Genomic DNA, 69449 nt, shown 5'->3' on the forward strand with positions numbered 1-69449 from the left:
CCCCAAAACATCACTGCTCTCGAGAAGATCTGCATGGAGGAATGGGCCAAAATACCAGCTACTGTGTGTGCAAACCTGGTAAAGACCTATAGTAAACGTTTGACCTCTGTTATTGCCAACAAAGGTTATGTTACAAAGTATTGAGTTGTATTTTTGTTATTGACCAAATACTTATTTTCCACCCTGATTTACGAATAAATTCTTTACAAATCCTACCATGTGGATTCATGGATTTTTTTTTTCACATTCTGTCTCTCACAGTTGAAGTGTACCTCTGGTGCAAATTACTGACCTCTGTCATCATTTTAAGTGGGGGAACTTGCACAATCGGTGGCTGACTAAATACTTTTTTGCCCCACTGTAGAAAGACTGCTTCTATGCACCATCTTTGTTTACTCTTTCCCTCCCAGGCTTCAAGGCTTCTGATTGGCCAATATTTCTTCACAGTTAGGATTATATCGCCACCTGTTGCTTTGGCATGTTCTTGACAGCGTTTTTTGTGTTTACATGTGGATGGGATGTTTTTTTTAAATGAAAACGGAAAATCTCTGTTTACAAAAATACCCATGTACGTGTGGACGAAGCCTTAGAGTTAGAGCCCTTAAACAATAATGACTTGAACCTGAGATTGTTTAGCTTTGTTCCCAACTGCTGACAGGCTGGTGATTACGTTTTGTTAGCTTTATTGTATTTTAACTGTTTGTGTGGGTTTTGTTGAAGTGTTCCAAGTGTTCAGTACCACTGCAGAAAACAAAATATTCATACCGCTTACAGCTGCAAACACACATTTCATGTGCGTGACAGGAAGAAGCCAGCCTATCGGGGCATGTATATTTCCAGGAAATGTTACAGTTTGAATGACGTTGATAAAAATGTATGCTCTTCCGCACATATTTTATGCTTTCACATGAGCTAAAACATTAGCTCTTTCAACAACCACCTTGTGCCCATGTCTCCATTTGTACTTGTGAGGCAGAAATGCCAGCCTCATGTCAGTGCAGCAGAAATAGGTCAAGCATCCACACACGCACAGTCACACACTCACGTACACACAGATAGAGGAATTACTCATTCCCTTTCATGGCCTTTGTAGATGGAGGAAGTGGATGCCAATGCAAAAAGATCAAAAATCCCTCCGTGCGAGAAACAAGTGTCCTCCTCCCAGCAGCCGAGCAGGAGGGAGGAAGAGTCGCTCAACAGGTTTGTGTCACTCCTCTAACACTGCAGCTTTTCACCGCGTGTCCTTGGTTGCTCCATCCTGCCAGGTATCTGTTTTTGGATCCTTTCTTCATGGAAATGTCTGTGCTATCCACGCATCAGTTTGAAGCTGCCTTTCCTCTTCCTGCGTCTGTGGAAAACACAATCAAAGAGAAAAATCAATGTATCCTCAAGCAATAAAAAAGCCAATAGCTTTCATAGAATCTAAATTTAGTGTGGAGTGATGTAGTGAGTCTCTGTTCCGCCCGCCTGAAATTTGCGATCCATTTTTCTACACGCATTTATTTATCAATCATTATTTTATGTTGTTGACCTGTATGAATCATACTTTTATGAACTTTATTTCATTTTGGCAAATAGAAGAAGAATGCATAGGTCTGGGTTTATGTCCGGGAGCTAGAATTGGAGGTGATGCCGTTGATGGTAATGTGACAATATCAATTTCCAGAGGAGACTTAATGCCTGCACCAATTATGGGCTTATGAATTTACCCAGGTTCATTATACAAGCTATATTACATCCTGGACTTATCTAATATTAATATCGCCCAATCTTGATTAATAATCTTAGCTCATTTTCTCTATGATTGAAATATATCATGCAGATGACTCTGTAATGATTCGGTGTAATGTAGAAAGTAGCTCTATTGTTTGGGAAAATTGCTTCTTTTGATGGAAAAACCCCTTATTAAAATCCAGTTCTAACTATTACCTCAGTGCCCCCCTCCCCCCCACCCCTGCCCCCCACCCCGGGATAAAATTCATCAACCGATGAACAGTCATATTTTTGATACCCATTGGCCAAATAATGCCATTTCCTACCATTTGCCTGCAGATGCTTTTCTAACCATCAAATGTCTGATAAAATAACATTTATCGGTTCTATCACACCACAGACTTGGGGAGAAAAGGAGGAAAAACATTCAGAAACTTTAAAATGGAAAAGTCTTTTTGATGGGAAGAGCTCCAGCGAGGGCAGTATCTTTCCAAATGATACTTCAGATCTGAAGCCAGTTTATAATTTCTTAGCAATAAGTGTGTCAAATTCTTGAATTTCAGCCAAGTTAAGTTCAGGGCTGTGTAAATCTGCGCAGCTTTTTGGGTCATGTCCATACTCACAGGCACACGTCGTCATATATCCTTGCTTTTATCCTTTTAATAATTTTAAATGGATTACCAGAATGGAATGTAGTAAATACATTCAGATTTTAAGTGAATAATGTATCTTATCCCATCCCTCACGCTCACTGCAGCACTCATCATGCTTCAGTTCAGTATGCGGCAAACATGAACTTCACATAGTGAAGAAATACAATTATGTTTAACCCCTTTCTCACCCTAGGGTTTCAAATATTGTCATTCTGTCACATGTTGCTAGCCTTCTACTTTAAAATTGTTGAAATGTTTATCTATGTTTATTTTTTTGACTGCGCGACAGAGAGATGTAGGGTAATATAATGACTGTAGTTTCTGAACCAAATGCATTCTATTCTGTCAAGGGTGTGATTTGCCATCACTCCTTCGATGCACAAACTGCACCAATATTGGAAAATATAACAATTTAAAGCTGGAAGCGTGGCACGCGCCAAAGGTTTGTTTGCCTCGTAGTTTGTGTCCCGTCCCAATTTGTGTGTCATACCAGGAGCTTTGACAAAACAAGTTTTAAAAGCAGACATGAAATACCTGCACTGCTGTATACCACTAGATGTAAGCCATTTTTTTCTTTTTCTTTTTTTTTTTTGGTGAACTGACCCTTTAACCCATGTTTTTAGTACAAACACAGCTCCTCTGATCTTCCTTAACTCCGTGGTCAAAATGTCAAGAATAGCAATTTTACAGCCTAAATGTGCAGGCTGTCCTAAACTTTGCTGCTTTGTCTTAATAAAGTTCCAAGTTGCAGTCATTTGTGGTCCCTCGCTGCTAATAGCATCCCCTTAAATGAGCTCCCATTTCCTCATCTCATCTGAGCCCAGCATGACCCACAGATAGGCTCTTGTAAATTCTACCCCCATCTGGCTCCTTTTAAGTCTATGTCAGACTATCCATAATCGCTGTCAAAATGGCATTCTGTCACCGCTGCTTGTTATGAGGTAGCACAGAGCAGGAGGCTGAGACATACCAGAGTCAGAACAGTCTAGCGAGTCTGCCAGCCCCCTTCATGTAACATGAGGAAATGAGTTTGTGTCAGGACTATTTTGGAGTTGCTTTGAAGTCTTATTTTACCCCCTTTGCCTCCAGGGGGACAGCACAGAAAGCAAAGGGGGGCTGGGTGGTACAATGTGGGGAAATTTACTGAAATGCCCTGATAACCCAAAAGGCAGTGCAGTCTTGATCTCGTGCCTGGGTGGTCAAATCACATATGCATCACCCCATCAAACCTGTCATCTTTGTTGCTGTGTCGCATGTTTGTGCTGCAAGATTTCATCTTTTTATGCCTGCTGTTGTACTCGTGTTCCTTTCTGCATGCATAAACATATCCTTAGGAGAAACTTTCATTATCCCGAGGCCTTCTTTTCCCTGTCTTTTATTTATGCTTTTTTTTTTCTTTTTACATTTTTTGCTAATCAAGTCTATTGTAATTCATGTATGCCTTCAAGCCTAGAACTGAGCAAACATATATGTTGTAGCGCAACAAAAACTCACATTGTTTGTAGAGTTTTTTGGCCCAGTTTGCTGTTCAGATGCATTCTATGTTGTATCCAACTCCTTTGGTACAATACTTGATAAAGACAAATGCAACAGACAAGGAAAAAAATTAAGACACATCACAATACCGCCACGAAAAAAGACGTATTGTTATTATCATATTGTACAAATTCATAGATCAATAAGCAGCAGTGTGTCTGTCGATATGAGCCGGGAGGGACGGACTCCTCGGTGAAGAGAGGGGGAGGGAAATGATCCTTAGGCGGCCTGAACAATGATTTTTATTCACTCTCTGGCAAACACAAATATGTACACACGCTGGGGAATATCTTAAAATTGGTTTGTGTGCTGAGGCATATATATATAAAAGAAAAAAGCCCAGAAGTGGGCAGTCGGCAGCACCTTGACCTTGAACAGCAGTTTTTAGCTCAGTGATGGGAGCCCATCTCAGAAGTCCTGTTTGCTACTAAACGGCAGCAGTAACAAGAGTGAAAACCTGCAGAACAATAATATCAACACAACGTTCATTCACACATGCGCACATGCACGCACACATCCACATGTACACATGCTTCCCACCCCCTGTTGCGTCCAGAGCGATGGTCCTGGAGTGGGACAGCGAGGAGGGCATCCCGCAGTGCTGTTTGAGCGTCCCTGCCAGCGCCAGACAACTTCACTATCGCTGCCCTAGCAGGGGGCGATAATCACATCAAGCTCCCCTGACAAGAGGCATTGAATTCAGCTTCGGTCCCCTTAAGAGTCTGGCATCCAGCAGTCTCTCGTGAACATGCTGCTGACGTTACAATGAGAAGGTTTGTGTTTTCATTTTTTCACTTTGTGCCATTGCTCTATTTTTTACTCTTTTTTTTGTGTTGCTGCCGCCGAAATGCATTTAGCAGTATTTGGGATTCCATGTGACTGGGGCAACAACATTTAGCATTTAGCAGTATCGAGTGTTACCGCATTGGAGAAGTGTTATTGTATTGGTGCCTTCTGTTCGTCACGGTGAATGCCATACAATGCATAGCTTATGTACCGAGGAATATTTATGAAAAGTTTCCATGGGAAAATTATTGCGTTATTATGCATGTCATTCAAATTTTCTATAGATTGTATCCTGGAATGGTTCCCGAAATGCTCAGATTGCTCTGTTAGCGACTTGATAAAAAGACTGAGAGCCATTAAAATGCTGATATAGATTTGCATTCAGGCTCAAACCCATGCTGGGTGGTGGTAGGGAAAAAAAAGGATACTATCTCTTTAAGAGGTTTCCGTAATCTCCCAAACCACACTTGATCAACGTATGCTAGCTCCTCTGGTTAGCAGAGGAGCTATTGTTTTTTCCAGTTGTTGGCTTTTAGGGTTTTGTTGTTTGTTTGTTTGTTTGTTTGTTTGTTTGTTTTTTCATTAATGAGTTTGTGGCAGCAAATGTGTTGCATGCACGGACTGGTATCTCCACCCTTACAAGGGTTGTGAATAGTTGTGTTTACATTTCATCAGCACCCTGATACTTTATCATATGGCTAAGTTGGCAAAATGTTATCCACTCAACGAGACTTAAACACCAAGGACTGATCCGGGGCATCCTTTTATCTTCAGAAATCTACAAAAACAGATGAGAGCCACACACATTTGTGGGCCTACAGAGTTTCCCTGCTACCCAGGGAGCCTGGCTTCCAGCAGCTCTGCCCCATTCATCACCTGCTTTCAATGGCCACCACCAAGCAGCCTCTGGCTAGAAGGCCAGGTAGGGTGCCGGGTGGTGTACAATGTTTGGGGGATTAGCAATCAAAAGCGAACGGAGGCTAGGGCTCTCTGTCCTGGCTCGCCATTCATTCCTAGCAGGGGAGGAGAACTCCAGCAGCGGCCAAGGTCATCGTCTCCAGCTCGGCAGGAGGTAACTGGGAGAGAACCCTGGGAACCATTCGTCTGCTTGGTGCTAATCGCAGGCTAGCAGGCTAGCAGCACAGCGGGTGTCTCACCCGCCAAACATTCATCTGTTTGTGCTCTTGGTAGCATGGCTGACAACAAGATAATGCCTTGCTTTTACTTTCCTCTCACTTTCCCCCTCTTTTCTCTCTTCTTTCTGTCTTTTGTTGATGTCTTTTGCTCTGTTCCAGCCTGATTCTCTGAGATTTGTTTCACTTTCTTTGAACTTAACTGTATGCTGAGTTAGCAGAACGATGAAGTGGTACAATAGTCTTTTTAGTCTGGCATAAGTTGGCCTCAAATTTTCATGGGAATGATGTCGGTGACAAGTATTGGGATACAAGGATAAAGGCCATTTGAGAATAGAAAGTAAAATGTCTTTCTCAAAAGTTTGTGTCAAGTTTCCATGGTTTCCAAAAAACTGTCTAAACTTCAGTTCCCTTTGTAATTTTGCCTTTGTGTGTGGATGGGAAATCATAATATGGGGAGCAGGCTTAAGACTGAAAAGAAAAGCAAACTTTTTCATTGGTTAGAGTTAGAAGCTTCACTTTGGGTTTGCCATCCATTTTCTCAATGTCATGTGACAGAATAGTGATTATACTCATCGTTTTAAGCTGATTTGGCATCCTGTGGTGCGAGACATTGGTCTGAGAAACCCTGATGGGACAGCTGGTTGTAGACTCACAGACTGTGGCAAGCACAGTGGCCCATGCATTCTCCAACATCGCATGCTACACAGATTAGCTTAACCCGCTAGGTCTGGGAAGGGGGAAGCGAGCAGCGGTGAGGTAACGATGATGTAAAATGAATCGCTGTCGCGTACCAGGCGTTCGGAGGCAAGAGAGCAGCCGTGCCCCGCCACCCCACCCTTCCACAAACACACCCCTGTTGGGATATTGGCAAGTTGTCATGACGACAGGGATGTTCAGCTGATGAAGTCTCGCTGAGCGCTGTCCAATCAGATCGTGGAGCTACAACCGCAGCGTGAACAGGGGAGGACGCAACGATTCCAGTTGCACAATGCTGAGAAAGGACAGGCGAAACCTTGGACCACCAGCGGGAAATTGGCAATCCGGGGGAGGCAGTCAATGGGCCGCCATGGTTCGAAAATACACAAACAGTGGGGGTCGTGGATACAGGGGCTGCCAGGTAGGGGGTCTCCATCATGTCTGATGCTTTTAGAGTCGTGATTCTTTTCTGCCATTAATACAAAGTATTAATGCATTATTTATTTTTACTGCCGGTATGCCATGTTCAACATTGCCATTAGCACGGTTAACATGATGTTTCAGGTTGTTGGATGGAGCTATCGGATTGCTTTAGGTGCACTTTAGCAAATTGGTAAATCACTCCTGCAGGTGGTTTTTACAAAATTTCCACAGCCACAAGAACCGTTTCAAAAAGCAAGGCAAATTTTGTGAAGGGGGGAAATGTCATGTAGCATTAACTTTAATGCAATTTTGTATTCATTTCACTGCGGGATGTGGACCAAGAGTAGAAGAGGCTAATATGCAGAAACTGCAGGTTGCAAAGTGGACGAAAAACTCTCCTGGTGTTAGTTTGATCCAGGCCTTTTATTTCAAACTGCGGGGAGGATTTTTCTTTCATTTTTTTCATTTCTTTTTCTTTTTTTGCTGGCAGACCAAAGGAGAAACTGAAGCTGTTTGTAGCTCTGTGAAAGATGGAGGGCTTGGTGGGGGCGCACTCTGGTTTTTTCCAAGCACTGCAGGTAGCCATTACGGACATCATCTCTTTAGCTTGTTATTCAAAAACCTGCAGAAACTAGAGCCGTTCACAAATAATATTGCTTTTCTTTGGAATATTGTCCTGTCCGTAAGATGGCAATAATTAGGATTTATTTTTTAGCAGTTCATTTGAGAACCAAACCTTATCTGCCCTCTCATTACCCCTCCCTCGCCCAGCTCCAGTCCCTCTATCGCAGAGTCTCTGTGGGACGCCATTTGACAGACTGACCCCCAGTAGTGCCTGTGTTTGACTCTTCAAACTTGAGAATTAAATGAAAGTTGTCAGCATGGCAAAAAGCACATTTATCAGCATAGTTGACTCTTTAAAATGTTCACTTTAGTTTAGCAGTTTTACAAATGACGGCTCAACAGCGTGATGCAGCGGGACAGTTTTGGGTTTTTTGTGTGGAAATGTCTGGGAAAGTGCTGGCATCTCATTTCTAAAGAACACTTGATGATGTAAAACTGGGAGAACTACAAAGTATTTCCTATTCATTGTTTTAAACTGCACAAGTTGCTTGTTTGAAAATTATGAAGTGGGTCCAATTAACTGTGGGTACAACTGTTGGTTAATTTTCCATGTGTGGCTTTTTCAGTCAGCAATGGTGGGACAAAGCAGTGGATACAACGGTTTCTTTTTTTTTCTTTGTTTTTGATAAATAGTAGGTTTTATTACATACTAATTTTGACTCAGCTCTTTTCTTGAGGAGAAAGTATAAAATCTTGTGTAACCAGAACCACATTTAGGGGAATTCAAAGTCAGAGGCTAAGAATGTTGGCTCTACTCAGATTAATGCCAGGCTTTAAGTAAAACAGAGGTTACATCACTTTTTCCTCCAGGCCACTATTTCTAATCCAGCCCAACCGAGTGGCCAAACCTTCACCTTCTACTATTCTTTATGGGGCCTGGTCTGTCCATTTAGAATGAGCTTTTGAAGCATTTTGGACGAAGCAGACCCAGCCTCATAATGGGAAACTGGATCCAGGCAAAGATCTAAACTACAAACTGATTGCTGTACTATTATGCCATTTAAGATGATAATCAGCACTGCTAAAGGCATGGGGAAAACACTATTTACTTGTTTAACCTTCATGCAACCCCAAGCCAACTGCAATCCAAACAACTTGTTACTAAAATGGAGATAATGGGATCAACTGCAGATTGTGAACTCGAGCATTAACACAGCGACGGCTTCAGAAAAACTTCACAATGTCATCGATATTTTTATCAAAAGTTGCCCAGTATCATTGTTAATGCTTTCATTTAGAATAGAATAATCCTGTAGATAAATATGCAATATCATTTAGGCTTTATAATATCCAAGCTTAACATTTCCTATTAGCCTCCCTCTGTGCTCTAAAGCATCTTAGTGTGTGTCTCTGCTGAAAAAATAGTCAGTTACACATGAAACCAGCTGACCCAGTGAAATGTTGCTTATTCACGCTCACTTCCGAGTTGGAGGGAAGGGATTTTCCCATTGCTCTGGAATTACACACCACAAAAGTTCTGGAGAGTCTGCAGACAATGATGTCAGATTGTTGCGGGCCGAGAGGGCTTTTGGTCGGAAAGCCACTGAAGTGAGATGATTGCTGTTCTTGTGATGCAGATTAGCAACGTTTTAGTGACTGGGGTTAGATGTGGTGAACTCTGTGAGTCCTGTTTTCTTTCTGACCTTGAGGCCTGGGGAGATGTTAACAACTCTGTATTGTCTGAAAAGATTTATCGATTTATTTCAAATGTTATTAGTGTTTATTCGATTTTTGTTTTGGCTATTACAACTCTGTTTTTCAGAAGATCTCAAGTACCATAAAAGTTGGCTTGATTAAGTTGTCAAAGAAGCCACAAAGGCCCTTGGGAAACCCAAAGCAACCTGCTTGCAATTCATTTATGGCATCATGTAATTAACTGCTAATGTCTTCCACTAAATCACATTTTGAAACATCTCAAAAAAGACGAATAAAAAGCGAATGTTTCACAGGGTTGAAGTCAATTGCTAGAGACATATGTGTCAGTAAATGTCCTCTTGATGCTGATTGGACCACCCAGAGGTTGCCCATCTAAAGCCATGTGGTTTCCATTGAAGAAGTTCCACGACTGCGCCCCAAAGGCCGTTCCCCTGCACACCAACCCCACAGATCCAGATCCTGTGATCTGTGGCTGGGGTCCCCTTCTGCAAATTACTGTGTTTGAAAAGAACCCGAGCATGGACAAAAGAGAAACAAGGCCTTCAGACTGCTCGAGAGGAAACGTCATTCCCTACCAGTCAGCCTGCATTCTTCCCAAGAGTGAACCAGAAGTAGAACCAACCATCTGACGACAGCCATCCGGCAGACACTTCACGGCTCACTCAGACCCCAGGCTGGAAATTTCTCTGATGACCAAGTGAAGATGGGGGGAAGTGGTTGTGGAAATTAATTGCCTATCACTTGTCAGTGCAGTGCAGAAAAACAAGCTCTGTGCAACCGTCCTTCTGAAAATCTGTCAGCCAAGGACAATGAATGCATCCCTTTTCTTCCCCACCTTCCTACATCTGATTTAATAGAGAGAGACGTGAAGCACAGACAGAGCTGTGAGGGAGTGTACTGTAGCAATGTGGTCAGGTTGTAAACACACAGACATGAAGAGGAAGAGCAGGATTACAAACAGGTTTGATCTCCTCGGGGCTGTCCAGAACGGCTGACAGAGGAGGAGGGGAAAGTGGGGGGGGGAGCGCTGGAGCGGCGATTCGGGCTCCTTTTATTCACTTCTCGTCCATCAACTACTTCTTTCTTGCCGGCAGCGTTGTCATTTGGGCTGTCCAGATATAACTGAAAGTCCGGCATTGAAAGAAACACTACAATGAAGCGAGAGACAAGCAAACAGGCAGACAAATGTACCTGCAGGCTGAAGTCTTGGAAAACAGCTGAGGCCCACCAATTTGTTAACAGCACAATTTTCAATAGAGTCATAACATTGCTCCCCCCACCCATCCCAATCTCCCTCTGTTTCTCTTTCTCCATTGTTCATTATTTTAAAGCACAGAGAGAGAGGCTGCGTTAACTTCTTCATTCAGAATGGTCAGTGGCGAGACCAAACTGCCAAACAAATCAAATTAAATTCCTCTTTAACGCTTCCTTTCCAAATGAATCAAACACTTGTTTTAATTCCAGTGAAATTGACTTCCATTTATCTTTATCCATTTGTAGTATTATCCTCTTTGTTCATATCCTCATTGGTGTAGGAATGAGCAGAAATAGGCAGATCACGAGATAATGATGGTGGGCCTTTCTTCCGCTGATGAGGTCCAATGTGAGGATGACACGGTCTAAAGATGAACAATCATCCTCCGGAGCCAATTTAGACAGGAGAATTAAAGGTCTTACGTAGCTAAAGAGTGAATCACGTCCTCCGAGGTAATGTGTGACATCTAATATCATTTGTGGCTAAAAGGCAGAAATCGTCTAAAAAGAATAATTTTACATCTGCGGGAGAAATGTGACCCATCAGTTAAATCTTGTCTCCTTTAAAGAAGTTGTAAAGGGAAAAAAAGGATAATTCGGTGGTTTTATATAGTTTAACTCTATTTTCTTTATTGGCTGTGAATCACGTTTGCATTTTCAGCTCTCTGCAATACAAGTCTAAATGCTGTTCAGATATATTGACTAAAACATTTAATGATTTCAACTCACAGGTTCCTCAAAAAACATGCAAACTTTGATTTAATGTTCAATAATATTATATTAATTAGATCCCTAGACACAGCTCTTTAGATGTAACACAAGTCCAAATGGCTTCTGGTAATGTAACAGAAGGTATTTTATTTTACTAGTTCTGAGTCATGTGACTGTATGTGTTGCACATGCAGAGGGGAAATCTGGTTCTTATAAAAAAAAAAAAAAGGAAAAAGAAAAATTGAGCTCGTGATAGGTTTATGTATGTAAGCGCAGCCGTGATGGATCTGCAAAGACAGAGGAGAAGGAAATGACAAACGATAATGTCCCGCCAGTCAGTGCAGACACACAAACTCGTGGAAATGTACACACAAACACATGGGCATACACACGCACACATCAAATGGAGCTGGAACATCTGCCATACACCGGACCAGTGGTTTAGTTAAAAGATGAGGAGGGGTCTGGTGAATGCTCTGCTATTCATTTATCTCGCATTGCTGCCCATTGGTTTTAATTATGGTTGGCTCTTTCAAGTTAGAAATAGGCATGCTTCAAAAACAGAGATGTCCTTTTTGGTTTTTTGCCATTGTTTCTGTTGGGACTTTGTGCACTGGGGCATGGGAGCAGGGGGGTATATATGTGTGTGTGTGTGTCTGCATGCGTGAAATCTTTCTTTCTGTGTGCCTCCCTGTTCCTCCATCTGTCTATTTGCATGTGTACACACACTTTTGTAATTGATGAGCATTTCTTTGTGTGCGTGTTAGCATGTGCTCTGCCATGTATGTGTAGAATCGCTCTGTCTTATTTTCCCAGCACAGCTGCAACAGGACTGGATTGATGTGTAACCCAAGCCGGCACTTTAAAGGGCAAGAGGCCTGGACAGACGTGGTCTTGCTAGTATACCAGATGGGGCTTTATGATGAAAAGAGCATAATCCCCATCCAGGCGTCACTTCCATCACTTGTGCTCCACAAAGCCATTCAATTTATTGCAAGAAATAATATTTTTTTTCCAACAGTCCCAAACAGAGCAGAGTTTTTTTTTTAAATGTTTCTCTTGCATTCACACTATTTCTGTCTTTATCTTCCCTTTCTCACATCCCTCTGTTTCTCTATCTTTTCATATCTCTCCCATCTCCCTCTTATTCCCCCTCTACCCACTCACCCTTTGCTCTTGAAGACTTGCAAATGTGGCATTAGCTAATATTCAGAGAGCCAGGCAAGCGATCCCTTTTTATCCGCCAGGGCTCTACTGATTGAGCTACAGTGTGCGCATTGGAAATGAGTGCAGCGCCGATGCTGGCAAGCCCCATGCCTCTGATTGGTATTCAATATACATGTGACTGCAGGACATACTAGTTTGGTTTTATGGGTTTACTTTAGCTTTTACTCTCCCTTGCTCATCTTGCTCTAACTCCAGCTATTAAAAATGTCTTTCTTTACCACTGCCACGTACATAGGCGACAGCAAATCGGACAAAGGGGCAATTAATAGTCCAAGCCAGTCTTGTACCGTAAATGTGGCCAGTATTTTGTAGCAGGACTGTCAGACAGTCCACTAAATTTGGATTTATCTTCTCCCCTCACTGCTGAGTAAAAGGCTACATTTTTGCTCTTCATCTAGTGAAACTTTATTACAAAGCATAACACAGAATGTGGGTCTCTATTCCCCAGTGTATTTAATTCATGTTGCCCTCTCATTATTTCAGAAATAAATGTAATCATCACCCATAGTAATTGTTATTCACATGGCGCACTTTTGTAGACTTTCTGTTAATAGCATAGCTTAATATAGTAAACACAGTAACATAGTATTTAAAGAGCATATATTACATAATAATCAACTCCTTTTTTTTATTAGACTCTGCTAGAGGAGCTTTGCATGAGTCACTGCATAAAAATAATCCTTTTTTCACAAATAATGGGACTTGCTGTCATCCTTGGTCTGAAATAGGACAATGTAGGTCTTCTTCCTTCTTTTAATCCAACTGTCTTCTGATTGGCTGCCCCTCCTACACAAAAGATTTTAACAGCAGGTGGGTGGGGCTCCAGTGCTCCTGTAGAAAACCTGAGCAGTTTGAAGCCTGAGCTTTAAGCTGATGTTATTTGAAGCTTAAAGTTCACTTCACATTAAACCCATGTTTAATATGAATATCCACCTTTGTAACAGTGCATATATATTATATATGAACTTGGTGTTGACTCTCTCTGCAGTATAGTATCGCTTCCTGTTCCTTTTACAAACGGTACAGTGTAGCCCACTTAAATAAAAACTTAGATAATGGCTTATTTCATAGTTTTCATATGTTTTTTCTCCAAAGCACACTCTTTGGTGAATAACCTGCTAATTATATTCACAGTATTCATTTACTGTTTCTAGGGATTCGCTAACTTAGCTTAATTAGTAGTTGACTCGTTAGCAGCATGGCCTCTTTACCCGTCCCTCATGCACTTTCCTGCTTAGTGTGTCAAGTGTTTAGTTACTCCTTGGTCTCACATAGTTAATTATTATTAATCTCTGTCTCTCTTACATAGTATGTCTTTTGTGCTGCCCCCACCCCCAACGCCCAACCAGTCACAATTTGATCTTCCTGTTAAAAGGGAGTTTTTCCTTCCTATTGTTGCCAAGTGCTTGCTCAAAGGGGGTTGTTTCATTGTTGGGGGAATACGATGGAAAATTAGGAAAACCATAATGGGTCCACGAAGTGTGTGTCAGCAGTACCTCACTTTGTTAAATCACAAATTTCTTGTGGGTTTTTTTTTCTTACGTCATAATACATACTCAACAGATTTTCACTTATCCTTTCAATTGAATGTTTTCCTAATCCTAATTTTCCCCCACAAACACAGGGGAACTGAAGATTTCTTTCTGTCTCAGTCTTACATCACACTTACAAAATGTATCAGGGATTGGGCTTCCATTTACACGAGCTGTAGTGCGCACAAAAAATGACATGGCAGAAGTAGCACGACTCAAAGACAAGTTATCTATGATATCCTCTCTTATGCAGTGATGTACAGCAGAGCACCGGTGCATCAGTCGTGTGATTTCAAGGGACTTTTAATCACTTCAAAAAGGGAGGCATATGAGGGGTGGTGCATAAATACATAAATATAATCTATCTGCACGGAGCGTTGAGAAGCACGCTATCAGTAAAACTCAAGGAAACACTGGAGTCTGTCCCATGTGATGTTGCTGTATGATCGGAAAAGTTATCAGAAATCTTAATAAGATATTTATGTGATGAGAGCACAGCATGTCTTAGTTTTGTGGGCCAGCAGACTGTTGAACAAATGGATCTGTTTCCAGATCAAACTTCCTCTTGTACTCTAGGAGAGAGAAAAAGAGAACAGGGCGGTGTTGGTGGTGAGTCAATATTCCACTCCAGCCCAAGACACAATCTTTCCTCTCCTGCTCAAGTCTAAGGGCCTATCTGTTGGTTCTTTCTTGTGGGCCTTGTTCCAGATTTGCCTTGGCCCCGGTCCAGGTGTGGGAAGTGAAGTGTAAACAGTTTACAGATTGGCTGTGGCTGGGGAGGGCCGAGGGCTTTAGCTGGGAGGAATGTAACCTGAACACCACTTCACAGGGAAGCAACGCTGCAAGATGGAGCATTCGTGCATATTGTGTCGGGACCTAACAGGAAACTGACCGAGCAGTTCAAGGGAGAGTCGGCCGGTGAGAGTGGCTGCTGACGTCAGTGAACATGTGGGGGGGTTTCTGGCAGCAGTAAGGGGGCTGCCTGGCTTTTACCCCAAAAGCTATCTTGCTACAGCCAACATTTAGATTGATTGTAGCAAGTTGGGTTTTTTTTGCCATGCTTGATATTTTAGTGGAGAGTAGGAAGTAGAACAGGGTTACATAATTTCAAGATTTCAAAGCCTCATGCAGAAAAATCCCTTGATGTTGAATTTTTGTGATGAAACTTCCACCATAATAACTTTGGCCTCTTAGAAATGCAGGTTTGGGATCAATGTTGAGTTTAGTTAAACTTAATGCAAAACCTTGTGAAACATTTAGGCTGATTGTGGATCAAAGGAGTCCTCCTACATAGTACTGCGATTAGTGCTGGACTTCTGTAAAGTTGAGGGATTCAAAAGAGACAAAAAGCAACCTGTACAAACCTGAAACCGCTGTCACTACTGTGGGACAAGCAAATTTAATCCTACAGGTATCTCAGTCATGTCTTTTATTAACCTGTTCGTACACTGGAAACTACTCAAGAGTTATGGGTTACACTGAACAAAATTTCATATGTTGGTGAATGCACCTTGTGTGTTTCAGCACATCCGGCTTTAGGTGTGGATGCAGCAGTTCTGTCTGATTATCAGGCTAATAATAATGGATTTCATTTATATAGCGCTTTTCAGGACCCCTCAAAGCGCTTTACAATACCACTATTCATTCTCTCTCACATTCACACACTGGTGAAGGCAAGCTACAGTTGTAGCTACAGCTGCCCTGGGGCAGACTGACAGAGGCGAGGCTGCCATATCACGCCATCGGCCCCTCTGGCCATCACCAGTAGGGGGTAGGTGAAGTGTCTTGTGTCAAGGACACAACGACCAAGACTGTCTGAGCCGGGGCTCGAACCGGCGACCTTCCAATTACAAGACGAACACCCAACTCTTGAGCCACGATCGCCCCACCACTAACCCTATTTTGTTTCACTTCATTCATTCAGTCTGACATGTGTTCATGTTGGGAGGGGAGTTCCTTTGATTTAACTCACCAGTGAGTCAAAATTTTAGACTTGTTTTTCTACATGTTATCCTTGCAACAATTAGCGCAGACGTAACAGAGATCACGTCTCCATGTTCGCTGCCATTCTTCTATTGAGAGTTTTTGAGAATGTGCCTTGGCAGTGAAATAGAAAGATGACATCAATATCCAACAGATCTCTATCTCTGACAGTTAAAGTGCACCACACACTTGTAGCATCCACTTTAGGATGCTTTGTTTGTGCCATCCCTCTCTCTTTTTTTCCCCTTTTTGCTTCTTGGTGAAACTCTTTCTTTATAGACTGTCAGCTGTCAAACACTATAGACTCTATTAACACACATATGCATATGGATATGAATCTGCAGGATAGCAGAAACATGTTTTTTGATTGCATGCAGGGAAACAGTCAAGTTAATTTTAGTAGAATATTATTATTATGATTATTATTATTAGTAGTAGTAAACTGAAAAAGGAAGTCTTGATATCAGTTTACTCCACAGCGAGCTTCAAAAGACTGGCTGTAGACTGGAGATGATAAACTGAGTGTCAAATGAGAAAAAATGTCCACGTACATCACTATTAAGAGATTCCACTGAATTATATGTATAGAAAGCTAAAGGGATGACTTTGGCTATCAAATATTATCAAAAATAATTCGATCTTGTTTTGATATGGTTTAATTAATGACAAGGTGGTTGTAAATTTCAAAACTCATAGAAATAGTTTCTGTACAAACTGTCCTCAGATGATCGTACTTCATCGACTACATTTATTCTGTATGTTTATGCAAACACGCACACACACCAGTGTGTCAAGCATCATGCATGCTTAAAATCACCTGGTGTGTCATGATGTGGATGTGCCGTTTCTGTTGTCTGAGAATGAATGCGGCAGAGCCTGCTGTTGCTGTTGCACTAAACCTCAGCACAGGAAAATGAGGTGCTGGCAACAAAGAGCTTTGAGGAAGTAGACGCATATCTCCAAGGACACATACCACCCAGCAGATCAAAGGACCTAGAGGACGCGTTTGATGGGGAAACCACACTGGTTTTCAAAGCATTGTAGTCCTGAATCTCACTAGCTCGCCAAGGCCCATGATAGAAATTCTAATACGTCCGCCTGTCAGTTAATTGAAGCCCCATTCTGTCCCTCGGGGGAAAGCAGTCTGGTCTTTGGAGAGTATCTTTGTCCTGCTGCATGGCCATCATTAATTATTATTCCTCGATCACCTCCTCAATGACACAGTTTATTGTTTGAGTGTGTTTTTTTTCTGTCTTGTCACCATTCTCTTGTCTTGGGAGAAAACACTGATGTTTGACAGAGAAAAAGATCACAGCTATCCACATATTCACTCATATCATATCAGCCTACCTTTGGGGAAGTTGTGTGTTTGCTGAGGAGATGCTTGGTTGTCAGTGTTGTAACATTTGATCATGGGAAAGCGGGGGGGATTCGGAGTCTGTATCATTGTTAGTCTGCATGAAAGCAGAATATATGGTAGAGGACATGAGAAGGACATGAGAAGAAAATCAGCTAGAAGTTTGAAAGTCACTGTATTTAGCAAAGCGATTTTTCTTTTTTGTGTGTGCATATTTTACTCTCGATAGAAGAATAGATACTTGCTTCCAAAGAGCAGCCCTGTCAGTCTAAAGACATGTCCCTTCTTCTGCACAGACAAGCAATGTTCCAGACAGTCAGGAAGTCAGCCCTGCCAGTGTGCACAGTTCTTAGCGAGGAGGAAGTGATGAGCGATGGCAGCCAATCTGAGCTCATCCCCGTCTCGACATCTGGCAGATGTGCTGTGTGGTGTAAAGTATACATTTGATCTTATCAGAATATACTCGTCTAAGGATATCATGCTATCAAGATTAGGGTTATCTTGTCCAGAACTGTGTTTGACAACCACAAACCATGTATGTTTTTCAGCTTGACGTGGATGCGTTCCTAGTGAGCGGGGATGACGATGCGTTCTGCTGACAGTACTGACAAATTATCTCTCATAACATTGACGAATGGTATTAAGTTGCAATGATATCATAGCATTTCTGCAGCTGTGTCAGCCTGGAGCTCTCGCAGGATGCTCTGTATACATATATATATATATATATATATACATATATATATATATATATATATATATATATATATATATGTATGACACTCCAGCTATAGACGCTGGCTCTCGCTTTGGGGGTCTAAAGAGCACTTGGAACTCTTGATCAGATCACCGTGGTTTATTGCTATGGCACACAGTGTTTCTATAGTTTCCCTCTTTGTCTTTGTGACCTCCTATCTCCAGACCAAATGACCAGTTAGGGCCTTGAAAGGGAAATTGCATGCATTCCTCCATAATCGTAAGAGGTATTTACATATGCTCTCTAAATAATTATGTGGTCCAGCTGGGAGCATCCAATGAATTTTTCACAAAAGCACTTTCTGTTATTTACATTCCTAAAATGTAATGTGGTTTACTTATGCAGCTGGACGGGCCAAATCAAAGCATTCGTTCCCTGGGACCAAGTGCAGGCAGAAGGAGAGGGAGAAAGAAAAAGAGAGAGAGAGACAGGAGGGGGGCTGAGGAGAAAAAGTTCAAAGCGTGCAAGGTCAAGCTTGAGGGTCATTCTCTCAGTGCCTTTTCACAGCCTGCGTGAATACATAACCAGCAATTGACTTTCTAATCGGGAGGGACCTCATAAAATATGCGGTTTAACAATAACGATTATCATGGGCCCTTTTTTGTTTCCACCTTGTGTGTTAGTCTAGAAGCATCTAAAGTGAGCTGGATATGAAATAATGATGGAGCAACTGCTGGTGCTGGATTCCTTTTGGCTGCATGTTACGCTCCCGAAATACAAAATGACAGCCGACCATTTCCCTCTTGCCCGCATTCATAAAAGCCTCTCCCTTCTGGATTTTTCCTCTGATTGGATCAAAGCTTTGACCTGTGTTTCTAGGTGGCCTTTCCTGATCCCACTGGTGCCTCCAGAGTGGAGACCTTTGCGGGGGCACCTGGGAATTACCTGATCGGCGGCGTAGTCGGCGGCTGTCACCAAGCTCTTGTCTGTTTGATGTCACCTCTGACACCAGCCTCTGTAGCGATCACCGGGGAGATCTGACGCCCTTGCTGGGCTGTGAATAATAGAATACATCTACCTGTCTCAGACCACCATTGTCACCTGTGCTCTCCTATGATGAAATGTTCCCATGCTTACCTCCGTGGGTGATGTGTTCTTCCTGTCCGTTTCAGGGTACAAAGCGAGGTGATGGTGGCGAGCCATGGGAAGGATGTCAACAAGGTGGCTTAGCTAGCAGTGCCCAGTGTTCCCATAACGGCCAAGGAGTGCCTGAAGAGGAGAGTGGAGAGTCAAACATGGCAAAGGATGACAACGGAGAACCGGGGGAATGGAGGACTTCGCTCTCTGAGCAGACTCAGTGGACTTCAGTCAACAGTGAGAGACACCAAGTGATGTTCAGTGTGCTCTCCTTTCCCATTTGTTCAATCTCCAAACTCCCCCACCAACATGAAACTCATCACAAATTTGTGTTTGCATTTTTTAGTGTAAGCATTTGGCTCTTTTTTTGTCTTAAATGTTTTTTTCCCTCTTTTCTGAACAAGTGTCTGTGTTTTTATTTCATAGTATTCCACAACAGTCTCCTTTCCATGAACCGTTTGCTTCCAATCACCTGTAATCAATGACAGCTCCCCCGTTTCATCCTCTGGCCTGTCAGGCTTACCCCAACAAGACTGTGTAAGAGGTCAACACTTTAACATGTGAATCTGTGAGGTTGTTGAGGGTCGACAAGTGCCGATGCAAGTATGGATAAACGAACAGATAGACGGATGGATGAGGATGTGGTGTTTATAGTGGGTGATCGAGCAGCCGTGAGAAAGCTAGAGCTGCGGTTTGGCCTGACCTGTTGCTGTTTCGGAAGAGTCTGTCACTCTTCACATTAACTGACCAAAGGCAGCGCTCCTGCCAGTTGGCTGACGAGGGGATGTTTGATTTTTCTGAGATTGCGTCAAAATAAGGCGAATTTAGGAAGGGTTTTCCCCCAGCTCGTGATATCGGTCAGTACAAATATGCCACAGATGCACGTACAGTAAATCAGCACACAGGAAGTAATATTCATGGTAGTGTGGCTGCGGTGGTTTTCATCAAAGCCACTGTCCTCATGGAGCACACGTGTGTGTCAGGCATCATCTGCTGTGGATTAGCGAGGTCTGGGAATGTCTGTGGGTTGATCTGGCCCCCATCATTTTGTCACCATATGTCACTTGTTATACCCTTTCTAATAAATTTGACATATTTTGTACCGTATGTATAACCCGCCACATATGGATTTCAGCTTGTTTGCAAATTCTTTCTGCATAACATTCTGAACTTTATATGCACATCGCTGTCAACATTAAGCTCAATGTCAGCATTTAAAAACGGGATTCAGCAGTCTACTGTCAGGGCAGAGGAGCATTCACAGTGAAGGTGCCGTACAATGCATCAGGGCTTCCTCACTTCTGTGCTTTTTCTTTCTTTACAAAATTGTCTTTCTCTCCACCACCCGTTTTTTCCATTTAATTTTCTGTCCTAACCTTCCTTCTGCTCATTCTAGCTATCTCTCCTTCTCCCTCCTTCTACCCCCTCTTCCTAGCCTCTCTCTAAGCTGTTTGGAGATACATTCCTCATTCCTTGAATGCACACAGAAATGCTGGGTGCCCTGGCGTCAGCACTTCTTAAAATGGGCTGCTGCCACTGCTGCTCCAGCTCAAGAGAGAGAGAGAGTGAGATGAGAGCAAAAGGAAAATCCAGTAAATCGGCCAAACTCAGGAAAGTACTTTCATTAAAACAAGTTTCTTTGAGAAGGTGGAGGTTGATATGGAACAGCCTTATCAGAAGTGATCAGGCTGCAAAGGGCTACAAGCTTTAGAAAATAAGGATGCATTTCATGTGTACACATATGCAAGGTGGAGACTTTATTTGGCTGCAGGAATCTGCATCACTGAGCTGAGTAGTAAGCGCCTGTCTCAACTCTGTATTTCTCTGCTTGTTACCAGTTTCACTGAGAAACAGTTTCAGTCTGTGTGTGTGTGTGTGTGTGTGTGTGTGTGTGTGTGTCTACCACCTGCTAAGCCATTATCCCTATAGATCTCCTATTATCCAGTCCACACACGATGAGATTTATTTCTCACCCTGGTCAGTCTCCATGAGAGGTAATTACTAAGCAAGGAAACACGGGACTTCCTGGAAGAAGCTTATCAGAATCCAGACACCATCCACTTTCTTAAATGTGACTGCCAAGCTAGGACTGATAACACAGAGCTACACTATCCCTCTCTTTTTACATATTAACCACAGTGTCCTTCTTTTTCTTTTCTGGCTTTTTTTTATGCCATGATTAATAATTTTGGATTAACTGGGTAATGTGAAAGATGAAGCTGGGGTAATTCTGTTCTTTTCATTTCTCTTGAATACTAGTAATTATCTTAGCATCACATCATCTAACAGTGCTGTAGAGTTTTAGCAGTTTTAAACAACAGAACCAGGCTCAGGGAGGGGCCAGGTTTCTTCCTGAGTCTTTCCTTCTCAGTGTTGCCAGGTGGTCCTAGGAGGTCGTCTGACTGTTTGATTGTTGGGATTTTCTCTGTATTATTGGTATAAGATTGAACTAAATTGAATTGAACCTGATGAATGGTATCCAGTCAACAAGACACACCAGTCAGTCAGATTTAAAGAATATTTGTGGTTTATTGCAGCATACGTCTTTTCACAGTGTTGACCATCCTGATCGCTGGGGGGAAATGTGTATTCCGCAATCAGTTGGCAAGAGGTGGCAAGATTTTGCTGGCAATCACTAGCATGGAACTGGGCAAAAAGAGGTACACACACACCTCCCTATGATTGAAATAGGTAGTCATCTTATTACAATTTAAACCTGTAAAAATTTAGCTCTGTATAGTCTAAGGAGCTTGGAAAGAAAAGCAGCTGGACTTCGGTAAGTTGAAGACATTTCACCTTTCATCCGAGAAGCTTCTTCAGTTTTAAGGTCAAAGGTGGAGCTCCTTAGACTGCGATGACCTGGATGACTGAGAACCTTGACAGACTTAGCTCTGCATAGTTATAAAAATGAAGAAACTGGTCATACAAACTAAAACGTGCTTATAGTCATTTTCTGGCTTTTGTGTCAGATTGTAAATATGTGTATTCATGCCAGTGAGGCAGACATTTTAACATGAGAGTCTCTGGGGGTTGACTCGCTTATGGAGCCAACCACAGGTGGCTAATCAATGAGCTGCTTTTTTCGCTTCGGTCTTGGCTCCAGGGTCTTTACCTTACAGTATAAAGCACATTGTTGTGATTTGTAGCTATACGAATAAAACTGAATTGAACTGAGTTGAATCTTTCACTCTTGCCACGTAGTTATAATTCACACAGTACATCACTAAAACGACAAAAACACAGCCTTTAATAAACTAAAAGTATTTGTTAATACGCAAGCCAGAAGTCTCTCTACTTATTTCACCATAGGGCAGAAGCATCAGGCCTTCTGTTTTGCCTCTCTTCTTGAATCTGTTTCAGCACTTTGTTATCTGATAACTCCCTTGGGATGTACATTATCACCTAACAGACTGAAACTAGGAAGAAATTTATCAATCAATATCATGCTGTGGTTTTGGTAATCCCTGGCTATGTGTAATAGGTTGCTGAAATCCACTTTTTAACACGCTGACTCAGTCAGTCGAACAGACCCACCAGGCTCTTTCTGCTGCTCCTCCCTCTGCTCTGCCCTTGATCAACCCAGGGTGGAGAATGCACATGGGGACCACCCTTAGATTAAAGGAACCTATTGCTCCCTTGATCAGTGGGAATGAACTCTAAACATACTCAAACACACAGAGAGAACAACATATGTGCGTGATTACATGTACACAAAACACGATGGAATGTCATATGGCAGTATAATATCAACTGAATTTGATGACACACTCTTCACCGAGTATGTATATACATGTGCATAAAGTCACAGTTAGATGCTCATATTTCAAGGAGAGACGCCATGAAAACGTAAAATAGGAGACAGAGACGAGCACAGAGTGGGTTCCCTCATTAAAGTCAGTTGCAAACTATGGTGTGGTGTGCGCTGGTTTCACAGGCCGCTGGTTTTAGCTGGGTGTAAGCTGAAACCTTGATGTTGTGATGCTGCTGTCGTCAGAGGGCTGCAATGTGTCAGCCAGATGAGGTTTGCCATTAAGTCCCTATCACCATGTACAGTACAACTCCCAAAAGACCTTCTGAGCAGTCTCCTGTCAATCTGTCTCTGCTTTCTCCTCTTCGCTCCCTCTCTTGGTTGTTGCCATGGGGTGCGGTAGTGCAATGGCGGGCATCTGAAGGCTGGTGCAGAGAGACGTGGGGTTAAAGATGGAACGGCAAGAGAAAGGGGAACGGGCCAGGCGAGAAAGATAAGGATGAAGGGCAGGGAGAAGGGACAGAAAATAAGATGGAGACTGAGAGAGATGAGAAGAAGGAAAAGGGGGTAAGGAAAACCAAAGAGAGGGGATGGTGGGTGTTTCTCCTTTTATTTTTGCTTCCTTAGAAAATAGCTTTGGACTCTGTGCTTGGCTGATAGCACTGCTACTGGCACACGAACACACATAACACATGCATACACAAACACAAACTCCTTTTGCTTGTTCTGCATGGCAATCACCATGGTAACCCAATGTACAGAACACAATCGGGCTGGGATATTTTTAAGTTTCAAAGGAATGGAAACAACAATAGGGATGACAAAGGGAGGAAAAGATGAGAACTACAGAGAATGAGAGAGCGAGGGAGAGAGAGAATGAGGGTTAAGCCAATCTAAGTGCAAGCAGATGGATACACGAGTGTGTGTTAGGGTGTGTGCGTGTCCAAGGTCACAGCCCAGAACCATCTGTATAGCAAAAGGCGAGAATAAGAGATGGTGAATAACAGGCAGTGCGTAAACACGTTACAATGTCAATGCAGGCAAATTACAATCTAATTTACCAAACAAAGAAAAGTAAACAAAGAATTTCTGCATAGCATCAAAAAAAACCCTTTATTAATGGTACCTGCAGCAGAGTGAACTGCAGGTAGTGCTAGCTTTGTTATATTGTACTGTTGTATGTATTGTCTGGCGTCTCAGTTGTTCAACACTGTGCTGTACTGTGAGACCAGACTGACCCTGTAGCACCAACTGTGTCATACTTGTCAATAGGATTTCCTTAACATTAATCTTAACCCTCTTGTATGTCTTTGTGTGTTTAAGATAAACAAATTGTGTTTTTTTTAATTGTCAGAAGTTTCATAAACACTCCAGTAGAATTTTCTGACTGTTATTTCATAGTTTAGGCTTTACAGGGTTAATACATGAGGTAGCATCAGGGATCACGTTAGCTGATTGAGGGATTTCTAAAGTAACCAACCTGCATTTTGCCATACACAGTATAAAATCTGTACATAGCCACCATGACTTTAGCCAATGCGCATTATCCTTCTTTTGACACTGAAAAGGCTGAACAATTTATTTACTATGAACCAAAATGAGTGACTGAGACTATAAATGCATCAGGAAATTGTTTACAAAGGTCAGAAGTAGAAGTCTTAAAGCACTTTTACACAAGCCTTACTCTTCAGATACAAACTACTTCCGCCTTTTACTGTGTGTGGCTTTTACTGGCAACAATGGATATTCTATCTGTCTGTCTCTTTTTGCCTAGTGGGAGGCGACCCGTCTTCGTCGTGGTCTGACTCGGAGCGATGGCGGTCATTCTCAGACAGGCTGGAGAAGGTCGACAAATTGTTGCTATCTAATAAAGTTAACGCAGACAGATTGTTAACACGCTACAATCAATCTGAATCAGTCCGCACTGATGAGCGCAACTAAACTGCAACGATTTAAAAGACTTTTTTTCTCTTTTCTTTGTATACAGGGAAGAATAAGGGTGGTAGGACACATGCTCGTACTCTTGTGCGTGTGTGTGTTTTATGGGTGTATTTATGTATGTGTGTTCTCCCCAACAAGAATTCATCCCTCCTGTCCAGCTGTAGATTTAGCAAGGACAGCTGAGTTCGTTTCAGAAGTTGAAGCAGGTCACAGGTCAGACACTGGAGTAGGTGGCCTCTTGTAGTCAGACCACCATCCAACAGTTGCCAAATAAATCAGTCTTGCTGAGTAGTTTGGCGAGCTTGACATACCTCCCTCCCTCGCACTCTCTCTTTCTGTCTGTCTTCTTCATGCCCTCTTTCTTTTACACACACACATGCATGCACACTTATATCCAAACTAACAGCAGTAAATAAAGCCACATCTGTCCTAGCCGTCCCCACTGGACATAAACGACACAGCCACCTTGAAAATCCTTTCCCTTCACCGATGCTCACATTGACTTCTCAGCATCGGTCCGGCGTCGTTTTCTTCTTGTTTTTGCCTTTTAAATTTCTTATGGCAAGATGAATCAAGATAGTGTATTTATTTGTACGTCAATGTACATATCAGAATGTAATCGAGCTGCTCTGACTTGTACGGGGGGGCTTTGTGCACCACTCGTATTGGCTGATATACTTGTACAAGTATGTAAGTATGCATGCATGCAAATATGTGCACACGTGCTTTACACAGTTCAACTGCCGCCACCAGCACTTAGATCAGACTGCACTGCGTTCAAACTTGCACTGACGTAATGCTTTCCTCATCTATGTGCAGCTGTTCATCACACGTATCGAGGTGCAATGTTGATTTAGAGAATAGAGGAACAATGGGTAGGACCACAGAGGCATGGCTAATGGGAGTTTGACGATCTAGATAGTCTGCAATAGCCTTAAACAGCATCTTCTGTCTAATCCACAGCTAGAGTTTGCATCAAGTCAGACTTTTTAGTTATTCTATGTTTATCCCTAAAGATGTTTTTGACACATATTCTGAAATAAGATTTCTTCAGTGGGAGTATAATTTACAGTGTGACTAGCACAGTTTGTGATGAGCCAGTCTCAGACCATCTGTCAGGTAGGTTTAGGTGTGCTTCTCTGGTCTGGATTCAGATTCAGTAAGGATTTTTTTAGGTGAAGCCCTTCCAGATTTAATGGGCTGTCAAACCAAATATGGAGCAGTAAATGTATTTACTCATCCTCATGAAATAGATGAAGCTGGAACCTTGGTGGCCCAGAAAAACCCTTTTCTCTTGAGACCTCTTGATCTTCTTCTTAATTTGGAACAGTTTTGGTTATTAAGTGATTTCTGTATTTGTGACTTTTCTCGTGTTGAACTTGGCTTAGCTCATTTGCAAAGGATGATGTGATATCATTCAGTGCATCAGTCAGGACAGAGTGAAATTTGAGTAAACATCTGATGACAGTTGTGGCCTGTTTGCTAATGTTGCCAGCACTATCAATCACATGTAACCAAATCACACAGCCCTCACGAGTCAAATCAGAGAAGTTTGGGAATGTAAAAGTCTCAAACAGGAACAGACAACCAGTTACTCTTATTTCAACATCTACAGTCAAATTAAAATCACTAATAAAGCACAGGGAGAACATTCAGACCGCACACAGAAATGTCCCCGGTAACTAAGAGGTTCAAAAAGAGAACCTTTGGCTGTGAGACGACACTAACCAATCCAGCAGACCACTTCTTAGGTTTAAAGTTGGCCACTTGCAACCAGAGATTGGGAAACTATCAGTAATTTAGGATAATAATAAAAATAATAACATGACTCCTCCAACCTAAATCTTCGACTCAACAATAAGTAGAGCATGAAACAATGAGACGATAAAAAAAAAGAGGAAAACTAAAATTACTTGATGGACGGAAAACATGCAAAAAACTGTCTGCAATTCCAGCAAAGAAGAAAGTCTATAGAGAAACATCCTTGTTATCATATGTCATATGAAGTATATATTGGAGTATCTGCTGAGGTGCATCGCAGCCTAGCGTTGTCATCTTACAGGCTCGCATTAAAGTTGATGTCTCAAACATGTTTATTAGATCCATCTTGCAACTTTTGTTTGCAGATTTTGGATTGCTGAAATCTCAGAATGTGTAGGTGCGTTATATACTAATCTAGGTTTTAAAAGTTGTGAATTTTTGGCAGTCAGTATGCTTTGAACAACGTGTTTGTTGAATGGTATCTTCCTGTCCAGCAACAAATATTCCCAGATTGGGTGAGAACTTGTGTGAGTATAACATGTGATGAGTTTTGTAACTTTGCAAAACAGTCAAACAAGTCAAACACTCTTACTTTACTCAGTGATAGAACTGAGCATATAAACTAATCTAACATTAGAAATGTCCTCAAAAACTACATTTTACACAAGATAATAAAAAGTGCCAGAGTGAAAATAGCAATGCATACATGCAAACTGCAGTTCACGAGAACCTGTAAGCAGCTTAGTGTCCACTCATGTGCCCTCTTAAGTTGATGACTCCTTCTGGAGATCGGGGTCGTAATGACAGAAACAAGACACAGAAGTCCTCATAGGTCTTCAGGTCTTCACAGGATCAAGCCAATGACTTCTATCAGGGTCGTGTTTTGTGGTAATGATACAAACTGGAGACGACAGACCGGCGTTGTGTGCCGCTGCAGATAGGGCAGGTTGAGCTCCGTGTGTGTATGAGTTTCACCATGACAATATGCCTCAAAAGATAATTTGATGATCTGTGTGTTTTGCTGCCAGGTTATCCCACCACCTCCACCATCTCCTCCCAACCCCTCCTACTCTGATTCCTTTACAGCCGCAGTAACTTATTAATTTCTGTCAGCTGGTTTTCCCTGCCATTTAGAGATACTACCAAATCACATTATGTCTGTCATGGATTATGTGTACAGGCAATACATCTCCTTGAAGAAGAAAGGAGGAAAAAAAAAGATCAAAGATGTTCTTACAATCACCTCTAAGTGGATACAGGAGGTGGAAGTGTTTTCATGCATGTGCGTGTTGCAGCCCACGTGTTTTATGGGGAATGCAGATAGTCGACAGAAAGGCTTTACATTTTGCTGACTACATACATCAATTTTCTTCATTTATTATAAACTTTGAGGAATATTAATCATCGGCCAGGGATTGTGTTGAGTGCAGTTTGGAATACTTAAGGGTCACTCATGCAAGAGCTGCTGAAGGAATGAAATAAGAGATGCTCATCTCGTGTTATACCCAAGTGAGTCAAATAATAACAACAGAATCTGAGAGGCCACAGAGCCATATTCCCATATTTACCCATATTTGTGTGTGTGTGTGTGTGTGTGTGTGTGTGTGTGTGTGTGTGTGTGTGTGTGTGTGTGTGTGTGTGTGTGTGTGTGTGTGTGTGTGTGTGTGGTAGAGGATTTGAAGCTGTCACTTTGTAATTACCTCAGCAAATACAGGCTTGGAGAGAGTTGACTGAAGTCTTCCAGTTGGACAGCCCTGGGAGAAAATGAGAAGTGACAGGCCACATAACACAGCGTGGGACGTAAATAACTTTTACCCCCCTTTCTCTCTCTTCCTCGCTCTCTCTTCGTCATAGAAACATGGATGATACTTCAAGGATTTTGAAAGAGAGAGAGGGAGAGAGAGGGAGAGATGAGCCGAAATGAGAGAATATCCCTCTCTTTCATCTTTTGAAAAAATCTCTGACATCCTCTCTCACTTGCTTTGATGAAAGTCTTTGGGGTTTTTTTTTTTGGTGTTTTATCCTCTTACATGAGGTGTATGTATTATAGCCTGCGTGCTCCAGTGTGTGACGCATTCACACACACACATGCACGCAAACACACAGGCATTCACACTGGCACGCACCGATATCATCCTCTCACCAGAATGTGTGTAGGTGTCATGAGGAATTGTGTTTTGTGTACGCATGTGTGCGCGTGTGTTTGAAGGACTGTTCTCAGAGCCTGTCGGCATTGGAGGGCCTGAATTTTTCATTCGGCGTCCTCGTCAAGTACAAAAAGTCCAGGGTTTTGTGTTCTACCCAGCAGCCGCTTGCCTTTATTTCTGTTGTCCAGGACTTCCTTTACTGTCCTGTGTTCTTTAAGCTCCAGGCAGGTTGTTACTGAGACAGAAACACTGTTGTTACAGCGCATGCATGTGTATCAATCAGTGTGTGTGTATGTGTCAGTGTGTGTCCTGCATTGATCACTGAAGAAGCACTTCCACATTGGCAAAGACTGATGATATGTCTGCGAGCAACTTCAACCCCCGTATATGTACATTGACAGTATACACACACACACACACATATTCACACAAATGCATAGTATACATCCTTTTATGCTTTACCATCCTGCTTCTGGCTCTTTATCATCAGTGTCTTTCTGCTGTTTCTTTCTTCTCTCCCGCCCTCTTTGCACCTCCACCACTCTGCCTGGCTCTAGTCCAGCTATAGATTGTTAATTGCGGTTTGTACGTGATGCAGGGTCTCGCCTCCAAATACTACAGCGGTGTTCTTTGGCAGACATCAAAGTGTCGGTGTTTCATTCCATGGGGATTAGTGATGGTAGTGTGTGATAATGCCCCTGCCTGCTCGCTGAATTAAATGCCCATGGCTGGGTGCAGGTACCAGGAATCTAATGAACACGCAGTCTTACAGGCAGTCATACACACTACGTACGCTAAAACAATGGGAGAAACACGCAGTTTAGGCAGACACACATGGTAAAACCACTGTGAGAATCAGAGCCTCATTACGGAAAAATACATACATTAAACTGTGAACTAAACATCACGTCTTCCATCTGACGGGGAAAAAAGCTTTTTATTAGCCAATCTGTCCACAAAGATCCACAGTACATGTCCTTCACTCATCTCTCATCTTTCACCCTGTGGCAAACTGGATTTTTAAACGTCTCATTTTTGATCATTCCCCCATACTCATGTTCGACTGGTTTTCTCTCACTGTCTGTTTTTCTCATCCTCTTTCTCTCTTTCTCACCAGCAAAGTTAATAAAAAAAAAAAGAATTAGTAATAACACAACAAGATAGATAAAAAGCGCAGTCTCTATAGCAACTCTCGCCATGATTTGTACAAAGGACAAATGACAAGTGTTTAAAGGGCTGCGGGGCGTTTTAATGTTCAGTTTATGTTTTCTCTCGTCGACTAAGAAGGTCTCGGGAGACCGCAGGAAAAACAGCCATGAAAGAGAAATTACAGAGACAGACCGAGGGAGAGGCCGAGGGAGGGAGAGTGATAGAAATACGTCCTTGGTGATCAATGCATGTGCTATTGTCTGTTCTGTTTCTTTGCCTGCAAGGACGAAAGCAGAGGAGAGGAGGCAAGTGATGCATACGAACAGGGTTTTAAGGGGCTTATAATAAATTCCTGACCAGACCACAAAAAGAAGTAACTGCACTGCTGCTAGTGTTTAGGTGTGTCTCTGTGTCAGGACATGTTTCATACTGTATGTATGAAAATGTTGCTAGACTTTGTCGCTGCTATTCAGGTCTTTTAATTGAATTGACAACCACACTCACAGGAGATTTAACAGGCGACTCACAGGTAAACCATGCAAGTACCAGGCTGGAACCCCTTTTGTATTTGGAATCTCCTGCTCCACAACATCCCAAAATATCTGGGGAGGTCCTTTGAGCACTATGAACTCATAGTCATGTTCAATTAACCAGTTTGAGATGAAGGGTACACAGTGATCGTGAAGGGATGGACATGGTCGGCAACAGTATTCAGGTAGGTTGTGGAGTTTCAGCAATACTCAGTTGCTACTAAGGGGCCCAAAATGAGCGAAGAAAATATCCCTGACGCCATTGCAACACCACTAAATACACTCGTGAGAGTGGACCAGGAGTTTTGATATTCTGTTTTCTAATTTTGGTGAGCGTGTGAGGATAGTAGCCTCAGTCTCATGTTCTTAGCTGAAAAGGTTTTATGTGTTGTGCATTCAGAGATGCTCTTACTACCTTGGTTGTAAAGAGTGGTTATTTGAGTTACCATTGGTTTCCTATCAGCTCAAAGCAGTGTGGCCATTCTCCTTGAACCTTTGACATCGAGAAGGCTCTTGTGTCCAGAGAACTGCTGCTCACTTGATATTTTTGCTTAATGGGACGATTCTCCAAAAGAGGGAAACCTTAGAAATAGTCATGTGGGAAAAATCCCAGTAGCTCAACTAGGCCAAAATTTCTTAATTCACATTTCTCCCATAATCTGATGCTCAGTTTGAACTTGAGCAGGTCATCTTGACCAGTGGTCCCCAACCTTTTTTGCGCCACGGACTGGTTTATGTCCGACAATATTTTCAGGCCAGGCTTTAAGGTGTCGCGGATAAACACAACAAAATAAAACCAGTACCACTACCAAACAAACCAAACCAAAAATAAATAAATTCATTCATAACAAACGGGAAAAGATGCAGGGAAACAGAGTTAATGATAAAAATGATAAAAATAACGATAAAAGCGATAAAAACCCTGAAAACCATAAATTTCACACCTCTGGCAGCCCGGTACCAAGCGACTCACGGACCATGGCCCGGGGGGTGGGGGCCGCTGATCTTTACTATGTCTACATTCCTAAATGCCATAAGATTAGCTGATTAGCCAATAATGGGCAGCAGAACAGGTATATAATAAATAAATACTTTCAGGATCTGTAAAAAAAATCATAACATAATGGTAAAAAAAATTGCAATTCTATAATGTCTAATTTGCCATAGTTGTAGTACAAAAAATTAATTAGCTGATTTTGGCAGGGTCATGTATGAGACACACACCAATATTCATGAAGTGAGCCAAATAATAACTGACAATGAGCTGATGAAGAAGAAAGAAATATGAGCACTTCCTGATTAGTTTAAATTCAACCTCCATGCTGCTGAAATTTGCCTGGAAGACAAATTAACAATAATTTGTCATAAATACTTCTTAGTTTGGTGTTCAATTTCAGCTTTAACCTGCTGTACCTGCTGTAGTTGTGTTATTATCAGTATTAGATACTCATGTTTGGTGTTATAGTTTAGTTCATGTCAGACATTAGTACCTATATATCACCCTATGTCAGAATTTGCAGTAGGTGTATTGCAGTTTTATACAGAAATGTATAGTAGAGCCAAATTATTCCCTGAAAAATAGATAAATAAATAAAAATAAGCCCCGAGCCCTAAAGGCTAAGATGGAGTTGGTGTGAAAGTGTAAACTGCATCACTTATGTGATTATTTCTGTTCTTCACGGGTTTTAAAATGCGTGTTTCTTACTGACAACACTTTAATCCTCTCCTCTGTTTATTATTGTGACATCCTCATCAGCAGTCTGACATGCTTCTTCAGTGTACAGGCTGTCATTCACACTTGCTTTCCTCACACTGTAAATATCTGTAAATATACTATAGATATGTGTTGAGGTTCGAGACCAAAGAAAAAGAGGCAGACAGACAAATAGACAGAGACAGAAACACCTCAACAGGACAGAAAAATGACCTTTATTTGTCCTTATGAACTGGTTTAACAGCACGTGGTGGTAAAAGAAAGAAAGGCACAGATAAGGATGGCAACAACAAGGGGAAGAGGGGAGTCTGCGCCAGATAGTGAAAGAGGCAAAGATAAAAAAAAAAGGGCATGCCGGAAAAAGAAAACACACCAAAAAATGAGAGAGAGAGAGCCTTAGCAGCCAGACAAACAGCTCTCTCCACCTTTAATCACCTCCTGCAGGTCAGCTTCTGCCTCGCCTTGACTTGCCACAATCTTCCAACTAACACTGAGCCAAGCCATCAAACAGCTATCTCTTCTTTTGCCTCCCCTTCTCTCTTTTCTCTTCTTTCTCTTTACACAGACAGAAAAGCAGAAAAGACCTTGATGTTTTTCCAATAATTGGCAGCAGAGGTTGACTTTTTTCCCTCTACTCCCCTCCCTCTTTTTCTGTTTATCTTTTTCTTCTGTTTTTTTTGCTCTTCCTCTTCCTTTAGAGATGAATAGTTGGCCCGGGATCAAAGGCAGACCCCAACCAGCCATTCTGACCACCACAAAGGGGCGTTGGGCGCTGGCTTGGGGCCAGGTGCTACACATGACCACATAGCCAGGGACAAGCCGTGCAGATGGGGCCCGCAGAGCCCTTGTCGCCTCCACCCCCTCTGCTGCATACGAGAGGTCAGCGGCTAAAGTATCAGAGCGTGCGCTTCCTGTAAGACGATCTAGCCTCGTGCAACTCATTCCATTTTGTTCCCATCTGTCTTTGTCTTATATTCATGTTTCAGTTTGTCAGTTTGTTTACTTCCTGCAACTGCTATGCCTTTGTTTCCTTCCTCACCTATCGTGCACTCTTCTTCTCTGACTCTGTTTTTCTTTGCTGTTCCAGAGTATGGATCTGAAAGAAACTGTCTGGCTGTACAACGGGAACAGAACCAGCAGAGGTAAACATTTTTGCCCTTGTGGACAGAAACATGTTTAAATGTTAAAGAAGACCCGACTTGAGTTTAGTCGAACACTTCCCCTTACTCTCAACAGTCCTTGTTTAAATATATAAGTCCTGCAGCCAAGTCCGATGCAGCCGCAGCCAGTACAAATAAATTCTTGTGGAGGACACAAAATGTGGGACAGATAAAACAAATGAACAAGCCCTTGTAGTCCAAATATATATGCAACACCCAGCTTGCTTTTCAACTCCTTCAACTGACACGTTTGCAGAACTTGTCTGAGAGTGGCCAAGATGATGTTACTGAGTCAGAGCAGGGCTATAGTCCACGTGTTTTACATGCAAATTCTTATTTTCTGTATTTCAACAAGTCACGCGTGCCACTGTGCACATCTCTTTCACCAGCAGAATCATGACTATTAAAAATCCATTACACATTTAAATCTGTGTTACATCTGCGCCAGTTGCGATATGCTGAGATAGATCACAGTGTGTGGCCATCATATTGTTTCGACAATCCAGTTCTTCCCTTAATTATATTTGGGAATCAAGCAGCTAGCCTACTTAACTTGTGTATTTCTGTTTAGATATCTCAGTGTATCATTACTTAAAATAGTAAAATACTATTATCTGGAATTTCTAGAGCAGAAAAGTTCAACAGAAAACTATGTGACCAGAAGTGAGTGAATTTATGATTTTAGTAAACATTACATGGTGCAATCTTTAACTTTAACTGGTTTGGGGAATGTACAAGTGTCTGAAACAGCGAAAACATCCAGGACATAAAAGAGCTGACATGGATTTATAGGGGTGAAAAAAAGACAACTGCAGTGTTTTTCCATACTCTGCATGCTGTCATCTGTGGATCCCCGGCTTCAGCCATATGTTTAAGATTAGATGTACTCTTTTGTTGGAGGAGAACACAGTCAACAAAGTTCTGCTGCCTCTCCCTCTGGTCATGAATCAACTGGGCTCTGTCCACACTCTCTCCTTATGGTCTTAATTCTATTAAACACAATGATAACACATTTACAGTACGATGATGATGATCGCATGAATAATGTTCCTCTTAATATTTGTGGGCACGTGTTTTTGTTCTGGGGATGTTTGTGTTTAAACTTTGAGAGAAGAATTGGAAAAATTAGAATGACTGGACTGTTTTGTTGATACTTATTGTGCGTATGTATGTGCTTTCACCCCCACACTCTGTGCTACCTGTTCTGTTTGATGTGAATAATTAAGAGTAATTACATATTACAAAAGTTGTAGTAAATGATCCAGTGATTAAAAATTTATTTATTTGAATTCTTGGCCACTTGGGGGCAGCAGATTAAATTGATAATCCAGCACTGACATATTATCTGTTATTATATCATTTGTTTAACTGAAAATGGGAATTCAATCATCAGTAACGTGTTACCTTTCCTTTGTTCTTGAAGAGAGAAGAACACACAGAATAATTTGTAAACAACAGAGATTTGCAAACAGCAAAGTCAGCATTAGTTCTTACCGTGCTTCAGAGCTCTGTTTTGTCTCATAAAATATATAATCCCTAGTAGTTTAAAAGAAATACACTGGATCTTTAGCATCCAAATGCTTCACTGTGTTTACTAGCTAGATAACACACTTTATCTGTTTGCCATTAGAGGCAGGCCAGGTAGTGTTCGCCTGGTTTGTAATGCAAACAGCTGTCTGATGGTGCTGAATGTGGGTCACAAAAACAAGAACAGTTCGGACTAAATGATCCAGCCTTTAAAACTAACAGGATGGTACAAATAATTGAAGTTAGTTATATGTTTGTGGATCCCTATGATCGGCCCATTTACTTGAAACCAGCTCAAATGAAACATCCAAGATATCAAACCAGAAGCCTACCTCACTAAAGCCACTTTCTTTATGTGTCGTCATATCTGTATTTCTATTGTACTTTAATGATATGTTCCTAGATATGCCACTTAGACTGCTAACACCTCAATAAGACCTTATAGGCTTTCCTTTTATTGTCTTAGTAGGTGTGCAACTCTTGATTTGTATGCTTTTAGCAAAGTTACCAATGTCACTAGCTGGCAGAGCACTGTTGGTTAAATAGACCTACTCTACTGTTGCTCAACCTCAATCAACCCTTGTCCACCAAGAACAGCCTTTTCACTGTTATTCTTTAGTGGTATTAAATATAATCACTTCTATTTAAACGATATTATGAACTCAGCCAAAATTGGATTAAAAAAAAAATCTGCCTGTGATATGAGCCACATCCCTCATATCACAGGCAGAATCTATTAAACTCAGGTACTGACCCAGATCACTGTCTAAAAACAAAACCCATGGTGTCTTTCCATGAGACTACTCAAAGACTAACGATCTAAATTTTACAAAATTGCATTTGGAAGGTGAAATAATGGCAAATTCAGAATTTGTGTGGTTTCATTTGGCTTACTTTCTCTACAGTTGGGGCAGCCATGATAGAAGTTAGCACGGCTGCCTCACAACAAGAAGATTCCTGGTTTGAACCTCCTCAGCAGCTGTAGCCTTTCTGTGGGGTTTGTATGTGCTCTCTATGTCTCTGATGATGCCATCGACTGCCTTTAGTCTCCAACAAGTAAGGCGTGCTTGTTAGGTTAACTGATGATTCTAAATTTGGTATTTGGTGCAACTTATCCAAGGCGTGTCATCTCTTTCATACAATATCCGCTAGAATAGTCTCCAGAAGAAAGGGGAAAAAAAGATTATTGCAGTTTGAATCAAAACTGCAAATGTAGTCTCCTAAATACATGAAATATAGCTACTGTTACGAACACCAAGGAATAACTAAATCTAATATGGTCAAAATAATGTGTTACAGAGTATTTTGGAAAGATCCCATGTTTAGTAATCTTTTCTGGCTCAAACTAGAAAGTACGTTTGACTCCTCCTTTATTCACACCAGAGCAGGGCTCTGTATGTTTGATTTGGCAGATTTTTACACCAGATTCCTTTCCTGACACAAGCCTGAGGGATTTTTAGACCTCCTCCCAGGACTAAATGAGGGATATTTTTCTTTTTAGGCAAATATGTAAAACAGCAAACTATGAATCCACTTTTCACAATAAGAATAACACATTTTAGAGGACTTTTTAAAGTACTGCTACATGAGTAGGTTCACAGTATAGCTTAGAAAATGTTAACCCCTGCAGCGTAGAGGTCAATAAAGTTAATTAAATGAAACAACATGGCAGACTTAATATAGAAAAAGCAGTTAGTTCCAACTCAGATAATGGCCCACTTAGCACAGAGAGCTTACTAATTAAAAGAGCAGAAAAATTATAATGCAGTTACCTAAATAGGGTCAACTGGTTGGTTGTTTAGCTTCAGTGGTAACTTCTCAGCTGTTAGACAATTATGAGCAAAGAAGGCTGATGTTGTTTTTCTGTAATAATGGGCATTATTTTCACTTTTATGTGTTCCTCCTACAGAGAAAATAGGCCTGATCTCTCCCTTTGTGGTTGCTCCAACTGCTCACTTCTACCACCCACACAACACATTTTCCCAGGCAACAATGTTCCTACAAAGTTTACACACAATAAATAACGATATGCCCAAAGCAGTTAGCAGTGGCCCCGCTCTCCGTTTCCTGGCTGGAGTTGAAATGAAATGGTAATTTTGACTTGAGGAGAATTTCAAAGGGATGGCCTCTACTTTTCATCTTGGTGCATACCACGAGCTCGCCGACACATTCACGCTGGGATTTGAGGAAAGAAAGAAGAAGAGAAAAAAAGGCCGAATTTTAAGTTTTTCTATGAACTTCCTTCTTTCTTTTTACTGCCATCTCCCCACAGAAAAAGAGATGTAACATTGTTGAGATCTCTCCCCCAGATGGACAGCATTTATATAAACAACCACCCCCGGTTCACAGAACGTTTGATTGATGTGTCATTGTCCAAAGATTGTTTCCAGGCATTTGAATAGATAATTCAGAGTATTTGATGTAGACATTTTTCTTCAAAGAGCCAAAGGTCAGATGTGGGGGTAGAGCAAGGGTGTCCTCCATCTCCCATGCTATTTTTGCATCCAAGGCTCCAACTAGCTTGTCTGCTTCTCACAGGGGAGATTGACTGACACTTGAATCATTCTTCTGCTTAAGATTACAATGTGGCTTCCAAAACTCTGTCGAAAAAGAGATCTCCCTGCAAACTAATGCAAATACCTTTGTCTGAAACAGCAGACCGTAACACTGTTTGGATGTTTCTTGTGTCTCTTTGTTTTCTAGTTCAGCCTACAGTCAGATAGACTGGAGCGAGACCAAAGATACAGTGGATGGATTGAGGAAGAACTCCATTATCTCAGCAGCAAGGAATAAGAAATGGAATTAAAACAGCCGAAACAAGGTTTGTCACACCTCAGCAACGCTGGCTCCTATCTTCCAGAGGGTACTACACTATACAAAATGGGCTATGGCCATTTTCTCATATGAACTTAAGACGATATCAGGAGAATGACGTTTTTTAAAAGAAATCCATAGTTGTTCTTTCTTATTTGTAGCACACAGCAGGAGATAGTCTGCTTCAGCCACTATTGCATTATTGGAAATACATAGTGTGGATCTGGTAAAGAAACCACTTGAAAGGATCTTGCCCGAGGTAGCACCAGACTGTTCTCTGTACTGTTAGCATATCAACTCAGCCCTACACGACACAGACTTTGTGTTAGAGGGCTGACATGTTAAAGTCTGGCCAATGTCCAATCCAGCAGTTGGAGTCTCTCATGCACCTCTGTTGGATAATGCCTAGAAAAACATCCAGAACTGCAATATTGCAATAGGTGTGTAGAAAAAATCAAAACCATCTCCAAATTGTTCCGTGTCTTATCGCTTTCTTCACAGTCTTAATTATGTTCACCCAGCATTGACAGCAATATTGAGGGGACGCTTTTATGGTGTTGGCAGTCACATTCCAAAGTCAGTGAGCCTTGAAAAAAGTTTCCAGATGACAAACGCTGTGTGTGGGAAAAAGGAAAATAAATACACAGTGGTGTCTTCATTATCTCCGAGCTCCACGGCCTATGAAAGAGGCCAGGGTTAATTGCTGTTGATTAGACGTCAGTATGCATGGCTGAGTGAGCATGCAGATCTCACTGAGGGGGCCACAGAGGGAGAAGAGGAAAGGATGAGGTCACTCACACATAGCGATATGAGATCAGTGTCAAGTGTTCTTCTGTTGTGGGTTTAGGTGGCTGGGAAGCAGATTAGGAATATAAATGAGGCGACGTATTTTATAAGTCTTTGGGTGTGGTTACTGTCGCTGTGTTTGCCGATGGCTTTGGTTCATAAATTTGTTTATTATTTTGCTGTATTATTCATCCATCCAGCTATGTGCCATTAAATTTGTGTGGCTCTCAATATTGTCCAGACAACAAATGTAGAACTGGTTGTTGTGAAAGCACATTTATATATGTATCTAATAATATCTGAAATTGGTCGGAAATGTATTAAATTAATTATTCATCACAACTCATTTGAGTTTTAAGGAAATATCTGTGGGTGTGCAAACTGCTGTCTTCAGCTATCTTTGTGTTCTAGTTAATCAGTGTGCTGCTTCCTTTTCATATAAAAACTGTTAATTAAAGGGAATCTATTCTCATATCTGCTCATCGATATGCTCATTTCCAACTCCACATCTTCATTCTTGAGCTCTTTAACGAGTCAGTTAAATATGATCATTTAATATCTTATAGTGGTCATTGATTCAGCCACTAAGTTTATCCCCTGTTGGAACAAGCAGTGTTATGTTATACTGTTGCAAACAGAAGATTTGAACAGCAGGTGAGCTGTCTCAACTCTGCACTTTGAGGAATTGCTGAGTTTTCACGGGACAGTCCAGCAGATGGCCTCACGTCTGACTCTAGAATTCTCTGATATACCGAGGAGTACAGGGCCAACTCAGTCACCGCACTGTGTCCTTGTCCTATTGCCCAAACCATTACTCTTCCACCACCATGCTCGACTCTAAGAAGAAGGATGATTGTGCTGATGTCCCAAACAGTTCTACTTTGGTCCTATCTATATAAAAGACATTATTACAGAAATCTAGTGGTTTGTTCAGCAACTTTGTAAACCTAAGCCGTATAGCCACGTTCTTCTTTAGTGAAGCTGCTTTCTCCTTATAACCCTTCCAGACAGGACACACGTCTTCATCTTTATCTGGTTGTCTGACACCTGCAGACTTTAAGGAGTAGCTCTTGTGTTTTTTGCAGTTTTTCTGAGCATAGCATGTTCTGATGTTCTATTATTGTGACATTGTGTTAACACACACTTGGATGGTCCAGACAAGCAAACAGCTAATGCTTCAGCTTTCATAGAGATGGTGACATTTGCTGTTGATCAGTTATTAAAGTGAACCTGGCTGATATTTCTTCTTTTGATTCCAATTGAAGCATTAAGCGTGTACACATATTTTTATTGGACTGCATAAAGCCAGGCAAAAACTTTTTGATTTTATGCTGCTCTGATTTTTTTTTAATTTTGGAATTTTTTTTGTTGTGCTTGTATTTGCATATGTAACTATACCTATACTCTATGTGCAAAACACAAAATAAGAAAATGCAGTAAAGGTCATTTTAAAGAAGGAAGACATTTTGCTTGGTGACCTTGTAGAGTATCAGTACTTATGGGTTTGATTTTGGCCTCGAATTAGTCAAAAAACCAAACTTCCCTCTAAAAGTCTTGTTTTAGTCAATCAACAATATTCCAAGAGGGACTCTTTAATACAGTTAGTTATAGTATTCCCACCATGGATTGATCATAAACCTTTGAGAAATAAAATTTCCATAACTCTAACCTATATTAAATGTTAACATCCTGACCCTAATATGCTAAGCATTGCGTTCAATATACTATTGTGCGTGTAAAAGATTAGCATGTTAGCATGATGTTAACATTTTGCCCAGAGTATGAGCGTGTTTAAACACAGCCACACGGAGCGGCTAGCATGGCTTTGGATTAAAGTCGAGCATTGAGTAAAGGTTCCTACTCTTGTGCAATGTAAACCGCCATCAACAAGACTTGCGGGCTCTTGCTAGTATGTCTTAATAACGATGTCTGTCTCCTTTTGTGTGTAAAAGATAAACAAGCCCTTAGGTCAACCCTGGGTTATATTTGCCTTTCATGCGTGATTTTATCGCTCTGTTGCATTCGTAGCCAAAATAATAACCACAGTAGAGGTGATTTAGACAGAAGCAGGAATGACAAGCAGACAGTGGAGGGCAGGACGTTGTAACCTTCACACCGTTCAAGAGAGCGAGAGCTTGCTTTGTTTAAATTTCCCACATCAAAGGCTGCAATGCAAATTCCTGCAGCTTCCACGCTGCCATTTGATGTTTCAGGGAGCCAAATTATTGTGGTGATTACAGTAGCTGTACACAACCGGTGGAGCAGGCCAAACAAGGGGCCTTGTTGTGACTCTCAATTAGTGGTGTGACATCTCAGCACCCAACGTCTGAGAAGCGCCTAACAATAAGAGAGGCTGTTTGGGCTGATAAAGTGATTTGGCTTGGTGCGGCCCTTTCATCTGCACCGACAGTGGGGTATTTGAGGCTTCTGGGTATTCTCCCTGCACATCCTCACACCTCCCTTTATTGTGACAATAGCGCCACTGTGTTCAGCGTTTCAAAGAGGCTATAGACCTACTTACTCTGTGAGCAACTTATGTCTGTTGTCACTTAGAAGAGTTTTAATGATTTCGAGGCATCTATAACAATAAATTATAGATGATAAACTGAAATAAAGGCCTGCAGGGAAGCATTAATTAAAGAATACAGGATCGCATGTATTCTTTTATAAACCTCTCTTTCAGAACATGCATTAGATACCACACCATTAGCAGAGGACCATTCAGCGTTCTCTGAATAACCGCAGACACACACAGCCTTCTATGAAGTTGTCGATGTTTTTTTGTTTGCATGTTATTGAAAGCCACAGTGAGTTGAAAGGATAACTTTGCCTGTGGGAAGGACAGAGCACCAGAGGATCAGGTTCAGCTATATTTCTGATAACACTTTGCATTCTGCAGACACCAATGACAGCTCTGATGCCTCGCGTTTGATTGTCTCTTTCATGTTCTCCTCCTGCCGTCGGTGTAAGCAGCAGCACTGGAGGTGGAGGTGAAGCGATGGCAAGCGATGGAGGGAAGATTGAGATGTGTTTCTGTCAGTGTGACGGACAGAGGCACTGGAAGGATGTTGGTTTTTATTGTTTTCATAGATGTAACAGCGAAATAATAGAAATAACCCTCGTGGAAAAGCTATGTACAAAAGCATTAAGACGGGAATCTTTCAGTGCGAGGTAGTACTGTATGTGCAAGAATAGACTTGGCTCACTGTTTCTCGTGGTGCTTCCGACACATGCCCGCTGTCGAAAGCCTGGAATAATAGGATGAGACTAGTGATAGTTTAGTTCATCCTCATTCTCAAAGCTTCAAATAAGACAGTTTTATCAAGTTTTATTGTGGAGAAAAAATGCCTGATCCCTATAAACTAAATAGTACTTTAGGACTAAATTAAGTTGCTATGTCCCCAAAGAGCCAATCAACAGCTGAAAATGAACCAAACATGTTGTTGTCCTGACGTACACATACAGGAGAGGTTCACAGCCGTATAAGAAGCAGTGCTATGAAACATTTGGCAGAAACAAGCTTCTTAAATCATATTTTAGGACCAAGTTGCTAAACATGGAAAGACATTTTCTATGATTTTAATTTCATTTCTATTTGTGCATTTTTTTATGTTTCACTGATCCTTGAAACGAAACGTGTGGTCGTTTATTTAGATAGAGGCATCCAAATTACATTTACTTTTGATCCATGTTTAGTGGTGAGCCTTCCTTCTAGAAGATCTCCTGGCTGCTGTACCTGTCATTTACTCCACAGTACTTCTGCAGCCTCTTAATATGACCTCCACTGTTCTTTAAAAGGGGGCCATTTTCATGTGTCAGTTAAATATTTTCATGGAAATTGCATCAACTCACCTTGCGTGTAGTATTTGATGCTCTGGGATAAAAACACACGTTTGTTTCCTATGTTTTTCCTCTTTTAGTATAATCGTATCCTTTAAAAGCACATAAACACTGTGATTGTAAGAAAGGAATTATAATCAGAGGCCGTCGAAGCTCAGAGAATCACAATTTTGCAGGCTGTCTGAGACCTGCAGTGTTCCTTTCCTATCGTCCCATACGCAGAACATTATGCTGACCTGGGAATTCGTATTCACCACTGTGAGAAAGAAACCCCCGAAACGCTCCTTCTTTCTAAAAGAAACATATAACAGTATTAGATCTAGTTTAATTACACAGGGGCTTGCGGATGGGCCCCTCATCTCTCTCGGCGGTGAAAATGCTTAACGTTTGTTGTTGGTTCAAGGATCTGTAAAGGATGTGCTGGCATGTGTAGGGTTCTGGCAGAGAGGAAACTTGTGGTGGGGGGGTGAACTGTTATTGTTTGAAAAGCGTGTAAGCGGCCTACACAATACCGCATCCACGGAAATGAAGCAAAGACAGAGCGCGAGGGAGAGAAAAAGGCAGAGAGAGAGCAAGAAAGAAAAAAAAAGTCTTACGAAGCTTTGACTGACGACTTAACAGGCGAAACCGAATTTGTCTTTTGCCGGGAGATGTCAGATGCCTTGCCAGTGAGAGAGAGAGAGATGGAAAGAGAAAGACAGAGAGAGAGAGACCAAAAACACACCACAGAATCTCTCTTGCGTCTTTTTCACCCTCTTCTTTCTCCTCCGGTTTAAGACGGCTCCGTGAATGCAACAACATCAAAGGCCTAGCACTCAGAATGTACATTGTTGTTCCAGTAACCACATGAAACAGACAGAGAGAGAGATGGAGAAAGGCTCAGAGAGATGGAGCAAGTTCTTTTTCCTCTTTCTTCCCTTGTACTTAAATAGGAAGCTATGGAGGGAATCGGTTTAGAAACGGTGGAAGATTAACTCTTTTATCTCTTCATTTCAAACGTCCTCCGTTTCCACATCCTCCACATGCTAACCACCGTCAGGATCGTCATGCCTGACCAACACTACTACAAAGGAGAGGTGTCTTCTGTATTAGGACACGTATAACTCCTCCACAAACAGAGCTGATGAGAGCAGAAATAGAGCCGAGGAGGAGGTTTATACAGCTTCATTCCTGACTCATTGTCATTAAGAAAGCCCTCTGTAATCGGAGCTAAACTTAGAAAGGAGCAGGCTCTTTCTCTGCCGCAGACATTCCACATGTGTATGAAAGAGGAACATAACGAAACAGTCCCGAGCTTGAGCCTCAACGTAACGTAACAGGCTTTATTCCTGCCTGGCCTTATCTTTACACAGAGACCACCCAGGAGCAACAAGTCAGTTCTCACCTTTAGTGTGTGTGTGTGTGTGTGTGTGTGTGTGTGTGTGTGTGTGTGTGTGAGGTTTGTACTTTATAAGTGTACAGCTGTGTCTGTATACAAGTCCTATGCTTTTATGTGTGTGTGTTTGTGTGTCTGTGAATGAATGTGTTTTCTCTGTGTGTGTGTGTGTGTGTGTGTGTGTGTGTGTGTGTGTGTGTGTGTGTGTGTGTGTGTGTGTGTGTGTGTGTGTGTGTGTGTGTGTGCGCACGCACTTCTACCTCCCACCATCTGGGCCCTGTTTGGAGAGATTTTCTGTAAAAATCACAGTCACGCCGTGGCAGGATTACCACTGTGAAAAGCAGCACCTGGAAGAAACTCAGTGCTCCTGCTCCTTTCCCTCAGATGCTCAAAGAAGTTTCTGGCTTCCCAGCTTGAGGCGCAGGATTTGTTTTTGACCTACATGGGCGTCCTAGGCCTCGTGTTCCCTTCCAAAAAGCAAAAAAAAGAAAAGAGCAAAGAACACATCTGAAATTCACACTAGGCTACATTCAGCAAGGTTACAGTATCACCACATTACAGTAGATAAACAACTGCAAGTGTGTGTGTGACTGTGGATGTGCGTTTGCACCATATAAATATATATATTTCCATTTTTTATAATTGTGAGCCAGGACATGGATGATTATCCACAGTGAGATGTAAGCCTGTGAATGAAAGAGTTCAATAATCCCAGATGGAAATTGAGTCGGAGCATCTTCACTGAAGATTTCCCATTAGAAAGAATCTTAGTCCAGGATTAGCCACAATTAAAACTGTTTTGATGTTCCCACGCATACACACAAGCGGGCCTTTCATATTTGCGTTGCCATATAGAGACGAATCAATTGCCTGAATACAAGAAGAAGTATTCGAGTGAAGAGACACGTAGCAGCTAGGTTGGATGTTCGCTTTTATTTCTACGCCATGCCATCCAGAAAATGGTTCTATAAACTGTCGTGTAACGGGAGTGAGACGTCCAAATTTTTTGATGGCTTTACTTAGCAGGTCTTAGATGCTATAAAGGAAATAACTCGTTTTAAAAAGACTCAAGAACTCCTCAAGCTACAAATACTGCAGATAAACTGCTATTTTCATTTCTTTCAGATTCTTATTTTTGCTGATTGGTGCGGAGGAATTACAATTGTTCTTCATATCTCATTGCACACTTAAATCAATTTTGCTTTTTTTTATCTACAAAATGTAAAGCCATCATATAGAAACGTTGATGATGAGTATTTGGCAAAGTCCCTTGAAAAGCAAGTCTCACAACTTGACAGTCATCATCTGTGGACTCTGGGAATTTAACTTGAAATCTGTATCTAAATAAATCTGGTGATAGACATCATTTTAATTTCAGTGGGCACAGCGACATTGAATCTCCTGTCAGATCTGATAACATTTCAAAGGTTTCTGTCAGTTTTACCTAAGAATCTGGTCTTTAAGTGATGGCATATGAACCCTGCTTCTGGGTCCAAACTACTCTGCATTTATTAAGGCTATTGTGTTTTTAACATATGCTCTGTATCCTGTACAAGCCCCTAAAGGTCAATGATCACTGTCCGCCTCTATCAGATTTTATTACTACTGTTCATTTTAAAGCTCAGTTTTTAAAACCTTGCGATGTAACCACAGCCCAGCATGCAGCATTATATTAATGACTTGTGGATGGATTATTGTTCTCCTGACTGAAGTTTGGTCCGTTTACAGCATCCTGCCATGCAACTGCATTTGTCCCTAACCGTCGGGAATCCTCGCGATAACTTTTATCAGGTGGAAAAAAGTTAGCGTTCCTCCAGCTTCACTGTGTTTATATTATGCTAACATAGCTGTGTCGGTAGCCATCACGTAGCACATCATTATATACCAGCCAGCCTATGGTGACCAACCATCCTCTTTCCCCCAGACACTTCCCCACTTTTAATGTTCTGTCCGAGGCGTCCAGGCGGATTTTCGAGATTGATGAAAATGTCCGGGTTTTCCTACAGAGGACTCATATGTGTGATGTCATCCCCGAGCTGCTGCTTTGTGAGTTGTTGTTCTGCAGAGGTTTTTCAAGTTAGTTTTTTGCCCTTGTTGACTTGTAAAAGCTTATATGACATTTTTTGTTTCACCATTCATTAACCGCACAGAGAAGGCATCATTTAAATATGTTAAAATTTTCTTCTTCATGTGTCCTCTTTTTTGAAAATCAAAATATGGTCACCCTAAGCTTGCCAAACTTCAGTAACACTACAAACCTCACTGCTGTTTAGTTTTCTGTCTTCATTTATGTTGGAAGCAAAAGCAGAGCTATACGTTTTAATTTTTTCAGAGCGTGGCATATTATGCTTGGGTGGAAACTAGCGAGCTAACTTCCTGCTAACTTCTAACTCTGTTAAAATCTGTTTTTTAATGGATGCCTGGATGTTAAATGACTGTGAAACTCTTCCAGAGGTGCGCCTGTGTGCATGCTTCAGGGGAACAAAGAGTTAGTGTATTTTTGTTTCGACCATTTTCTTCTTGATGGTCTTAACGAAATGTTAGCGTTTCAGAACTTTGAGTGCGTGCCTTATCATGTCCTCCATATTAAATGATATATTAAATACATGGATACACAACATAATGAGCCAACATCTTCTTTTAACTGGTACAGTATTTGTCTGTCCCATCCAGTTCTATATCCAAAATCACGACTTTATGTAACTGCTGTTAAAGTTTCCTTACAGGTTGTGTATTAATATGACTTGTTTTGTCTACTGCTCTGTGCAGACCTTCTTGCCGATCTTGTTGTCATCATTGTCAGCCCAGCGTGGCTATGTGGCCCTTAAGCCATCAAACAACAACAGATGTGCAGGGGGAAGGTTGTTGGCTTAAAGAAGACCCCAGTCCAAATGCGTGTGCAAATACTGTAGCATTACTGCGTATAGCAGACAAAGCTGTGTCTCTAATTACTAAGACAATTGAGTGTGAGCATGAAGCCGAGGAGGGGAACTGCGGTTTAGAGTGAGTGGGTGGTTCGATGTGTCTTCTTTTCCCAGACCCAGTTCAACTAATATGAGGAGTTAGCCATGAAAACAGGTGTCAGAGCAACAACAGATTGTTTCATCCCACAGCATGACTGTGGAGGCAACCAGTAGAGTGAAGTCTCAACATAAAGACAAGCTTGTCTAAATGTTTTTGCTCAGTTCCACAGTGTTTCCTCCTCCAACAACAGCAGCTCTAAAAATACACATTCGAATGCACCTCAAAACACACTCTGATGCCTTTCTTGGTAGTTTCCCCTTCTTCTTCCCTGCAGCAGTAGAGACCAGATGCATAATTACACATTTTAAATGATCAAAACTGTGCAGTCTGGTGAGTCTGCTAAATACAGCCAGTGTTTCATAATGCCAAGGAACTCGTATTAGGAAGACTTTTTTTTATTGTGAATATCACTTCACCAAATGCAGTAATATCCTGACTTTGAGTCCCCTCAGACTGGACTTATGTTATTTTACAGAAATAACCTGCGACACAGACCCAAAAAAGAAAAGGAAACTGATCATTGTGGTGACTGTGTACAATGTTAGTAATTGGCATTAAGGATCATTTGTGCTAAATCCAAATTAAATACCCGATATTCTCCACAATTGTCTGTTTTTCATGGTTATTTGCTGGTGGAAAGAAAAAAAACGTGTGACAGTAATTTGTATAACAGCACTCAGAAATATCAAAACATTTTTGTCATCACACAAGTGCCCAAATAGCAATTAGCTTATGCAAACTGCTGATTGAAGCTTGGTCCACATACTGACTCCTGTTGCCTAGGTAACGCTCTAACGCTAAGGGTGCAACCCTCCACAACAGTCCCAGTTTCTCATATGACCCCTTGGGTAAATTAATTGCCCAGCCCTGATGGAGCCCTGCAATGTATTTACCACCTCCTCAAATGTAGCCTCTCCTGTAATTGGCAGTGCTTCAATTGCCCACCTTGAAGTTGAGAAAAGTTTCAAAACTTCACATCGCCAGCGGTTACTTCTCCTGTTGCTGCTTGAAGTCTCTGAATGTCATTGATTTTCTATGGTCTCTGGGCCCACGTCGCTTCTGGTTGCTTGATATGTGGACACCCACTTTAGCTTGCCTCGTGTGTGGTGTCACACGTCAAGCATGCCCGCCACAAAGAATTGAAACAACTCATAGATGTGCACCCTCTAAAAGCTCTGGATGTTCAATATCACACAGCAAACATTACTATTTCATGTTTTTTCCTTTTTTACTAGCACCATACTGCTCCGTAGAAGCTTTTTCAAAATCAGAACGCAAGATTTTAACAAAGGCTGACACAAAAATTTGTCTAAGCCTGAGTTTTGGATAAACCTTGATGACATCACTACAACACAGTTTGAGTAAAGAGAGTAAAGAGAAGTGCAGGGAAGAAATGGTATTGGAAATGAGGAGTGGAATCGCCATTTTAAATGTCAGAAATAAATCTTTGATTTTTGAATACGTTTACATATTTCTCTTTTTTAAATTGTACTCTTTTAAAAAACAGGTTTTGAAAATCTATTTGGGGTATTGAAAAAGGTTTTTGAACTGAGGTTTTGAACATGCAGTTGGTGGGGATAGGCTAATTGGTAACTCTAAGTCTACGTCTATGCTAATCAGGATAAGTGAAACGCTCCACGTCCACACTATCGTTTTTGATCGTTTTCATCCACACTGAAAACACTATGTTCCTGTACTGCGCATGCGTAAAACGTAAGACCATTTACCTGCATCATTTCCGTCTGCGGTTTATTTACTTTCCGGCTCTTTGAAACGTCGCAGCAAAATGTTGAGGAAAAGTGCCAAGTTTTGAGAGCAAACAAAACAACTGCTGTACAATGCCGTCCACCATCTCAGTTGAATTGGTCACATGACTGCATCATTTGACTAATATGCATCATCGTTTTCGAGAGCCTCCGTTTTCGCAGTCCACACTGCAACGCGAAAACAGCATTTTCTCAGGTGTGAATCTGAGTGCGAATGTTTGTCTGTGGCTACGTCCACACTAATGCGTTTTCCTTTGAAAACGCATCGTTTTCTCTGCGCTTTGGCCTCCCGTCCACACTGAGACGGCGCTTTCCTCAAGGAAAAACGCGGCTGTCTCGTTGCAGCGTGGACACACAAAAACGCAGACTTTCTAAAACGATGATGTATTTTAGTCATGTGATGCAGTCATGTGACCAAATATACAAAGATAGTGCAGTGCATTATACAGCGGTTGTTTTGATTGCTCTCAATTTTGACTGCCCTAAAAAAGATGAATATCAGTTTGTACATGCTCCAGATAGCTTTTTTTCAAATTCTTTAAGTTTCACTCACTTTTGCGCATGCGCAGGACGTAAGCGTTTTCATCTGTTTCATTGTGGACACACGACTCTGTGAAAACGACTGAAAACGCTAGTGTGGATGCGGAGTGTTTTCAGATGAAAACGCCGTTTTCAAATCTATCCGGGCTAGTATGGACGTAGCCTGTGTCTATATGTCAGCCCTGCAATAGAGGGGCAGCCTGTGGAGGATGTATCCTGCCTCTTGCCCTAAGACAGCTGGGATAGGCTCCAGCTCCCCAGCGACCTTGGAAAGGATAAGTGGAAGAGAATGGATGGGATGGATGGGTTTTCATTTTAAATTAAATAATAAATTACTTTAGTAATGTTTAAATAAATAAAATGATTAAAAATGAATTTACTGTTTTAATACATTATTGAAGCACAAAATGCTTTTGGTCCTCCAAACTTTGGAGTCCAAATCTAAGGCGAGGCTCCTAACAGAGGGATTTCAAATGCTTTTTATGCTCCTCAGGAGTATCTGGCACTTTTATTTCACCCGTGCTCTGCCTTTGGTTTAAAGTCTATAAAGCTATAAAATGAAACTCTCAGAATCATGATGTAATAGGATTATGAGCTCATCCTGCCTCCTAGAACCAGCTGAATTTGCATTATTAAAGATTTGGCTATAGATTATATAGTGAAGAAATATTTGAGTATAGTGACTGTTGCGCTACTCCTCTGAAGTGAAGAGTGTGGGATATACTATTGAAAGCTGTGCTCTGAGATAATATGCACAAATATCAGAGCACACACGATTGCTTTATCAAATGGCATCACTGCACTGCTGCAGTTAAAGTTCTTCTGGTCTGGGACTGCACGCATGACTGTTTTCTTTATTCAGAGAGTGTATTTCTTTCAGCAGTACCAGGAACACTCACACAAAAAACACTCTCTCCATTCACATTCTGCACCCCCTCGACCCCACAGCCCCGTGTCACTGTTTACCATTTTGCTGTCCGCCCTCTCTCTTGACCCCGTCACCCTCTGCTTGGTGTCTGGCAGCATCAGCGTCTGATGTTCCTGACATCATCTGTCACAATGACTCCGCTGCCACCTCCAGCTCTACTGTCCATTGTCCGCCTGACAGTGAGCGGCCTTGTTCGGGCCGAGGACGGCGCTGGTGTGGCACGCTCCCTCTGTAAATGATAAAAGAGAGCGAGGGAGTTGAGCTGAAAGCGCAGGCCTTGTTTGGCCGATCGCGCTGGACGCACGATGGTGAGCTGATCGGAAGGCGCCTCTCTCCCCTGACAGTAACTTCTCTGATCAGTCAGATAAAAAAGAAGAAAGAATTTGTTTGATGTTGCGATTTGAATAAATACCATGATGTTAATCGTTTTACAGTGTTAATCACATTTGGTGATAACACATCTGTGGTTTGTGTGTGTGTGACTACATTTGTGCCAGCATGAACACATCAAATCTGTAAATATGAGAGAGGTTATATGCATCAGCTTCAATCTGATGTTTACATTTTTTGACACTCTTTGTCTCTTTTGAGTAACAAAAGTACATTACTAAGTCACATGTGATTGAGATCCATGTATAGGCTTGGAATTGTCTAAAAAGTTTGCATTCAAGAGGCCAGTATGGTGCATCTCTGTCAATATTCACTGATGATTGAATCTTACCCAGCTGATTTTGAAGCATACAGTTTGAAACGTGCAGATGAACAGCTTAGTATTTGTTTCCTGGAATTCCGCTGGGATCCACATCTGGAATTGATTTTTTTTCTTTTACTTTTACTGCACTATGAAAACTCGGGAGTCTGAGCTGAAAGTCGAAATGAGCAGCGGCAACTCAGACGTTGTGATTTTACCCAAACCCTCTGACTGTCAGGTAGCCTGGAGAGAAGCTTCAAGGTGGTAAACTTGCAAGCATCTGGCTAAGCCTCTAAACAGCTCTGAAAAAGTATAGGAAAAGAATGTTTCCGAGCCCCAACTGAGTGTTTTTAAACCAGATGTCTTGTCCTTCTTTCATGATCTGTTCTATTCGATATCGATGTTTGATATATTTGATCTGACGTGTCCATTTGATCATGCGTTACACCTTAACCGGCTGAGACAGTTTGGGGTCTTTTGTAATGTAAATTCGACATCCTATGGCCCATGTCCTTTGAAGGATGGAAGAGACTCAAACAGACCTAGACAGAGAATTTTCTCAGGAATTCACTGTAGGTGTCACACAGACAAAGCGTGCCCCCCTCCCTCCTCAAAAAAAGAATCCTGCTTTCTGCCACACCATATGGAGAATTGTCCCAATTTCTGTTCCTTTAAATCAAATGCAGCACTTCTCAAGTTAGACCTTTTGTAGCAGATACCACATGCGATTTGGGCTCTTGTGTGGCGACGCAAACTTTGTGACTTTTTGATATCTTGGTGAGTGCTGTCTGACAAGTTTCTGTCACTCACGCTCTCTCCTTTCTCTCTCCCAACCAGCAAGCATATTTTCTACACCATCGATTGATTAGCATACATCAAGCCCCTGTCGTCATAGAAAAACTTCATTTGAATCTTCAGTACTTTCTCTGTTTCTTTCAAGCAGCAGCTGTCAGCCACATCAACACTAGACATGCTCTGCGCCAGACAAAGTTAAATTGAAGCACACTCTAACACTATATATAGATAAAATGTCACTTCTTTCAAGAGACAAGGCACCTTCGAAGTCGTCAATACAGACTGCTTTATCATGGGCAAAATAACTTTGAAAGCGGAGAAGAGAGAAAAGATGAAACGATTATTCTCTCTTCCCACTTTGTGCTTGAAAGAGGGAAAAGGCGCGATTATTCTAAAGTGGGTAGAAGCGTTTAAGGGGCTTGCTTTTTGATCTGCCTGTCCATCAACGAAAACGAAGAGCACCTCCTGATGCTTCTGATCGTTAGGTGTCCTCAAAGTGTCTCAAAGTCTCTTTGTTATGGCTGAGTGCGTCGATTAAAGGGAGGAATATCATTTATTCATTTTGCCATTGAGCAAAAGAAAGAAAGGATTCAAGAGCTTAGCGTTCATTTTCGTCAAACTCTTGAGGTGCGGTGATGAAGTCAGCTTTCTTTTCAGAGACGAGCGGAGTTGAGGTAAAAAGATGTGGAGCGAAAGTTTTTGCTCGGCAAATTTTGAAAGGCCCCACTGATCTTTGAGATAAAGTAAATGGTGTTCAAACTTTATTAAACTTTTCTTTTAGCGGCACGCTGCAGGATGACACATCTGAGGAGGATTGTGTCTAACAAGGTGTAACTGACGGTTGTGGCTAATGCATAAACATATGCCCATCACCCCGCCCACACAATCTCTCTCCTTCTATTATGTCTGTATCCGTCTCATGCTGCACACGCGTACACAAAGGCACATGCCGACCGAGGAAATATCGGAAGATTAAGTATATGTTTATTGGGATGTGTCAAATGGATTTTAAGCATGTGGGTACACAGAGCGTGCTAGGGTGTGTCTGGTTCGTCTTTTCACCAGAAGACAATGCTATATTCATCTTTGCTCCATTTTTCAGTTGTGGTATCTGATTTTTAACATGCCTCTCGGTCTGGAAGTCCCTTCCATTCCTACTGTTTCGTTCTTTTTCTTCATTTCTTCTTTTTTTTTTTTTCAAATGCTCAATCCTGTTGCGAGGTATCTCTTAGAAGTTGAAAAGTTCTTTTCAAGCCCAAAGTTTTTGCCGTCTTCACTTTTCAACTGGCAAGATGAATATCGGTGGGACAAAGCGTAGAAAGGAAAGGCTTTTGACAAGACTTCTGAAGGCCCACGAGCTCGTCCTGTCTCTCCCTTTTGCAGTTTTCCCATAACTGGCTTTCTCGCACGGCTGCTGAAAAGACACAGAATCAAATGCAAACTGAGAAGTCGCAGTCTTTTAAGATACATCAGTGAGGCCCTTGTGGAGATGCTGCTCTGCTTAGGTTTTTCACAAGTTTTGAAAAATGAGAAATTGGTGCATTCTCTCTTGTGATATCAGAGTGGCTGACAGTAAGTTCATGTTCTGTACGTGCAGGAAGACAATGCAATGAATACATGACCTGGAGCAAAACCGAGTGCTGAGGTGCAACCTGGATTTATATGTCAGCTCTTTTAAGTGAAACAACAATTTTGCTGTCATGAAATCACAGAAGCAGTGCTTACTTTAAATGAAACAGACCTTTCCCTCATTCATAGGACTGTGTGTGATACGAGAGCAATGAATCAGCGCACTTATCACGTAAAGCAACATAAGTACTCGATACTTTCTTTTCTTTTCTGACAGCCGTGCGTTGCTCTATGCAGCTTGTGCTGTCTGGTCAGTCTGTGTTAGATATTTGAAGTCTAAACACTCAATTTTTTATGTTCACAGAAGATGGGTGTGGGTGGGTTGGGGTGGATTGGGGGACTGTGGTTTAACACTTTCAAGAATCACTTTGTGGGGCGACATCGCCGGGCAGCCTCGAGAAAAACCTGAAATAGCTGAAACTAGACCTCTGTGCAAATAATCACCCTGGGCCTCTGTAAACCATCATGTTTATGCATTGTAAATTGTGAAAAGGAATGCTTTAACATTGTGTGGCGTATGTATTTCAAGGCTTTGAACATTGGATGGTATCCGAATTTCACCCACACAACCACAGGCTTTTGCTCTCGCCTTTGACTGAAATATCATTCAGATTCCAAAGAGACTAAAAAAGAGCAAGATTTTTTTTTGTTGGTTTTTTTTTTGAGGCTGCCTAAAGAATGTGTCTGAAATTATTCCCAAGCTGCTTTCATGCATTTAGCTACCACTGCTGCAGGTTCAGAAACCCTCCACAGGCTTCTCGGTATTCTAAGTTTTTCTTTGGTGACCATGCATTTTTGAAATTACACAACATGCTTGGGAAGATTTGTGCCTCTGCTTCAAAAATGTTCTGAATCCAGAGAAGACATAATCGTTCAGTCCACCAGTTCCATTAAACTAGACTTACATAGTGAGAACGAGGTGCTCGTATATGCACACAAAATGAGATATATTTAGATACTAAGAAAGGTTGCAGTCATTGCACCGGTCATCTACGTCCTATCTGTAAATTACTTAATTTGCAACACACCTCCTCATCTAATGTATGTTTAGGAACCCTCATGGACACTTTTTGGAAACAGAAACCTAAATGTCTGTCAACCAGTGACTGAGAGATTTATAGGTTTTATCTTCATAACTTCTCTTAAAATTTAGATTCATTGGTATTTAAGCAAATTCAGAAGTCGATTGACTGAACCCAAAAACCTTTTTCTTTTTAAAAATAATACATTTAACATTTTCTCTGACTAAATATGTCCATATTTTGAAACATTTTTGTTTTATTTACAACATTTTACACCCTTTACTTGCTATCTTGGCTAATGTCTGATAATACCATCAGATTTGCTGTGTTGGAGTTTACAGTGCCCCACCTGTCGCGTTTTGATTTCTGAGGCCAAAGGAAAGCTGCCTCTTCACTTGGTAAATACTCGGCTACATTCAAGTCAAGTCAAGTGGCTTTATTGTCATTTCAACCATGAGCAGTGGTACAGTACACAGTGAAACGTACGACAACGTTCCTCTAAGACCATGATGCTACATATAACAGACAATCAACACAGGACTACATAGTGCAAGTGTGAAAAAATTGCAAAAAACAAAAACAGTGCAACACCAGACAGAACAGAACGATACAGAAACAAGACAGTGCGATAGAAAAGTGCAACAATGACTAGCTAGTTGTCCGGTTTGATTGGGTGTCATTTGGTTTCAGTGGTCATAAAAACAGTTAAGGTGAACTGAGAGATGGTACAAAAAGGTCACTGGTGTTACCCTATGAAAATGACCTAAATTTGCATCTAATTAGTAATGCATTTATTTAATTTTTTTCATCAATATGCCACAGATGGTATGAGCCATAAACTCTTCCGAAGTAATAGCAGCCTAGTTGATCACATGGTGATATTGTATTTAAGGCCCAGAAATCCAAAGCTTTAGCTCTGACACAATAAAGTCCTTTACACAGTGAACATATAAAGGTTTTGCAAATATTTTGTGCATCAAATATGTTTGTGGCTCACCTACTCTTAATGCAGTCATTCACGCCAACTGCATAACTTTGCTGGACAAATGAATTTAGTTAGTTATTTTGCTCCAAGCTCAATTTTGTTTTTGTTTTTTAATGCGAATAAACAGATCGGTCCAATCAGATCACTACATCTGGCAACAAGTGGGCTCGTATCTCAGAATGTGCACTGGTATGCACTGAATATACAATGATGTGGACCGAGTAAAATAATGCTATTTTACCTCAGACTCAAAGCTAGACACTGCTCTGGGTCAGTCGGCCCTCTGAAATTATTTCTCTGCCTCAGATATGATCCCATCTCTGCTAACAAGCGTTCAAACTGCCCCAATGACATCTTGAAAAATGTATGAAAGAGTTTGTGATACAACTCCTGGATCAAAGCATTAAATTCTCTCTGCTGCTGAACTTCTCATGAGATGAACCCAGAATCTCAGTTTATTACTTTTCTTGTTTAGAAGCATTAGGACCAGATCTTCATCACTTGATGTTGATATCATTTTGTTTGCATTTTTTTAGGATGAATTTTTCGCAAAACACAATCTTCTCTCTGTTTATATACATTTCAGGACAAGTATGTGTCTGAAAAAGTCAGAGTTTTGTTTCGTTTTTTCCCAATGTGCTTGGTGAGTAATGTAATGATGTCTAAATCTGCACGTATGTGGGTATTTTTTAATGGAAATTTCCATTTTTCTGTTTTCTGCAAAAAAAAAAAAAGTGAAGCGTTGTTAAGAGCATGCCAAATCAACAGCAAAACCCTTGGCGTGTAGCAATTTTAGCTCCTAGCTTTTTCTGATTAACTTAATACCAAAATGACACTCTTTAAAACCTGGTGGACAGAATTTCACCAGTGCTTATGCACATGAGATTTGTTAAAGTATTAATTAATATCAAAAGTGCCTATTGATTGGTGCATGTTGGCATGGTCTATTGAGTCCATGACTGTGTGCTGTCTGCACATTGTCCTCAATTTCCATTTGTCACAACAGGAGACTGTTCACGAGAAAAACACTGGAAATAATCATTTGTTCACAGTTACCTTTAACTGCTATGTTCTCACATTGACTTAATTACACATAATGCAGTCTGTACTCATATGCTGGGAGGTTAAAGTCCATTTAATGTCAGAGCCAACTGATTCATACATTTCACATTTATAGCTCCACGGGATAATGCATGTCAGACTTGGTATAGCACAAACCCTGGCAAAATATATTCTGTTAAGATCATGAATTTGTACATCTTGCAAAAAGTATGCTCAGTACTGTCCCAGTTTAATTTTAGTTGATTCAACTGCGTTCCGCTGTCGAGGAAAAAATGGCCGAACCCACAAGTGCTTTTGTAACTTTGTCTTTTATTAACTATAATGCTCTAAGTAAATACTCACCATTCAGACAGACACCAGAGAATGTACTGAACTTTTGTTCGCGTTAGATCTTAAAACTCAGTCATGCCTGCACTGCTTTGATCTCGTCACACTGATAGATGTACACATTCATGCATTCCCATGAATGCACATGTATACACTTACACACGCCCAGGTCAAATCCTCTTTTTTGTGAAAGAGCAAAGAGATTTTTATCAGGCAGAAAAGCACGTAGCAACTTTTTGGAACTTTGAAACTCGAAAGGGGGCACCGAAAGGAAATATGATAAGTTATGTCTGTGGAATGTCTCTGCAACAATGTGCAAACATTTTGAACTCTCACCTCATTTGCTGGCTGCTGAACTCTTTTTGTAATCGCTCAGGCATTCCTGTGCATTTGAAAACTTGAATCTAGATTTTCTTCAAACCCTCAAGTCTGTATAGTATCACAGATTATCTCACAGCTCAGTGTCTTACAGAAGCATCTACACAAGGCCTTCTATATGGGACTACCTTTGATAAAACATGCTGTAAGCAAAAGAGCATTTTTAATTTGTTGTTGACTGTGTTTGTTTTTTATAGGTGTCGGCTAAATTTGGGGGAAGACGTCATAAGAACTGAACTTAAATGCTTCAATAGGTAAGTCCATGTCTATGGTTTTTCTCTGGGATTTGAAGTTGTTGTCACATTAAGATGCCACTGGCATTCAGTCTTTGAGACAATTAATTTGCATCATGAGCCCTTTTAAAAAGCTTATTTCTGGAACATGAATTGTCATCCACGTTATATGCATCCGTTGTCACGCTGACAAATGAATCCCCTTCATTCTCGCCAAACTGCACATAACTGTTTAACCCCTTTGATTTCAAGTTTGGAACTACAGTCATTCTTCGTTGTGCTGGTGGTTTGCAATGAAGGGACGACGTGAACTGAAGGGGAGAGAAAGATGGTGGATGACTCAAAACCTTGAGTTTTATAATCAGCATTTTAAACCCCAAGGCTGCAGTACAGTCATTTGACTGAAATGCACATTATTAATATGCTTTTCACAAATTCTAACACAGATGAATTTGACATATACTTTTTTGAAGACTACCACATTCCCCTGTTGTTATATCACAGTGCTTCAAGTCAAGCTACAAACTTTAAGTATCGTACAAACTGAACATTTCAAGGTTTTTATCTTGATGTATGAGTCCATTTTATCTTATGTTGGATATTGTTGGGTATTATCATATTTTTAATTGTATCTTGCTTAATTGGGAAAAGTTGGTAAAACCATTATAAGAAATCCACTTGTTCATACAATAGACCTATTGTTTCTGGCCTCCACTTTCAACTCAGAGAGAGTTCAGTGTAGCTCTTCCCAACAATTAATTGGAGCACCTGGGCTTCCATTAAAAAAAAAAAAAATAGTTACACGTTAGCTTAAAGCTACTTTTGGGAACTTTAGGAACCACAAGTAGGCCTGAGGCCTCTGAGGGCAAAGTACTCCATTAGGATAACATACATATGAGGTCTGAGATGATGACATGTACTACCAACTTGTCAATCACAAGGTAGGCCCACTCTAACCACAGCCCTTTTGACTTAAATGCAGACCATTGTTTATAAAATGAAGATTTTGATAAAGGAAAGAAAGGCTTGCTTCCCCATAAGCTTCTATACAACTAGACTTATTTTTGCAACCACAGGAATTGTCAACTGAAACCATTTTAAGTAATCTTACCCAAAAGCTACATCCATGTTTCAATAGATTAGTTCGCAACAGTAACCAACTAAGACTGGAAATATATAGAGTGCAGTGTGATTTGATGATGTCGGTTGAGCTTCAGGTTCTCAAATATTGGCATTTGATTCATTTCTTTGTCATATTTTGAAATGATGCTCAGTCCTAAAGAAACCTTTTCAAGCTTTTATTTGATGAATAACTGGCAGATTTGAGGTAGTAGTGTCATGTATTACTAATATTAAATTATGATATAACTGTTTTGTTGACTACAAAGTAATAACCATGAGACATGATGGCCAAAAATATGGCTCAAAGGTTACAGCTGTGCTAAACAAGAAATGCTTTCTAATAAATGATAAGTCTGGAATTTTGTGATGGAAAATGTGCAGGGACCCTGATTAAGAGGATTCTTACAGGCGTGAGTGCACACACACACACACACACACACACACACACACACACACACACACACACACACCATTAGTCCCCAGAGCTCCAGCTGCCCAGGGCTCTAAAGTCACGTTGTCCCAGTGTGATTGAAGGTCCAGCTGGTAGACCAGCCCTTTTGATCCCTTTCCCTTTTATGAGAAAGACAAACAGCTCCTCGTAGTCACCCACACTGGAGTGATTGATACACAAGCACACACACACACACACACACACACACCCATGCACACACGCACACACACAGAAGCACACACACACACAGGCACATACACACACAGGCACACACCATGGTTACATAGAGGCAGACACATATGCAGACAGGCACATGTGCACACAGGGAAAGGGACATGCAAATGCACACACACACACGGGTGGCTGTAGCTCAGGTGGTAGAGCAGGTCATCTACTGATCGGAAGGTTGGTGGTTCGATTCCCGGCTTCCCCTAGTCTGCATGCCAAATATCCTTGGGCAAGATACTAACCCGAAATTGCTCTCCGATGCATTCATTGGAGTATGAATGTGTGTGAATGTCAGATGGGTGAATGCACAAGTTGTGTAAAGCGCTTTGAGTGCTCAGAAGAGTGGAAAAGCGCTATATAAGAACCAGTCCATTTACACAGATATGTATATACATATATATACACACACATGCACATTTTCTTAATGGATGGCCTCTCTTCCACTGTAATCACTCTGCTAATGACCTGCTTGAACTCTGAATGAAACCCAGAGGGTGAGAACAAAAGGTGGGGAGAGCTACAGTTGAAGTCATGCAGCATGTGAACACAGCTGGCTGGAAAGATTTATTGTGGTTTGTTGTTAGATTTTAATAATCTGAGAGTTTTGGTGGTACTGGCTTTGTAATCGGTTTAGATATTTTACTCCATCGTGTATAATCAAGTCCCTGCCAGTTGACAATTTGGCTAAAGTTTGAATGAATTTCCAACACTGGAAACCAGAGACAGAGGTTTTATCTTTTAAAATACTACAAGATGAACACTGAACTGTTGAATCACCAGCTGAACTGTAGCATGCTTCAACCTGGACTCAGCTTAAAAACAATACAAACTGGTCAACTTTTAAACAAAATCAGATGATTGCTGTTTACATGGGCGTGATTAAGTGCGTGTAGAATGTCCAGCCTATTCGGTTAGGGAGTGATATCATCACAACAAGATTCCTTGTCTAATCCCAATCAAACAGAATATGGTAGTAATAACTAAAGGGATGAATCATCTGAATAATAAGAGATGAATTTGAAAAAGTCAAGCTGATTCATTCATGTCACCACCAGAGATGGGCAGTAACGCGTTATTTGTAACGCGTTACTGTAATCCGATTACTTTTTTCAAGTAACGAGTAAAGTAAGGGATTACTATTGCAAAAACGGTAATTAGATTACCTTTACTTTCCCATAGAAACGCTGCGTTACTGCGTTACTAAAACCGTGAATCTTTTGCGAGAATGTCTCACGACAGTGATGTAAGCGAGTGCGCGTTGGTGACAACAGCTGTGTGCAGATCAACAGTGGATCACATATCGAGTGCAGGAGAGAGTATGAGCGTGCAGCGTTTAAAGTGTGGAAGTACTGACCTTACTTTGAGTTTGATTCCATAAAAAGTGACAAAAACATTAGTGTCCGCTGTGCGTGGGAAGAAAACTTCTTTTTACAGCGAAAAAAACCCTAAACTTCCAAGGAAGCACCGAGTAGCTACGACGTAATGGGAAACTCACAGAGCTGCCATATCCTTCCACTGACCGCAGCACACCTGCACCAGGGTAAACCTCCGCCTACCCAACTCCTGCTTTACAGGTGAAAATAGAGCAACAGGACCGCTGAGTCTTTGACTTTATTTATTTTCTGCTGTGTTTTACTTGCATCTATTTGAAAGACTGAGTGTAAACACACAAAATATTTTATTTTATGTGCTGGAATGTGCAGAAAATAGGTTTAAATGTTAAACTAATTTCTTCCAGTCAGAGAATGTTGCATATAATTAAATTTTTGCTTGATGCATAAAGTTAAAAGATTAAAACTAATAAAACAAGTTAAAAAGAGACTTTTCCATTTGATTACATTTTGTATGATGGATTATGCAGAAAAAGTAGAATTGGGCTGAAAGATCTATCGCTTTATCACCTCTTCAGGTTGTAAATCGTGTTTTTAAAAAGTAACTAAGTAACTAAGTAATTAATTACTTTTGAAAATAAGTAATCAGTAAAGTAACGGGATTACTTTTTGGGGGAGGTAATCAGTAATTAGTTACTGATTACTTTTTTCAAGTAACTTGACCAACACTGGTCACCACCACAACCCCCACTTCTGAACAAGAGGTTTTGTTCGTATGTAAATCTGTGCAGGCTACCCATTAAGCATCGTATAAGGAAATGTAGAAGCCTAACCAGTATTACTTAGAAAGTTACAGCCATATTCCAAAAAGTGTATCATGTGATTGCAAAATCATTCATTAAAATGTTCTTATTTCTTGTCTGAAAGCCCAGGAATCTTTTTCTCTTTTACTTTAACTAGAAAGATCTGTTGCATGTATTTTAGAAGTCATCAGTTGCTTGTGTTCATTGAGCTGTCCAGATTTTGTTGTGTGGGGCCAGAAAATACCTGATCTTGATATAACTGTTTTTTTACTTCTAGCATTATTTATCTGGTCTGCTGCTGGTGGGTTTTGTCTTGAATGAGTAACTTTAGCCTGTTGGTAGGTGGGTTCTATGCAATGTGATGGCATCATTAAACATCATGCATAATTTAACTTTTGTGGATACAAATGAGATGTTGTTGTGAAATTAAGACAATGCATAAATGCTAGTCGACACGATGATAATATACTGTCTGATATAAATGAGAACCTTTAGGGACCCGTGTACCAAGTTTGGTTGCCCAACTACTGATGAGAGACACATTTGATGTTTCATATTGAGTAACAGAGTAAAGGCGCCATAGCCAGCACCTTTTTCCTGTATTTATTTTAGTTGTTCCAACCCCCAAAAATGGACTGAACTTTTCTAATGTAGTTAAACTGATTTGGGCTAGCGTAAATTAATAATAGGATATAAAAGGTTTTATACTGAGCAGCAACTTTAGAACCACAGCACCAGAAAGATGCTTCTAATCATAGTTAAACTATTTTAAATTTACATTTACTTATAATGTGAAGCCACTGAAAGAGGAGGGCAAAACGTGCTCCATGGAAACAATGTTGTGTAATAAATTTAAGAAAAAAAAAACATTTATTTTGATAGAAAGTCAACATATGAAGCACTTAACACATTGGCAACCTTTTACCTGGTTTCAAGATAAAACAATCTTGTGAGCCAAATGACTTGTTAGGATCATTTCAGGCTACTTTAACAGATGAAGCGTTTAGCATATGGGTCTGGAGCTTTTGGCTATGATATAAACACAGTTAAGCATTAATATAACTGTTTATTTTATGTGGACAGCATGGATCCCTGTATTCCTAACCATGAGTCATTCTGTGATTTGCAAGGTAATATCCAACCTGAATGTTTAAAGTGGGGTTTTCCAGTAACTGCCTTCTTTTTTAAGTTGTGCCCCTTGCGCCTATTTTCCCCTTTGGCAAACTGAGAGAACAATAGAGGGGACAAAAGCTAGACGATAATAAAGAAGAAGAGAATGTGCAGCCGAATCTTCATTTCCTTGGTGTCTACTGCCCCAGAGGCCGTTACAGGGCCTCCTTATATGGGACCGATCCACGCATGGGATTCAGAACTGAAATGAAACTGAACTTTGATGGGATTTCCCTGCAGCTAAAGTAGTGGGCACTGCGCGGTGGATGACAAAGAGCTTCCGCACGGTGTCATCCTTCTCATTTTTGCACCACAGGGCGTCAGGATGTCTGGGTTTGTTTTTAGACGGGCAGTTTGTAATGATAATCTGAGTGAGCAAAGAAGAGACTAATGCGCTGATGGTTATTTCAGAGTGTATATATAGAAGAGTATGAGAACTCAAGGGACGGTGGCGAGTAGATGGACAGGATGAAGGACAAATGCAGACAGAAGCAGAATATAAATAAAGATGGAAAAAATGAGTTGGAAATCCACAGGCAGACAGAACGGCAAAGGAAAATCAACAAAGAGATATGGGAAAGCAGAGAAGGACAAATGAAATAAAAAGGACAGAGATAGAAATAAAAAATCTAGATACTGGGAGTCCTTAGAGGTCAGACTCTTTTTCTCTCTCTCGCTCCGTTTCTCTTACGGTAATCCCTCTAGTAGCAGTTAGTTGTCAGGCTCCTCCATAAATCAACGTTTGTATGAAATACCAGCAGGAGCCAAAGGTCAAAGGAGAAAATTAGCAGCTGTCTTTTCCTCTCCTTTCATGTTAGCTGGGGGGCTAATCACCAAGTGCCGCATCAGCCTCATTTCCACTTTAAAACAAACTCCCCCGACAAGCCAGGGAGGAGCTGTTTGCCCGCTCTTACATTTTATGGCACCGGGTTTTATTCTGAGATTGAGGAGGGGGGGGATTGGTGGTAGAGGAGTTAAGGGTGAAAGGGTGGGCTCCTATCCCCCAACCCCACCACACTTTCTCACATCTTTTCTCTTACTCCACTTTCACCTATCACATCGTCTTCAGGTGTGGGAGGGCAAACAGCGGAGCATGCTCCTTTCGCACTGCTTTGTTGACACATTTGAGGTGCCGCCGGAGGAGCAGTAATAACTGACAGCCTGCTTTCCCCTCAGCTCAACTCCAAGGTGGTTTTGCTTGTTGATATGGGTCCCGGTGAACCTTGATGACCTTTTCACTCCCACAATCTATTATTCCCCCAGCTTACCGTTAGGGCTTCCCAGTAGTCAAAACGTTTGCATCTTTGGAATAGACGTGGCATTACTGGCTAGCATTAGTAGACTGAAAGTTTCAGAAGTGTTTCCAAAAATGCTGAAGGGTGAAGTATATTAATTTATTTTTGTTCTTCAGGAACTGGAACACATTGAAAATAATTTTCTTACTGCTGTTTTTCTCTTGCTGTGCCCTTTCCTCTACTGTGTTTATTTTTTGTTGTATGTTTTTCTCTGTACATGAGGTGGACAAAATAATAATGGAAATAGCGGCAAAGTTATATTCAGCCTTTTTTTTTAATAAAGCACACAGTCTCTTGGCTCACATGAGTACAATTATGTTACATTTCTGTGGGATGGTCTATTATCCGATGATAAAGTCATATTAAACACAGCCAAAGTTTCAAGTAATGATGTCTGCTTTTTTACAAGTACTGATTATGAATCATAACTTAATTTTTACTTGTGTGGACTCTAAGGAGAGCCAATAACAGTTTTGCAAGTGACCATTGTCAGTTTCTAGTACCGTATTTATACTTGTCCCAATGTGCCTCTGTTGTTCTAAACTAGTTGGCAGTGGAGTTTGTCATACTTGACCTGAAAACAAAAACAAAAACAAAAAGCATCCAGACGTGCACAGGAGGGAATAATGGTACAAAACGGGCCAATCACAGTGATTGATAGGTGCATCAGTGCAATGTGTGCGTAAGTAATAGCACAGCGTTTCAGAAGGGTTTGTGGTTATGACATACCTACATAGGTGTAGATTTAATCCAGCAGCATACATCTCCTGTTAGGTTTCAGACTGCTCTAAAAAGTCTGTCTGGATGAGAACAGATATCTCTTATATGGTCATCTGAGGCACACGGCTCTACTGGTCACCCAGAGCCTCCACCCTTCTGCTATTAAAACCTTCTTTTTGTGAGGAGCAGCCAATCAGGAGTAGGCTGGAAAGAAAGCTAAAACAGCTTGTTTAATAAACAGGATGACCTGATGGAGAAAAAAGGAGCAATTTAAACTGTCAGTCATGGAAAGCTCCTTTATTCAGGTTTCAGAATAAATGGAGTAGAATAGAGTAGCATATATATATATATATATATATGGGGTGACCAAAAATGCTTAACAAATGTACTAAACATCAGTGTTGTTATTGATCAATCATTTATTCAAAATTCAGGTCCTAGTATCTCAGTCAGTTATTCATCTGCATAGCCTGGCTGGCACACACACACAAACAAAACAGAAAAATGATACCTAAACATGTGAAATGGAGGATCATTTGATTGTTGGATGACTCATTCTACCTCCAGCTGCTCCTAAGTATTTCACACTGCCTGAGCAAAACTGAGATAGATAGATCTATTGATCGATCGATAGATAGATAGAGTCTCATTGAAAGCAAAAAATCACAGGCTTCAATAACATTTGCTTTTATAGCGTTTTACATCAATATCAGTGTTTATATATTTCTCCTTCCTCCTCCCTGCTGTTCTCCTCAAACATCAAGTTTCACTTGTCTTCTGGAATGACATGTACATTGTGATGCCAGATTCGCTGTAGTTAAAGCATATAAACAATACATAATACATGAATAAGAGAAGCAGACACGTTTCTTCTCATTTTTCTCTCATTCTTCCATGCCTTCCTCTTATTTCTTTGGCCCTCTCCCCCCTCTTCCTTTCCTCTGCCTTCACTTTACAGCTTTTTTTTCTTGCTACGCACCCTTTCTCCATCTTTTTTTCTCTCTCTGTGGGAATGTTTTCCCTATCGGTTGTCAGAGCAGTCAGTGAGGTGCATAGCAGCAGCGCTTTGTTGATGTTCCTCTTTGCCTATCTGCTGTGCAGTGTGTTTTGAAACTCACCCTCCCTTTGCACACCTGCTGAGAAGCTGCATGACACTGGGAAACATCCCACAAAAGGGTCAAAACACTTTTATCTTAGTTTTGGTTATCGGTTTAGAAACTCTCTCAGGAATAAATGAACAATATGCAGCTGGCCAGAGTTGAAGTCCCAGACGATCGCACTCTTTTGCTGCATCTGGGACTTCCTTTTTTCACAGTAGGTGGGCTTAACTCTTCATTTAGTAAAAATATTATAACCCCAAAGGAAACATTCAAAGCCCCGAATATTATAGTGAACCCAAACACAGACTTATAGAGAAAACTTCATATGCACATATGTGTGAATATGCACACATATGTGCAAGTGACCATTGTCAGTTTCTAGTATTTGTGTAAACATCACACGGCCTACTTATTGTTAGTGATCTGTAGCATAGACTGTATATAAAAGAAGGACATTGCCACCGGGGTTATTTGGTGGTTTTTGTCGTGTTTTGAAGCCATTGTGGACTCTATGGGAGACCCACATTTAGATCCAACCTCGAGTGGCCATTGGAGGGACTGCAGTTTCACATCTGGTAATCGCTATTTCAACATGTGGATGTTTTTCCTGATTTCTTTCATCACTTTGTGAACAAAGCATTTTTCCTCTCAAACATCCTCCAGAAAACTTGCTTATTATATAATCAGCTTTTCATTATGACTAATAACATGATCGTCATCCTCACAGCCTTCTACTAAGAGCTCTAGCCTTAGTGGATTTGATTTCCACTGTAATCACGAATTTCAAACCAAAAAAAAAGGAAAAGTTGTTTTTCTCATAACATTTTGTTTATGCACATATGACTCACAGTGGCTTCTTACTAAAAATGACTGAATGCTACAAATTAGGCTTTTGGGTGGCTTTGCTTTGTAAGTGCACTTTGTGATTTAACTTTTGGGGACTTTCAGAGTGTGAGGCACAATCTTAAAAGAATGTGAGTCACACTGAAACCATGAAAGCATGCATAAGCACGATAAAAGCTATAGTTGAAGGAATTTTGTTGTTGTCGTTGTTGTGTTCTCTAACTTTAAATTTGATGTTACGGCTGGTGAGTTTATGCAAAGTTTAGCACACAGGCTTATATGTTACAGTGGAAAAAAAATCAGCATGTGTTACAGATGTGCTACTTTCATGCATATTAACACAAACCCTCAGCAACTGCAATGAAAATATGTTTTAATAAAAAACAACCTGAAAAGGTTTTAATGAAATCTAATCGCTTTTCTAGCAGATCATGGTGAAAATATATTCTAGGACAACTAAAAGACAAAAACCATCATCACATGATTGGCAGGTAAGACATTTCATAAGCCAAAATCTCTATTTGACAGCTATAATAAATCACGGATTCTCTCTGGCAAGCGTTTTTGTTTCTTCTTGTTTTATTGGTGTAATTTGCATTTGAATGAGAGATAATCAGAGACTTACGTTTCTGAGTTTCTGATCTCTTGTACTGAAATATTTTTTCTGATTTTCTCCTTTTTTTTTAATCTCAAACGACTTTTGTTGAACACTCAAATGCAACAAGGCTGTGTTTTGAACAGCAAAAAACAATTTGGAAATGAATTTGCCCAGTAAAACTAGAGACTACAGGCAGAAAGTAGTACTCCCTTTATGTACTTCAGAGCACAAAGTGTGTTTGAACTCTCCAAGCTGCTGAATGGGTTTACAGCTTTCTTGCAGTAGTTTGCAATCTGACATAAAAATGAAAGTGTTGTAGTTGCCTAACATTATGCAAATGACTGAAGCCATAATTTTCCTTTACTTTTCACTTAAGCCACTTTTGTAGCTTTTAACCTCTGAGGGCCAATGCCTTGTTTATTACAATTTCTATAACTGATATATCAATGAAATCAAAACAAATCAAAACATGACAACCACACAAAAATCCAGAAGTGCACAACAAGTCGAAACACCAAAGCAAGGCTTGTCATCTTCAGTGAAGCTGCAATTTGCAATGGCAACAACTGCTGGCATAAATTGATCTTAAGTCACTGATGACAATTGATGTTTCTTATATATTTGATACACTAGCAATTGTTTTTCTAGTCTAATGTCAAAGTATAACAAACATCCCCTCAAAGAAGTCCCCAAAATATATGTGGTTACAGTTACAAACAACATTAGTATAATAAGTGCCATTAAAAAAAAGTAATTCCGTTGCATTTTTTGTGGAAGATTCTAATTTTTCACGAGATCAGATCATGCAGTGTCGGTTAACTTTCACATTAGCTTATCAGCTAACCAGCTCGTTAGGTATCTGTGTTACAACTTGTGGTTCATGTGTTTCGGAGTTTAGGTCCTTTTTCATGTGGTGTTTGCATTAATGTGATCTTCAGTAATTATGCTCCCTTAAATCCTGTGAGTGCCACTTTCGTTGCTGTGACAGGCTTCGTGACAAACAGTAGGAAGGAGCTCCAACCTCGCAGAGCTAAAAGTAGAAATTAAAAAAAGGGTTTTAATATAACACCAGTCCTTCACACAGGTGATGAAATATTTGTCTGGTTAATGCTAAGCCACACTGAATTGTTTCGTTTTGCTGCAGAGTCTGACACTGTGTTAGGACATAGCCATACTTGTCTGTTGGAGCGTGTCGGTACTGGCAAGATGTGTATGTGCTGAAATCACAATGGCTATAAATGTTGTACATTAAACAATGAACTGCTGTCACATTTCTCTGCTGGTTTTCTTGTGTACTGTTGTCTCTTCTTGCTGTTCTGCCCAGAATTCAACAGCCGAGTGCCGGATCTATGCGGCAAATTCATTTTCCTTATCAGTGCATTGAATTTGCTGTCCAGCAGAGCCTCGGTTAGTTAGCAGTTGTCAGTTTGAACTAGCATTTTATTTGGCCTCTAATGGGTCTTAGTGCTCGTTGCTATCAAGCACTTTTCAGTATCATTTGTCTGATGCTCATTAAGGACGGCTAAATGAGCTCAAAGTGAACACTCAAACATTTGCCTTGCTTTCGCAGTCACAATCGAGAATCACTTGATTTTTCATGCATGATAAATTAACAAACATAATTAATACTCATGAAATTGTTTTATGGAATTACAACTGCAGGAACAACTGACACAGCAAATTTAGCGCAGTATGCACAGAGTGTAGCATCAAGTCAATTAAACTTCTGGGATATTTATCTGGTCAGTTAAGTAGCAGAGGAGGTTGTTAATCAGTTTCAGCTGCTTTGATGTTAATGAAATTAACAACAGGTGTACTAGAGGGGCAACAATGAGACAACTGCCAAAACACAAATGGTTTTCCAGGTGGACGCAACTGACATTTCTTTTCTTTCTCAGCTTTTCTGACTTTTTCTTTATTAGTTCTGCATTTTGCAAAGCTCAGCGTCACTACTGAGCAATACCTGCGCTTTAATGTGGCCGAATAGGTAGTCCAACTCCTCAAGGATGACACATCAATACGTGCCTTTGCCAGAAGTTTTGGAGTGTCTCCCAGCACAGTCACAAGAGCATGGAGGAAATTCCAGGAGACTATCCTCTATTATAGCTGGACTTTAACCCATCAGCAGGACTTGTATCTGCTCATTTTTGCAAGGAGGAACAAGATGAGAACTGCCCAAGCTCTACAACATGACGCCCAGCAGGGTACTGCTGTGAATGTCTCTAACCAAACATTTTCAAATATACTTAATGTGGATGGCCTCAGCATCCTCTCCTGGGCCCTGTGCTCACTACCAAGCACCATGAGCCCGGTTGACATTTGCCATAGAATCCCAAAACTGGCAGGTCCCCAACTGGTGCTCGGTACTTTTCACAGATGAGAGCAGGAGAACACTGTGGAGAACATTAAACTGCCTGTAACACTGTACAGCGTGTCCAGTTCGTCAGTGGTCAGTGATGGCCTGGGGAGACATATCCATGGAGGGACTTAAAGAGCTCCATGAGCTACGCAACGGCACCGACTGTCATTAGGTATCAGTAGAGATGGGAATTAATAAGAACTCATCAATTAGATTCCTTATCAATTCTGTTATCAGTTCTTACTAGGTTCTAATTAGCTCCAATTTGAGAGTTGCCGCTATCTCTAAGCAGCACATCAAAGACATTACATTTATGCAAATTACCTGCATGTTATGTTGTCACATGTTTGTCCATGTTTGAGTCTTTGCTTTCTTTGTTGTGATCAGTGTTAAGGTCATTACTCCAAAAAGTAATGTATTACACATATTACACAGA

The 69449-nt window shown here is 41.0% G+C and overlaps 1 protein-coding gene across 3 annotated transcripts; it reads left to right on the forward strand.

Annotated features, from left to right (window-relative positions):
• Positions 1-4443: 4443 nt before the first annotated feature.
• Positions 4444-33272, forward strand: LOC145429366 (uncharacterized). Of its 3 annotated transcripts, XR_013909594.1 has the most exons (4): positions 6688-6941; positions 19157-19358; positions 32810-33024; positions 33199-33272. XR_013909594.1 is itself a non-coding variant. In XM_080302679.1 (3 exons), the coding sequence occupies exons 1-3, from the start codon at positions 6813-6815 to the stop codon at positions 32917-32919; spliced, it is 441 nt and encodes a 146-aa protein (XP_080158805.1). In that variant the 5' UTR covers positions 6688-6812; the 3' UTR covers positions 32920-33063. The 3 variants fall into 3 exon arrangements, 1 of the variants encoding a protein (XP_080158805.1); XM_080302679.1 differs by lacking the exon at positions 33199-33272 and having other exon boundaries at positions 32810-33063; XR_013909595.1 differs by lacking the exons at positions 6688-6941; positions 32810-33024; positions 33199-33272 and adding an exon at positions 4444-4675 and having other exon boundaries at positions 19157-19521.
• The last annotated feature ends 36177 nt before the right edge of the window (positions 33273-69449 follow it).

This window comes from Astatotilapia calliptera, chromosome 6, assembly GCF_964374335.1.
Source record: "Astatotilapia calliptera chromosome 6, fAstCal68.1, whole genome shotgun sequence".
Taxonomy (NCBI): domain Eukaryota; kingdom Metazoa; phylum Chordata; class Actinopteri; order Cichliformes; family Cichlidae; genus Astatotilapia; species Astatotilapia calliptera.

What these genes read in the sequence shown, in the direction of transcription:
- LOC145429366 (XM_080302679.1), top strand. Translation starts at nt 6,813, where the DNA reads ATGCTGAGAAAGGACAGGCGAAACCTTGGACCACCAGCGGGAAATTGG. An exon ending in GTGGATACAGGGGCTGCCAG is followed by an intron (nt 6,942 to 19,156) that starts GTAGGGGGTCTC and finishes TGTCCGTTTCAG; the next exon opens with GGTACAAAGCGAGGTGATGG. An exon ending in TCAGTGGACTTCAGTCAACA is followed by an intron (nt 19,359 to 32,809) that starts GTGAGAGACACC and finishes CTCTTCCTTTAG; the next exon opens with AGATGAATAGTTGGCCCGGG.